The 72,089-nt window shown below is 35.7% G+C and overlaps 1 pseudogene; it reads right to left on the bottom strand.

Annotated features, from left to right (window-relative positions):
- Nucleotides 1-44,769: 44,769 nt before the first annotated feature.
- LOC149203015 (putative protein phosphatase 2C 53 pseudogene) lies at nt 44,770-46,349 on the bottom strand (annotated as a pseudogene).
- Between the last annotated feature and the right edge of the window lie 25,740 nt (nt 46,350-72,089).

The raw sequence follows: 72,089 nt of genomic DNA, 5'->3' as shown, positions 1-72,089 counted from the left end.
TCCACTCTATCAGCTTCACTCACATTAGTAGAGAAAGAAACAGGGTTGTTGATTCACTGTCAAAGATCGGCATAAATGATGCATATGGCAACATACACTACACACTATTGCCTAACGGACAAATGCAAGTTGAGGGATCTATCTCTGTTACATGGTTTTTATTGCTTTTCCCTCCCAATGTTTATGCTTCTTTTGTGCTTTTCCCCGCCTCTGATAGCAATATTTGGACATATATGATTTTGTTGTTTCTTTGTAAATTGAACCATACTCCATTTTTGGTTGCTGGGGCAGACAAACTGCCCATATATTATGCACATGTGCGTCATACTATATCTCCATATTGATATATTGTATTACATATGAACATTTCTATATGCACTGGTACATTATATATACCAGTGTTTTTTTCACCAAAAAAAAAAAAAATCCACTCCAAGTCCCCCAAGGTCATCGTTGACCGGATTGAACTGTTCTTCTGTCTGCAATGATGTCAGTCTACGTGGATTGTATGTTACCTAATTTTGTTGTATTGGTAACTTAGATACAACCACAAATATGTACAGTCTATAGATTCAAACTAATAAATATTTGACAATTTTTTATGTAACGGAGACTCAAATGTATGCAAATTATGATGAACAGGTCGACAACTCTTTGCATGAGTGAGAGACCAGAAGATTGTATAGGTCGATGCCTGCAAGAAACTACTTGTGAAGGGAATGTCCTCCACCTACTCGCTAGGAAGCTCTTATCCTGAAGAAAACAATCTTTACAATCCAGAGATTTAGGCATAATGAACTTAACTAAATTTGAATTTTTATATTTTTTTATTTTACCAAATTTCAAATCTCAATATTGAAGTTAAACTAGTATAGATCCATCTTTATCACAAATCTAGCCAAAGATGAGAGGGATCAAATCTGTTGAGGTGAAAACTTAAGTTAAACCAATATAGATCCATCTTCATCATAGATCTCACAAAGGCTAAGAGGGATCAAATCTCTTGAGGTGAAAACTTCGTTTAGAGTGCAAAATTTGACACTGTGAGTGAGATTATTGTTGTTTTATTATACTTTTAATGGGAAATAGAATATTGTGACCCTACGGGTGCACTATCGACCGCTTTGCTCGAATCAAAAGGCTAAGTCCATTTGAGGATGCGAAAGCAAGCCAGACTAAAAGGGCCGGGGAGAATAAGGTGCTTCATTCAGGGTCAGGAGAAGGGATAACCCTAATTTGAAGGCAGTCATTTGAACCGTTTCAACCAATGGCGTAGGGGAGAGCTGGCGTATTGGGTCGCCCTTGCTGGGATAATCCGGGCTGGTCCAACAAAGAAACCAACAGGCAGGCGGGCTGGATGGATGGGGAGCTTGATGGCTGGTTAGCTTCTTGAGGTGCTAGTGGAAGGAGATAGAACTATTCGCTCCATATAGTTAGTAATAAAAGATAAGTTAGTGGCTATAGTTGAAGAGTTAACAAGGGTTTAAACAAACCAAACACCTATATTTTTTTTTGTTTTTAATTATATCCCACCTGAAATAATTTATTTAAGGTTGAGATTGTGTGAAATATTTTAGGGACTTCTCCTTAGTAAGGACACTAAGAGTGAGATTATTGATGTTTTATAATGTGTTTAATTAAACAAATCAAACATGTATATTCATTTTTTATTTTAATTATATATACGTTTTGATTTTTTTTCTTTTTGAATATTTTTTTAAAGGGGCGCATGTCAACACCAAGGTAAACATTGACATATTTACACATCTCTTTCATACTTGTAGAATAAGCCTCTGTGCTCAACCAAACTTACAGCATCAATTTTTCTCTTTATTAATCATTTTTACTTAAATTTAAAATATCATTATTTAACTTTTTATAATTTAATCATTTTTATTTAAATTTAAAATATCATTATTTAACTTTTTATAATTTAATCATTTTTATTTTAATTTAAAATATCATTATTTAACTTTTTATAATTTAATAGTTTATATTTATTTAAATTAATAAATAATTATAATTTTTGAAGATTTTTTTTATAACTCTTCATAGCTTTTTATATGATTTTTTTATAAGTTGATCTGGGTTTTTAGTATTAAAATGATTTTATAAACCTTTATTATATTTATTTAAGAAAGAGTATACTGTAATCATTATGAAATTTATTTAGTTTGACTTTCAGTTACTTATTTTAAATAGTCATCATTTGTAAATTTTAAAATATTGAAGAAATTTGTTGGACACAACGGAAATTAACCGTTTGACTTCACACTCTAATTTCAAGTTAAGTTTATAGGTTTCAAACATAACAATTTTTCTATTTTTTATTTGTATGGGCTGTGGGAAGGGAGGGGAACTTCACCCACAATTTTGCTGAAATGAAAGTAAAATCTTCGAATTGCATTTGTACGGTAGACATAACTCCATAGAAAGCAGCGCCACTCGGTACCTCCACCAAATGCCCACTCTTTACTGGCCAATACATAATTCCATCCATAATGCTTCTTAATTTTTAAGATGTTTGGATTTAATATTATTCACGTGGATATGAAATATAGTTTTATATTTGGAATATAGAAACATGAATATAATATAAAAAGAATATTATAATGCCTCGTAATTTTTAATAGGTTTGGAATTAATATATCCACATGGATATGAAATACAGTTTTATATTTGGAGTATAGAAACATGAACATAACATTAAAAAAATGGTAAAGTAAATAATCTCCCAGAGTATATGGCAACTCCCAATTTCAAAACTTTGAAATTGTAATTTTGTACAAAACTATGGAAGAGTTTTAGAATTTTTAAACTTAAGTGTAATTTTTTGAGATTTTATAAATATTTCTCTATAATGTATATATATCTTTTATTTTTTGAAATTTATGAGTGAAAATTTTAAAATATAGTATATATTTTAATTTACAAAGAAAAATAATAAATAATGATAATACTAAATTTTTTTGGACAGTAGTTTAGTTTAAGTATTTAACTTATTTGAATATATAATATGGAGTGGTTCAAGTAGTAATATGTAATTTTTAACTGTAATATATTTATTTATATAAAACAACACAATATTATAATATATCCATTTATATAAAACAACACAATTTTTTTTATATAATAGTAAATAAAACTTGAATTCTTTACTACATTACCACCATACTTACTTTACAACCTAACATGTTAATCGCTTTTCTATTTAAGATATTCAAAAAAATACTTAGAGAAAGGCATGAATAAAATCTTATGAACCTATTCCATATGGGTCTCTCATACCCTAAGGCGATAACACATACATGCGGTATTAATTGACCTTTAATGCAACGTTCTCAACTTATTTAGCTCTCAGTACAAGTTGATTATGCTTTAGATTTTATTTTCTCAAGGTTCGTTATCTATCTAAGCTCCATTAAAGGCCCTCGCTGTCCTGGCCTAGGTGGCGTACTGTTATACACCACGCGGGCTACCTGCAACACTTTTCTTGGGATCGACTTCCCTCATCAACGACCCTTGTCATTTGGATGATCGTTTGGTTCTCGAGGGTTTTGAAATTTACCCTTTGGCGATTTTGGTCCTGTTCATTATAGCGCTTCTTTGGAACCTTGATGGGCTTCGGCTCTGCTTTGGTCCGCTGACTTGGAACCTGTTATCATGGATCTCTTTGCCTGATGTGAGCGCCTACCTATTCTTCAGTTCTGTTGCTCAGCTCCTGGTTTTCTTCCGAGTTTGCTGGCCATTTGCCTTCAACGCTCGGGCATGCTGGAGTTCAGCTGCGACATCAGGGTTTCTGGGCGGTTATACAATGGTAACTATTTCTTTTTCATTCTCCCTGAATTTTCTATATTACAGAAGTTTATATATATATGATAATGCTAATCCCTGTTTTTGTTATGTATACGCGGAAACCCTTTCCAGGTACCACAATCTTCAGAGGGTACTGAGGTCGAAACCCCATCTCCAGCTTCGTCTTCTTGGAGGAAGAATCCACCAGACATTGGGTATTTTAGTTATTAAGTTATTTTGTTATCAAGGTTTCTGTGGCCAGAGGGCCAGCTTGCTGTATAGTTTTGTTGTTATGCTGGTAGTTCTACATTTCGTTCTCAGCTTATGGAAGCCAGATTACCACTGTAATATTGGTTTCGTGCTTTAAGATTAAAATGGCCTCGACCATTGTTTGTAGTTCTGGTACTATCTCTAATACATACTGTTTTCGCATATCTAGAGTTTGTATAAGGAATGATTCTGGTTTTCTCTTTAAAGGAAAGATCTCTATTTATTCTTGATATGGTGAAGGAATAGATGATTTTCCTCAGTTTTGTCTAGCGTTTTATTGTCTTATAACGAAGCCATGTCGAATTTTGGCGATAGCTCAGAATTCCTTGAATATTTGGCATTTATAACTTTCATTTTCTGCTTTAGAATCTATGTGCTAAGCCTACTAATCTTTTGTAAGGTATTCAGTCCGCATGGAATCCCTCGGGGAGTGCCAGACTGTTTCGATATACCTGTTATTTCTTCTGGCTTCAATTCTGTTGGAGTCTGTGAATGCAGCTAGGGTTTGTATTCGAAATTTCTATTTATTGCAAGAAGTTATTCAGAGATTTTCCGATGTTTTTCTTGTTTATTATTTGTATATTAAGTACTAAACCCTATAAGGGTTTTTGCTATTTAAAAGAAAAGAATCTTTACTTTCCTATGTAATTTGTTTGACATTCTTTTAAACTTAAGATTTCTCCCATGGATCAAAATCTCATAAATTCTTCCAACTACACTTTCTATCTATAGGACGTAAGTCAGTATATATATATATCTATCTGAGTTTACTACTGAAAATATTATGTTACTAGCTCGTCTTTCATAGAGTTATATGCACTGTCTTTCTAGTTATTTACTGCAATCTAGATATTTACTGTAATCTAGATATTTATTGCAATCTTCATTCAGGTAATAAAGGTGTTATTTTCTCTGATACTTATTCATGTAATTTCTATTTAATAGCTTTGCACAGAATTCATTACCTCTATTAAAAGGCTCTGTACTAATATAATCTCTAGGATAACCAACAGGAATTAAACTTACTGAATAATACTTATTCGATTTCATAGGTTAAGATTTATTAATCTATGTATGTTGTAAGCTTCAAACAAAGAGTGTCACTTATCTGATGTTATGACTTACAACCGATTCTTCAACTTATCAGTCTTTGGTTGCTCCTGTTTTGGTCTATACATAGACCTGCACTGTGTTTACCTCCCTACCATGAGATTTACTATAACAGTAGATCTCCCCCCGTGCTATCCCTGCTCCAAGGAATTCTTTCTCATTCAAGACTAAGTGTGTCTCCAGCTATCTGGTCTTAACCAGACTTAGCTAACACAACTGCCTGACCTCTCAACACAGTTCTCTTCCTCTTCTCCTTGATCTCAGATACCCCTATCCTCTTGATCTTTTCCTCTTCAAATACTTTCCAAGATTTGGTTTCTTTTCTTGGAATAGGTAACTGCTTCTTTTAACTAATTAATTAAAGAAACATTATTTTCACTAATAACTGCAAAATTCCTTCTCATAACTTAATTCAAAAATAATTTATGTTTTCAGAAAAATAATAGTTTGTTTGGTTGTAGTAAAAGAAATAATATTTACATTAACGGGGGGTGTTACATCTCCCCCCTTAAGATGGAACATCGTCCCGATGTTCTTCTCCTGCAAATAACCCCGGAAAGTTTTCTTTCATAACCTGCTCATCTTCCCAGGTGGCCTCTTCCGGCCCATAGTGCTGCCACTGCACTTTAACCTGGGTGATAACTCGTTTCCGCAACGTTACTTCTCTCCGATCTAGTATAACCAGAGGTTCGACCAGGAACTCGCCTTCCAATTCAACCTGAATATAACAACAACAAAAAAAATGTTAAGTCTTAACCAGTTTGTTTAATATATATCCCTAAAGAGAAACCATATATATCTATATATATCTATATATATATATAGAGAGAGAGAGAGAGAGAGAGAGAGAGAGAAACCATATATATATATAACCTGAATGTCTTGCCATTTGATTACGTGATTAGCATCATAAACATATTTCTTAAGTAGAGAGACATGGAAGACATTGTGTACATGAATGTGACTGGGTAAGGCAAGTTGGTAAGCCACTGGTCCGATTCGAGCCAGGATTTGAAAGGGTCCGCAAAATCGGGGTGCTAATTTAGCACACCCGGCCCATTGTAAGGTACTTTTCTTGGCTCGAACTCGAATGTAGACATGATCCCCTACTTGGAATTCCCAGAAGCTTCTCTTTCGATCGGAAAAATTCTTTTGCCGGTCCTGAGCAGCTCTTAAATTGATTCTTACCTTTTTCACCATTTCTTCCATCTCTTCTAACATGTCTGGTCCTAGCAACAACTTATCCTCCGGTCCACTCCAACTCAAGGGTGTCCTGCACTTGCACCCGTATAGTACCTCGAAGGGGCTCATTCATAAGGACGCATGGTACCCATTATTGTAGGCAAACTCCACCAGGTGAAGATAGTCTTCCCATTTAGTGGGTTGTTGCATGACATAAACACGCAATGTGTCTTCGATAACTTGATTCACTCGTTCAGTTTGCCCATCCATTTGTAGATGATAAGTTGTACTGAAGTGCAGTTGTGTCCCCATACCTTCAAAGAGGGCTTTCCAGAAAGTTGATGTAAACTTTACATCTCGGTCAGAAATGATCATCTTGGGAATTCCATGCAGTTTAAAAATGTTCTACATGAAAATATTAGCAATTTGGACTACTCTATAAGTTGATTGGACAGGTATAAAATGAGCTGATTTGCTCAGTTTGTCCACCACCACCATGATGGAGTCATTTTGTTTTCTTGACTTAGGCAGTCCGGTGATGAAATCAATAGATATTGTTTCCCATTTCCATTCCGGAATGGGCAGAGGGTGAAGTAACCCTGTTGGATGTTGGTGCTCAGCTTTCACTTGTTGGCACTCCAAGCATTTGGCTAAGTATTCTGCCACTTCCTTCTTCATACCGGGCCAGAAAAATTCCTTCCACAGGGCAGAAATCATCTTTTGGTAACCGGGATGACCTGCATAAGGAATCTTATGGTATTCATCCAAAATTAAATTTTTGAGATGCTGCTGGTTGGGCACATATATTCTTTTCCTATAAATTAGTAAATTTTCTGCATTTATTTCATAACCCAATTGTTGTTCATGGTTGTTAGAAATTTTTGCTTGCTGCCATAAATGTCTATATGTTGAATCCTGCATGGCTGATTCTTGAATCTGCCAAAAAAGGTCGTTTGTGATTCACTAAAAGAAATTTCATATAAACAACTTACCTTTCGACTTAAAGCATCTGCCACTCGATTTTCATTTCCTTTTATGTGTTTGATTTCGAAATTGAATTCATTCAGGAAGTCTGCCCAATGAGCTTGCTTGGCATTTAAAGCTGGCTGTTTGAAATAATTAATCAGACTATGGTGGTCAGTCATCAATAAAAATCTCTTACCTAATAGGTAATTTCAGCGCATTTTTAAAGTGTGAATGACCGTTGTCAATTCCAAATCATATGCTGAATATTTTTTTTCATTAACTTATATGAAGTATTCATGAAGTAACTTTCATGATGTGTTAACGTAACCGCCAAAACTTCCACACTAAATCTTTCCACCTATTTCATCCTTTTCTTTTCCCTTTTCATAGTCATCGATTAAACACTAAGATGAAGAATATGTTGGGAATAGTTTCTCTTCATCAAATCCGTCCATTGATTATCAATACAAAACAAAAGTCAACCAACCATCTTCCATCGAAAGTTCACATATATACGCCTATCGACGAAAAATAAATTAGATAACTACCGTTTGATATCTAAAAATAATGTAGATAACTAATTTAGCTTATATTTATATATTCGATTTTCATTTGGTTTTCCCTGTTTTAAGTTAAAATTTAGTAGTTTCTTTTTTATATTTTAAGTGCAAATTTTATGGAATAGATTGAAAGAGAAAATATTTAAAAGGAAATAAATTATCGCAAAAGATGTTCAAGCTAGAATCAAGTAACATAATTTGACTCAAATAAATTATCGCAAAGGATGTTCAATCTAGAATCAAGGAACATAATTTCACTCATAGAAATCATTTCTTCCTTTTTGCATTAAAACAAAATTGATATCCATGTAACTTAAATGAAAAAATAATCAAATTAAACAAATTTATTAAATTTAATTTTAACCATTTTATAAGATTTGTAATTATAATTAATTTAGTTTATATTTATATCTTTGATTTGTGTGGGTTTTCATATTTTAATGTTCACCATTTTATAAGGGTTGTAATTATAACTAATTTAGATTATATTCATGTATTTAATTTGTGTGGATTTTTCATATTTTAAATTTAATTTTTTTTTTTTTTTTTTAATATATTTATGTCGTAAGGCATTCCTCTTTGACAAGAACTCCCTTAGCTGTCTTTGAGAAGAAATCCCTCAGCTGTCGCTCTATACTCCTCTATATTGTTAGATCTGTTGTTAGACGATTGAGAATTCTTCCACCATTAGATCTCACTGTTTTAGCTATCAAGCGAATCTTAATTTGTGCAACTGCTCAACTTGTTATAACCCATGAACATATTATAGGTACTTTTGCAGCAGTCTTTTTGTTAACTCCCATTAATTTTTTTCTTTGGTTATCTCTGCCATTAAATCTCTGTTTCGGAAGGTTCCAAGGCTTGAGGATTACGTTATTTTATCGACATTTCAATTGGGTTTTTTCATTTGTAGTTTTACTATTTCAAGGAGTTCATCCATAGGTAATGCATTGGTCTTTTTGTTAAGGCCCTTTAGGGCGTTGTTTTATGGCAATCTCTGTCATTAATTTATTGGTTTTGATAGGTTGTAAAGCAAGAGGATTGCTCTGTAATTTGGAGGTTTTTTAAGGATAAATATGGGAAGGAAGAAGTCATCAAAGAATCCAACAACTCTGTAATGACGAGAGCAGTGTGGAGTATCACATGTGAGTATATTCACATTTTTCTTTTGACATTCAAAACTTAAACCCACGTGAAGTAGGTTTTGGACATTAGCTTGTTGAAAACAATGGCTAATATTTTTACTTTTTTTCTAGGTTTTCATTCATGTTGGCAGTTGCGGCTTGAACTCAAAGCGTGTATCCCAGAATGCGGGCTTCCTGAATGTGGGAATTGTACTGAAAGATTCAGGATCAAGACAATTCAAGGGGAATGAAGAGGGAAACACAATAGATCAAATTGGACTAACTATAAGGAAGGCAAGGCAGAAACTAGCTATGTCTCTTGCATATTGAAAGGAAGTCTACTAAGTAAACTTAGGCTAAGGATAATTTATTCAAGTCATGGCATGATGCTTAAGTATTGTAGTAGGATCTTCTTATGGTGTACAACAGAGAAGAGTACTATTCCAAAACAGAAAATAGTCTTATTCCAGAAATGAAAATCATCCAGAAGGCCAGGTTTATAGAGTGAATTTACCCCCACCCTCAACAAGGAAAGATTACAGGCTGAGCACCCCTGCCTGACTGTCATCCAAATGAAGATGACTTATCCTCTTTAGAGATCAAAGGCTCTATACATTGACCATCTTCTGTACATTGGAGGTGAAGGTAACCTACATCCCATCCTCCATTACTAACAACAGCTCACACAATTTTCTTTCCATGAATTTACATTATTTTATGGTCACATTACAGAACACGCATTTGGGTTTTCAGAGAAGTTTTTTCCCAGACGTATAGCACATGCTTCGCAATGCATTTGAACTTTGCCACAATTGTACCATTTAAGGTCACAGTTTATGAAGGTTGGTTATGTTTTTTCAGAATCCGAATGTTTTAATTGGTTGCCATAATATATAGAAATATGTTTAATAAAATGCTAAACATTGCTTTAAAAGTGCCATTTTCATAAGTTATCTAACCAAAGATAAAAGTACCATCTAATAAAAATATATAAAATCATCATAAAGTGATATATATATAAATTATTCTTGCCCTAATCTAACAATTTAAAAATTTGTTAAAATTATAAATTATATTTGAGAATTGTATATTGATTTAATGTAATTTATAGTTTTAAATAATTAAATTAGATATATATATATCCCACTTTCATAAGTTATCTAACCAAAGATAGAAGTACCATCTAATAAAAATATATAAAATCATCATAAAGTGATATATATATATATATGTATATATATAATTCTTACCCTAATCTAATAATTTAAAAATTTGTTAAAATTATAAATTATATTTGAGAATAGTATATTGATTTAATGTAATTTATAATTTTAACAAAATTTTAAATAATTAGACATGAATTTTATCAAAATCTCTAAAACATAGAATAGTAGCCCTCCATTAAACCATGTTTTTGGTTTATAGAGAGGAAACTTCATCTTTCCTGCGTCACTCGAATATATTATTTCCGAAATTTGACAGAACTAACGTTTTCTTTTTATTGATTTTCAGTTTGAGTTTATTTATTTATTTTAATATGTTTTTTTCTATCAACCCAAATATGTTCGCAAGAAATTGATAGTTTAAGTTAGTTTTCTTTATTTTGGTCCACTCAAAAATATTGCAAGAAATTCATTATTAGATCTGAACAATCTTTATATATTTCTGAGACACAATATTGCAAGAAATTCATTATTAGATCTGAACAATATATTTATATATTTCTGAGACACAAAATTTTATTTAAAAAAAAAATTAAAAATTATAAAATGATTTGAATTGAGTAGAAGCTTGTATGGCCCAGAATCTATTTCCCAAGAAAATCATTTAAACACTATTTTATGTAAATAATGATTTGAACGTTACTCGATCTTATTTCCGAAGTCACAGGAAGCATATCTTGTCCAAACATCTTGGTGAGGTAGATGGCACGTTTACAATGAGCACGAATTAAAAAGGAAAAAAAAAAGGTAAAAAAAATACTTTTAACATTACCCATTACTCCTTTTTCGTAATTTTTTTTTGTTAATTTATTAGTTTTATATATTAAAAAAATGTTATTAGTATTATTATTTAGTTTTTATTAATTTGATATATATTACTATTTAGTTTTTATTAACTTTATATATATATATATTTTTTCAGAGAAAAAAAGCAGAAATGCATTATATATATATCTAAAGTTATGAAGGTGAGATTAGTAGATTTGCGTAAGAAGCGTTGAATGTTGATCATTGAGGGATGGTATCGATCGCCAATCATTATTAGTTGATAGACCATCATTGTTATACTCATTAAATATCGATTGCCAATCAATGCTAAAAGTTGATAGACAATCATTGCCATACTCATTAGACTATTTCTAGGTTTTTAAAATTTTTATTAGTTTCCTTGTTCTCTTTTACTTTGTCCATAAATCTCATCTTTGACGTCATTTCTGAGAGTTTAGGTTCCTCCAAACATTTATGAGCATCATTTTTTTATTTGCATCCAAGTTTGTGATACTGAGTTGCTCTGAATTTAATTTTATGCAAATGTGATAAGTGGCAAGGTTGTCCTACCCCATCCTATGTTTAGAAATGTTATCTTATAAAATCAAGTCTCTTATATATTGTCAAGACTGCACATGAATCAATAAAACACGAAAATCAACAAAAACACAGAATTTGAGAGGCATCTTTTTTTTTTTTTTTTCCCTTGGAGCCTATCCAAAATTTGCAAATATGCAATTTATTGTTCTAATAGAAGCTTATTGCATTGAAATCCTAAAATGCATTATCAAACGAATGGTTGTTAAGCAAAATTTGGGTACTCATAAACGAATAGAGCATATCGCTATAAACTCAATTTCTCATAATTCATTCTTCTCACATTGGACATGCACTCTATTAGTGTTACACGTCCATTTCACATAATTGGACATGCTACTTTACCACTGAGTTGCATCATTTGATTGGATATGAATGTCAGTCGGTATTTTTCTACTCCAGGGAATGATTAGGTAGATCAAAACTCTCTACAAGATTGCATTTTCAATAAATTTCAATTAGTTGTAGTCGATTTCTACTGGTCTATATCTAGCAACCCAAAGTGAAATATTGGTCCTAATAAAATTTCCCACGTAAAGTCTCTATAGGGCGTGCATTCAATTGAACATCCTTCTTCTCCAATACACTACAAGAGGTGAATCAATTCCTTCCTCATTTCATTTTGTCGTCTCGAGAAATTCATGGAATGAATATGAGAGCTGCTACCGGTGGATTGCATGTTTATGAAGGACATTGGAAACAATGGATCCTTTTTATAGGCATTGGTAAACTGGAGATCTTGAGGTTGACACGAGACCATATGTTCCAGGGTTCACAGGAATCACACAATTCCAATGACTTACTAAAACATGTATCAATCCCATTAATAATGTTTTCGTGCAATTGGATCAAAATCATGTTTAAAATGAAAGGGTTGCTAATGTTACATAAATGACAGTACTCCCTGTCAACATAAAAGAATTTTTAAAATTGTCGGAAAAGGGAGAACTATTTGTGGGAAAGAAACAAATTTGTTGTAGAAAATGTCAATGTTGTCATAACTTAAAAATCAATGAAAGGAGATCACTGAATCAGATGTTATCCAACAATAAAATAAAATAAATACAATTAACTCTATGTTAAAATAAAATTCTACATCTTTTTACAATTCAAAATGTTTCTTTACAATTTCAGAGATGATGTTCTCAAAGAAAACATTGGAGGTATTGAACATCATCAACTGCATTGCACTAGACTTTCCCTTCAAAGTGGCAAATTTTACACCAAATTTTTTTAATAATTGGGATTTGATGTCTGGTTCATTTTCATCTAATACATAATGATGTTTGAAATTTTTGAGGTTGTGATACAAATTTAGATTTAGAAAAATAGCCTTCATATTGTTCATGATTTAATAATATTTTATTTAGCTTATCTGATGTAATCTACTACCTATATTTTATAAAAAATTGTCAAATATTTGTTATTGGAACTTGAAAGAACATTTTTGAAGATTAAGAGGCAATCTATGTTGGAAAGGTTATATAATCTATTAATTTGGCATAATGTAAGTGATTTCTCTTTATCTTCTAGCTTTGAATGGAATTTTGTTTACTAATTTTTATCTTCAATGATTTTTTATATGTTAAGATTCTTCTCGAATTTGTGTAAGACATTTCCTTTGCAACATCTGGTGCAATTGCTAGTTTACGTCGTAAAGCGTTCCTTTGGGAAGCACTCCCCTCCAGTCTTTGTTGTCCTGCTATGCTTCATTTGGTCTGATGTTAGACGATTGGAGTAATTTCATCCATTAAATTTCTTATGAAATTTGTAATGTGATGGGTTATGTTGTTCATCTTTTATTTAGGTTGCCTTAACTAATTTAGTTTCTTTAAAGCCCTTTTGCGTAAATAAAAGCGTTGGGATAAAACAATTAAATATTGTGTGCCACAATTGGTGGGCTACTAGAAGTTTCAATAAGATGTCTTCACTTAATTAAAACATCTTTCTTTTTGTCGTAGAAAAGGCAATGTTGTCATAAATTAAAAATCGATGAAAGGAGATCATTGAATCAGATGTTATCCAACAATAAAATAAAAGAAATAAAATTAATTCTATGTTAAAATAAAATTCTACATTTTTTTTCAATTCAAAATGTTTCTTTACAATTTCAGAGATGATGTTCTTAAAGAAAACATTGGAGGTATTGAACATCATCAACTGCACTACACTAGAGTTTCCCATCAAAGTTGCAAATTTTACACCAAATTTTTTTAATAATTGGGATTTGATGTCTGGTTCATTTTCATCTAATACGTAATGATGTTTGAAATTTGCGAGGTTGTGATACAAATTTAGATTTAGAAAGATAGCCTTCATATTGTTCATGAATTAATAATATTTTATTTAGCTTATCTGATGTAATCTACTACCTATATTCTCTAAAAAATTGTCAAATATTTGTTATTGGAACTTGAAAGACCATTTTTTAAGATAAAGAGGAAATCTATGTTGGAAAGGCTATATAATCTGTTAATTTGGCATAATGTAAGTGATTTCTCTTTATCTTCTAGCTTTGAATGGAATTTTGTTTACTAATTTTTATATTCAATGAATTTTTATATGTCAAGATTCTTCTCGAATTTTTGCCTTATGACATTTCCTTTGTAACATTTGGTGCAATTGCTAGTTTACATCGTAAAGCATTCCTTTGGGAAGCACTCCCTTCGGTCTTTGTTGTCCTGCTATGCTTCATTTGGTCTAATGTTAGACGATTGGAGTAATTTCATCCATTAAATTTCTTATGACATTTGTAATGTGATGGGTTATACCGTTCATCTTTTATTTAGGTCGCCTTAACTAATTCAGTTACTTTAAAGCCTTTTTGCATAAATACAAGCGTTTGGATAAAACAATTAAATATTGTGTGCCACAATTGGCAGGCTACTAGAAGTTTCAATAAGATGTCTTCACTTAATTAAAACATCTTTCTGTGATGAATGTTAATTGCTTTCATTTTGGAATCATAGCCTTTGTGGACAACGGAACAGTGAAACAGCAGACGAATAGCTAGGGTTTCAGGTTTCTGAGCTCCATGGAGGTGCGCAAAGGGGGGAGCTCCACTCCCTCCTACAGGCAGGCAGTGGCCAGTCGTGGTAAGAAACCTTTAGAATCTGTCAGAGGGTCTGCTGAAGAAAGGAAAAAGAATCTGGAAGAGGATCAGGAGTTTACCAAACCAAGGGAGGTCAGTAGCATGAAAGACAATGAGGAAGAAGACAAAAAACAGGGAGCAGAAAACAAGGCACAGAAGGGGCCATGTAAACCCAAGACTGTGGTCACTCCTAGAGTAGTTTTAAATGATCCTGCTCTGCAGGCACATAGGGACCACATGCGGACCTATGCTATCATTTGTAAATTCATGGGATTATGGCCCACTGAAAAGGCATTACAAACGTGGATTAAATACCATTGGAAACCGAAAGGAAGTATAGACCTACACCTTGGGTCAAAGGGATTCTTCACTGTGGTCTTTACAAATATTGAAGACAAAGACAGGGTGTTTGAAGGAGGACCCTATTTCTATGCGGCAGCAGGCCTCTACATGCGGTTGTGGATGATGAATTTTGTCTCGGAGTGAGAAACTTTTACTTTAGTCCCGGTCTGGGTAAGACTCTACTCCTTACCTCTTGATTACTGACAAACAGAATCATTATCTGCCATAGGTAATAAACTAGGGTGTTTTGTTAAAGCCTCTGAGGCCACCAAAAGGGGAAAATATACGTCCTTTGCAAGAATATGTGTAGAGATGGACCTATTGAGAGCCCTACCAGATGAGGTTATCTTGGAGGTTTTTGATGTAGAATGGGTGCAAACAGTAGATTATGAAAATATTCCTTTCAGATGTCGCATATGCCATGAGCATGGACACTTATTTAGACACTGCCCTCTCAGCAAGACAGAGAATAGAAGCAAAACAACCACAATGAAAGACACTAAAATATTTCACAAAGTGGGTCATAGAGGAAAAGGGGGCAAAAGGGGGCCAAAGCAACAGCAAACAAAAAGGCAACAGGCCAGTCTGAACAGGTTCCAAGTTCTCGAAGAAGAGGAAGAAATACCAAAAGAAGATCAAGTAATGGAAGGAAGCTCAGGAGAGAAGGAGAAAGAAGAAAACAGGGAACTAGCACAAGATGTTACTAAATAGAAGGAAACAATGATGAGCGATGGGGAACTTGAGATGGATCAAGAAATGACTCCGAGTGAGATGGAAACGGAGGATAATGAACTGCAGGAGATTCTGGAAAGAGAAAACCTAGATCTGGAAGGATTCTTGAAACAGGGCACCACTGGAGGGGTAGACTCAGTACCTCAAGAAGAGTTTGATAGAGTACAACAGCTGTTTCTTTGGAAAACGTAGGCCAAAGAACATGAAAGGCAAAATACCAATGAAAGGTAGGGCAGCGAAGGAGTGAAAATTTTGAAAACCACACCAGGATTAGCTCCCAGAAACCCAGGAAAGAAACGAGGCAGGAAAAAGAAGAATGAGCTACTAATGGAATGTGGAAAGCTAATGATAGATTTAGGTAAGATGAAAAATCTATCCAGTTACTCTTTCACAAATCTTTAATAATTAAGTTCACAACTTGGAATATCAGAGGTTTAGGTAGTAAAAGAAAACAAAGAATACTTAGCAATAGAATGAAACAAGAAGCTCCAGATATGATCTTTATCCAGGAAACTAAATGTTCCATTCAAAAAATCAAAGAAATTCATAGTAAATGGCTCAATAGATTTGAGTTTCTAGAAGTTAAAGTAGATAACACAGCAGGAGGCATACTCACTCTTTGGAATCCCCAAAATATTGGCATAATAGATGCTGAGGCAACTAGGAATTATTTATCAGTGATTATTCAGCCTGTAGGAGACAATGAGACTTATCTGGTCACGAATGTTTATGGCCCACAAAGAATGGATGACAAACTCAGATTTCTAGATTCTCTTGTAGAACTAAGAGATAGGCATGCAGGAGTTCCATGGATCATGGGTGGGGACTTCAACATGATCAAATCACTGACGGAAAAAAAAGGGGGAACAAGAACTTTAAGCAAAGATTCTACAGCTTTTCAAACTTTCATAGATAATATGAAGCTAGTTGACACTTAAATGAATAATGGCCTCTTTACTTGGAACAACAAGAGAGGAGGGGAGTCTCAAGTAGCTTCAAAGTTAGACAGATTCATTATTTCAGAGGACCTTATGCTCACAGACAAGGAAATGATAGTGAGAATTCTCCCCTTTGGAGGCTCGGACCATTGGCCTGTTCAAATGGAGGTACAGGGTATTGGAACCCCAAAGAATAGACCTTTCAGATTTGAGAATATATGGCTTACACACCCAGATTTTATCAGCAACATAGCAAGATGGTGGAAAGAAGATCTGAATATTCAGGGAACAAGAATGTTTTTGCTCCACAAAAGACTAAAATACATCAAGCTCAGACTCAAAGACTGGAACAAGAATACATTTGGCAACATTTTTGCAGCGAAAAAGGAGGTTGAAGATAAAATGCAGACACTCAATCAAACTCTCATTATAGAGGGTTTTGATAGAGGCAGAGAGGAACAAGTCACCAAACTTCATCAAGACTAGGAGAACTTATGTAAATAAGAGGAAATATATTGGAGACAAAAATCTAGAGTGCAATGGCTAAAGGAAGGGGAACGAAACACCAGGTTTTTCCACAGATCCCACAATAGGATCTCTTCAATCAAGGACGAGGAAGGTCATCTTCGCAATTCCCATGAAGAGATTGAAACTGTGTTAGTACAACACTTTCAAGGTATAGCGAAGGAAACCAATGCAGACAGAGATCATTTTATCAGAAACTTAACTAGGCATATACCTAGACTAGTTTCAAGAGAGGATAATTTCAATCTCAACAAGCCAGTGACTGAAGAGGAGGTAAGTGAGGCAGTTAAGGAGATGCAGAATGGCAAAGCACCAGGCCTTGATGGTTTTAATGTGGATTTATTTAAAGCCTGTTGGATAATTGTTAAACAAGATATTGTGAAAGTAGTGGAGGATTCTAGATTGAATAAAACCATTCTGAAGACGCTCAATACTTCTTTCATCTCCTTGATACCCAAACAGGATAATGCTCTAACTCCAGACAGATTCAGACCCATAGCTTTGTGCAATGTGGTGTATAAAATAATATCCAAAGTGGTTGCCAATAGACTAAAACCCCTTCTTCCTACTCTAGTTTCTGTGGAGCAGTTAGGTTATGTGGAGGGTAGACAAATTCTCAACAACATCATTCAAGCGCATGAAGTGGTACATTCATTGTTAAGCAATAGGAAGGCGGGAATGATCATGCAATTGGACCTTGCCAAAGCGTATGATAAATTGAATTGGACCTATATTAGGAAGGTCCTTCTAGCCTTTGGCTTCAATCATAACTGGGTGAGATGGGTCATGGCATTGGTCACTTCCTCTAGCTTTTCAATTTTGGTCAATGGTTCTCCTTCCAAGACCTTTACTCCTTCAAGAGGTCTCAGACAGGGAGATCCGCTCTCTCCCTTTCTCTTTATCCTCATGATGGAAGGACTTGGGCGATCCATCAAGCATGCTAAAGAAGGGGGTAACATCAAGGGTATCCAACTTTCTGAAACTGGAAAAGCTTTGTCCCATCAACAATTTGTTGATGGCATTACATTGCCGGGAATCCCCACGATAAAAGAAGCTCTTGCTTATAAACAAATCCTGCGGGACTTTGCCATGGCCACAAGTATGGAGGTAAATCTATCCAAATCTAAGATTTTTTTCTTTAATACTAATGTCGCTATTCAAAGAAATATCTCCAGAATTCTAGGTTTTCAAAGGGAGGTCCTTCCTTCCAAGTACCTGGGAGTCCCTCTAACTGATAAACCCTTGCACAAAAGCATCTGGGAGCTGGTAATTAACAAGATGCAGGACAAAATCAGAAAATGGACTATCAGATCTTTAAACTTGGCGGGTCGGTTGGTGCTTACAAAAGTAGTTTTGCAATCAATCCCCATCTTTATGCTTTTAGCTCTTCCAACTCCAAAGGGAGTTTTACATCAATTCAGAACCATTCAAAGAGACTTTCTTTGGGGTAAGGGGGAGGAGAGAAAGAAATGGGCCTTAGTAGCATGGGATAAGATTTGCAAACCAAAAACCCACGGAGGTCTTGGACTAGATGATCCAGATGTACTCAGCAAGGCTCTAGGAGCAAAATTATGGTGGCGTTGGGTGAAAGAACCAAAGGCTCAGTGGGCTAGTGTTTGGAAGGAGAAATATGCCAGCACTTGGCAAGATAATGATCACATAAGGATGACGGGTAGCATAAAAGGATCCCACATTTGGAATAAGGCATGGGAGAACAGAGACTTAGTGTAGAAAAACAGTTTCTGGGAGATCAGAGAAGGAGACCTGGCTTTGTTTTGGGAAGATAAATGGCAACAAGAACCTATACTGTTAAAAGAGGACTTTTTGGACCTTAAGAGAGAAACTGACACCAAAGGGCTTTTAAGGGTTAGAGACTTCTGGGAACAAACCAGTACAGAAGACAAATGGAGAACCTGGAAGAATTTAGAATTTGGGAATTATAACCCCTTGAAAGCAAAAGCAGATGCACTACTGACTATTTTGGAACAAAGGAAGATTCTTGTTTCAGAAGGGCATGACCAATTCAGATGGGGCAACAATAAAGAAGGCACCTTCAATATTAAGGAGGCCAAAAAGATATTGCTTGAGTGGGATTCCAATGCATCGGACAAAGTGTGGCAGAACCTGTGGAGGCAGCAAGGTTGGATGAAAATCAAACTCTTCATGTGGTTGGTGCATCGTATTTTTTTTTGACTTGGGACAATATTAGAAAGAGGGGTGTTCTGGGACCTTCTAGATGCCAGCTCTGTGAAGCTCAAGAGGAGACAATGGAGCACCTTCTCAATGATTACATCTTTACCTCTAGGTTGTGGGACACCTTTGCCACAATTTTTCAACAGACGGACAGGGACAGAGCAAGCATTAGCAATACCCTAAATAACTGGAGACGAAACTTCTCTGAGTATGAGTTTCTTCACCTGGCTTGGGTTTTAATTCCAGGCTTCATAATTTGGAATGTTTGGAAAGAAAGGAACAATAGAATTTTCAAAAATGTTCACAGCACCACCCATCTCATTTTTGAGAGGATCTTAAGACAGCTCAAAGAGACGGTGGGCACTATTGTGCAAAACTCCCCAAAAAACCCTCCTTCTGAAACAGAGATGCAGATTCTATGTCGGCTGGGGATGCAGGGGCTTATTCCACAGGGGATGGTCAAGAAGGTTATGAATCCTGCTAATAAGCTAGATTATTGGCATCCTCCCCCTCAGGGTTTTCTAAAATTCAACATTGATGGGGCTTCAAAGCGAAACCCAGGTCTTGCTGGTTTTGGAGGAGTGCTACAAGATGATCTCCTGAAGCAGGATAATCTCCAGAACACTATTATTGAAGCCGATTCTGAGTTGAACATTAACTCCGTTAAAAGAATATGTTGTGGAATAGAGTCGGAAAAAGTCTCAAGTCATTGGAGGCTAATCCAGGTCTTTCAAAGGATACAAATTCACCTCCAAGATCTACGCACAGTGAGTTTCACTCATGTCCGAAGGACGGCCAATAAATTGGCAGACATTATGGCCAATCAAGGAGTAGTATGCACTAAAAATAGGGTCAAGATGATATGGCGAGAGATGTCTCAGAACATATTAAAGGAGCAGTGTTGTGGTCAGGCGGAAGAGGACAATAGGATTTTCTGAAATAGGGCCATGGAAACGGGACCTGATTGACTTTTTGCAGTATTATGACTCTTGTTTCTGCGGCAGCCGCAAAACCACATTTTATTTCGGCAGTGACTTTACCACCCTTGAAGCGGTTTCCGATGTATCGCACCGCTTTCAGGCTGGAAGCGGTTTTTTTCATTTTGGTGCGATTCCACTCACCACGCAACACGTGGCTGAGAGTGGGGAGGAAATACCGCCCCTCATCACGCAGTAAACTTCGGTGGGTTAAGGCAACGCGATATGATTTGCAACCGTTGGATCAATCATGATCAACCTATGGCCAGGATTTATCGAGCTAGTTGGTGGGTCCATTTTGGGGGTTAATGCTCGAGCTGTTTGCGCGTACCATCTGGAATCACGCGCATTCGACGGATTTCGGGAGGAAAAACTAAATGATGGTTATGTGAAAAATGGACCCGATGTATTTATCAATTAAGATCTATTGAATCCATCGGGTCCGTTTTACCTGGTAAACGGTGTGCTTGTTAGCCACCCGATTTGTTTCTCAGCCGCTGGATCTTTCGATCCAGATCTAACGGCTAGTTGTGGGCTTAAGCCTTTTGTATACTATTTCTTTTTTATTAATTTGAATAGAAGGATCCGCTCTTGCCTTAGCAAAAAAAGATAATTGCTTTCCTTTCAATAAATCATTCATCCTTTTAGTGTGTCTTACGAGAGAAATATCCTTTATCCAGCGAAATTCCTATATATTGACGACTTATAATTTGCTTTCTCATTGCTATTTAATGGAAGCTGAAAATTCAAAATTTTTAGAGCAAAAGAATTTTATATAATCGAAGACAAAATGAAACCAAAGTTAAAGTTTGTTCTGAATTTACAGGTATGCAGTTTGTACCTTAAGCAATTCTAAAAACAGCCCAAAAAAAATGTTGTTGAAGAGTCTTAATATATGTTATCGTCGCTCCATCGTGGAGAATTGAAAAGTCGAAGTATTTCATGCAAGGATTTGAAGGAACTTTATAAATTAAAATTTAGAAGCTAAAATCTTCGTTTAAGATCTCAATTCAGAGGTGAGATTTTATACTGAAACATTGAAAAGTCGAAGTATTTAATGCAAGGATTTGAAGGAACTTTATAAATTAAAATTTGGAAGTTAAAATATTCTTTTAAGATCTCAATTCAGAGGTGAGATTTTATATTGAACAATGTTTCAGTTCTTCCGGAGGTCATTTTTAGGTTGTGTTTACTATTAAACATAGATAGGGACATTAAAAAGTAATATTTATATATTTCAAACTAAAATTACGTATTTAAGGCAAAAAAATGTTTAGTACAGAGGTCCAATTATTATTCTATTCTGCTAAAATTTCAATCTTTGATGCTAAAACTTTACTATTGCTTGAAAGATGGTATTTAGATGATGCGCCTTAATATTTCGAGCCAATAATTTAATATTTGGTTAAATACTGGTATATGCAGCTAATTTTCTTTAAGTATATTTTGTGCAAATGATAGAAAATTGAGGTTGAATGTATGATATTACTGAATCATTATTCACTTCTCTGCGCAGCCCTCTGGAAAAGCCCTCTTCTAAATCTTCTTGCGGGCCTTTCAGTGCCAAATTTTACTTACTTTTATTTTTATGTTTAAAACTTTGCGAGATAGGACTTACTTATAATTTTATGTTTAAATGAGATAATAATTAAAAAACTATTACCTTAATGTAATAAGGGTTTTGCCTTGCCATTTTTTACATCTGGTAAAAGGTCCCTCACCCTTGTTATGTTTAGAGTAGCAAGCCATGGTGAACCGGACCAAAGATTGAACCTTTTCATTCCTAAAAGCGGGTGGGGTGATAACCAAACTGCGGAATCCCACCTGTAAGTGAACAAAGCCAGAAGTTAGTTACTCAGTTCTTGAAGAAAATAGACATCGGATCATAGGTGTTGGATGATGTTATCTAATAACGAATCTTCTTTCTTTCCTAGGGTTTTTGCTCACATTGTAGGATATCAAGCAGATTTTCATGAGAAAAGCTGCCAAGTCCTTGAGGATTGGAAATATATTACTGGTTCAGAAGCCCTACTCATCCCTATTTAGACTTACATTAGAATCAATTATGGTCAATATTGTTGTGACACCTTAGATCTCCAGAGCTCTTTTTGTTGTTTTTATTATAATTATTCTAAATTGGGACTCAGTATTTTCTCATTTGGATAGACCTCAGACTTAGCTAATGACTTCAAATTTTGTTTGGATAGACCTTAGACATAGCTAATGACTCCAGGTTTTGTTTCTAGAGTTTCCTTTATTCTAGAATTATTTTCTCTTTATTTTCCATGCTTTGGTATTACAACCCTCTGCAGTAGTTGAACTCTTATCTTTGTTCTGATTCACTGACACAGAGTTAGATGCAACATTAGTTGAGAGGCTTTCATCCACTTCTTTGAGAGCATAAACCTTTGATGTAAGAGTCAAGTGTTTAAGGTGAAAAATGTGCATTTTGCATAAATTTTTCTAGTTCAAACATAACTAAATTCCCATAATGGGTGGTATTGGATGCAATCATTAATTAATTTTCAAAGTAAGTTGATTTTCAAAGTAGTAAATCCTAGTCAACCATTTATTTAGATAAGCCTTATCTTATCACTTTCCTAAGATATTCTTTACAAATATGGATAATATCTACTGAAGCACTAGAATTGTCTCTCTCCTTTGGTAATTCTACCAAGTTATCTACTCGTTAAATTTGTCTTGTCCACAATTTCTTCCTTATATGATAACATCTAATGCAGAAGCAAAGCATCGAACATTAAGTAAACAAATCAACTTGTAAGTCTACTTTCTCAATGAAAAATTAACAGATTTCAAAAGTAACTTCAAAAATCCTTATCTCAAAGAAATAAAACAATGGCAACAATGTCCCAAGATAAAAATTAAACATCGACATTATTGCGTAGGAAAAAAGTAAAAATTATCTCTTCTATCAATAAATATTGGGCTTGAAATGATTGTTGGCACAACCACAATGTAGTTTTAACTTTAGAGAAAATAATTTTCCAGAGAGTAGATCCCTCTACCCATCTTCCCTTCAAGGAGATATATAACTTTTCCTTATTTTTCCATGAAATTTAACTATTGAGGTTGAAATTTTGGTAGGGTGGTTAAGAATGAACTCCCAAAATGAGTGCACATGTTCCATAATATTCCCTTTTTACATGAGCAACAATTTACATGGCAAGAATTATTTCATTAAACATAAAAATTGCTGAATAAGAAAATGTAATTGATGTAGAAATATACTAGAAGCTTCTTACTTCCAGCATAGAGGGCTATGGATGCTACAATTCAGGTGGAGATTCTAGAAGTTATAGTGGCAACCAAGGTAGAGGAAGGTATCATCCATACAACATGTAGAACACGAATATTATTTGGGAGAGACCATACAGTGTGTTATTCCAATAGTCGAGGCTTTAAGTGGTGCCAAGAATATATTGGTTGCATTTGGAACAATTTTGTTTTGTTTATATGCACTTTTCTGTTTGAATTGGAAATTTTCTGAATGAATATTCAGTGATCATTTTGATGGCCAATTATGGATCAAATGGAATTTTATCATGTTTACAAGGTTCATGATATTACTAGTTGAAATACTCGTTTTATGAAAATCAATAAATCTTTCATTTCTTGTAAGTGATTACTTAATTGGGAAGGGGTGGTTTTTGGCTTGATTTGCCACAAATCTAGCCATTGATCATATAATTGTACATGTTTTTGTACCTCTATTACTTCTGGTCAACTCTACTTTGTTTCTGTTTATTTGGGCATTGGTCATATAATTGTGCATGCTTTTGCACCTTTTTACTTATGGTTAGCTCTGCTTTTTTTTGTTTGCATGAGTTTGAGTTTGAAGTGTTTGGTGGCAAGTTAAACCACTTTTCCCTTAAAATGTGTACATTTTCAATGTTGAAGCTTTGATTTTCATGTTTTTTTAATGTAATCATCATAAAATCAACTACTCAACATTAGCCTTCCTCAGACTGTAGGATACTTTAAGTTTGATAAACACTAAGTAGTGGAAATAGTGTACATAGATGATAATATCTCGTATACAAAGTCAAAATTGTAGTTAGGAAAATAATGACCAAGGTGGAGTTCATAAGGATGAAACAATGGAAATATTGTACATAGAAAAGTCCAAACCATAGTTACAAAAGAATTGTACATAGCAAAGTCCAAATCATAGTTACAAAAGAAATTGCCAACATAAAGTTGACAAAGATGAAACTTACAAGATAACTTGCCGAGAGTATATTTAATAATTGGGATCATTATGTTTTTATATAAAAACAATCCATCTCCTTTAACCTTTATTACTTCTTACATTGCCAATGCCAATTATTATTTTATTACTTCTTACATTGTCAAGGCCATTTATTATTTTATTACTTCTTAAAGGTCAATTATTATTATATGTTGTTATTGAGTGGTATTCAATATTCAAGTTATGTTCTCTATCTTTTTAAATTTGTATTACTTTCTTTGTATTTTTTTCCTACTCAATAACATTCTTTGTCATAGGCAAATTATGCTTTGAATGTGTTTATGATAAAGTGTCATTTTTAATGAATTGATTTGAATTTCTTTCTTCTCACTAACATTTTTTGGTAGGCAAGTTAATTGGGATCATTATGTTTTTATATAAAAACAATCCATCTCCTTTAACCTTTATTACTTCTTACATTGCCAATGCCAATTATTATTTTATTACTTCTTACATTGTCAAGGCCATTTATTCTTTTATTACTTCTTAAAGGTCAATTATTATTATATGTTGTTATTGAGTGGTATTCAATATTCAAGTTATGTTCTCTATCTTTGTAAATTTGTATTACTTTCTTTGTATTTTTTTCCTACTCAATAACATTCTTTGTCATAGGCAAATTATGCTTTGAATGTGTTTATGATAAAGTGTCATTTTTAATGAGTTGATTTGAATTTCTTTCTTCTCACTAACATTTTTTGGTAGGCAAGTTATCCTTTGTATGTCTTTCATGAAGTAATATTTAATTTATATTTTTAGTGAGAATTTTGAGTGTTTTATTATTTTTATTTAATTAGATTAAATTTTTTTTGGTAAAAGAATTAAATTTATTAAGTTTATAGTGTTGGTTTCAAGCACATGGTATTAGCGATACCTATTGTTGAGTTCATGGACTAAATGTAATAAAGCCTTTAAATAGGCTTGAGATATTTCATTATAATGTGCTTGGAGGTGAACAATAAAAGATGAGTTTTTGGAAGAGAATAATGAAAGCTCACTTAGCAGGATTTGTTTAAAGATATACCACTGCAACTTGTTGTCAGTAATATGGTACTATCTTTTTTTCACTTATCAAATGAAAATTAACAATTTGTGCATGGCATCACATAACATATCACATTTTTTTAATCTATGTTATTTTTCCATATACTACTGACTTACGACGTTTCTATATATTTAAATATCGCATTTACTACACCTACACATACATCCCTGAAACTGTGAAAATCTATGTACTTGGATGTTGTTTTTAACATTAATATTGACATTTCACTTTGTTAATAATGTGTTTGTAAACTACAATCCTTGTCACAAGGATTATGTGTTGAACGCTTTGGTGAATACAAGATGCTTTCAATGTGTGGCTTGTAGGGGAAATTTTAGGGGCTAATATTTGCAGGTGGGCTAATATTCCATGTTTTTTTCCAAAAAAAAAAATCGCCAATTTCCATTTTTCTAAAAATGAATTCGCCCAAATTTTATAGTATAAAATTAATTTAGCTTAAAAAATGCCAAAATTATATATTTTATAATATAAAATAATTATAAATCTAAATTTTTTTACAAAATTATTATCAAACATTTTAATATTTGGATATCAGGGACTATTAATATTCGCCAAGGTTGCTAAACTTTAAGATAAACTTCCATCCTTAAAATTTTCCCTAGTGGCTTGGGCTTCTAACTATAGTGTTTCTAATGCTTTTAATGCGGACCTTTTAGGATCCAATTCCATTTTTCGTTCAATTTACCTATTGGTGGCAACATGGCAGCAATGTGCCCCTATACCACCTGTATTGGTTTCTGCAAATGGTAGATATATACTAGAGACATTCTAAAGAATCATTATAAGTGAGCATATTTATGAAAAACAAGATATTTATGGGATTTCTCAAACTACTATCCTTCCTAACTATTGTAGCTCAATTATCCAAAGTTTAAATTTCAAAGTTTTTGTAAGAAAATTACCAGTAATTAAAACAAAATTGCATAAAAAAATTACTTCTTTCTTCTATGTTACTCTTTCCTATGCTATTGTCTTAGGATGTTTCCTTTGCAACATGTGGCGCAATTGCTAGTTTAAATTCAAACGTTATAGAAGAGATAAGGAAATAAATTATTGTAAAAAATGTTCAGGTTAGAATTGAGTAATATAATTTTTCCAATAGAAAGATTATTTCCTCCATTCAACATTAAATTAAAACTAATACTCTACCTAACATATAAAAAAATTCAAATTAAACAAATTTACTAAATTTAATCTTCACCATTTTATAATATTTGAAATTATAACTAATTTAGTTTATATTTATATATTTGATTTGTGTGGGGTTTTTCATATTTTGAGTTCAAATTTTATGAAAGGGATTGAAGGTAGAAACCATTTAAAAGGAAATAAATTATTGCAAAAGATGTTCAACTAAGAATTCAATAACATAATTTATCCAATAGAGATATCATTTATTCCTTTCGACATTAAACTAAAAATAATACTCCACCTAACTTGAAAGAAAACAAATTTACTAAGTTTAAATTTAATGTTCACCATTTTATAAGATTTGTAATTATAAATTGCACCACGTGTCGCAAAAGGAATGTTATAAGGCGGGACCGTAGGAAAGAGTAGCATAGAAGATGGAATTAATTTCCATATTTAGTTTGTAAACTTAGGCAACTATTTTCCCTTGATATTTCACTGTGTGGCCACCTAAAATAATTCCCAGACCAATTGAGGCAATTATCTAGCTTAAAAGAAGTTGATATGAGGTAGTGTTCTCATGTGAAGCAACTTCCTAAATCGGCTAGGGACTTAAGGTCTCTGGTGCATGTCATCTGTGATGAAGAGATTGAGCATCAATGGTTAGATATCAAGTCCTCAACCCTATAAACCTATTCACAATTAATAATAGACACAATTTATTGAGTGTGGGAAAGCATTGTCTTGAGGCGTTGTTATAAATTTTGTACATGATTATTTTCTTGTCTTATCAAGTTTTTTTTTTTTTTTTGTAAGCTTGGTAGGACTACATTTTCATCATTTCCAATATATCACCCCGATCAGGGCGGGGAATTGAACGAGTGACTTCAAATCAAGGAGTGTCTTAACAGAGCACCCGATCAATGTCTATCCAAGACCCCATGGTCTTATCTTATGAAGTTTACATCATGTAATATGAACATATTTTTCTAGTGTCAGTAAAGCTAGTATACTTCTGATTGCAAACATTTATATAAATATTTCATTTCATTGTCTTACTTTTGTTTGAATTGTTTCCCCTTTATGTGTCATTGAACTGAGTCAACTATATTCGTTAATGTGGCTTTGAAGAGGGTAGCTCTTCACAAAGAAAAAGAAACATAATTTTAACATTTAACCGTTACATGGAAAACAAGGTAAGGTAAAATATTTACAAAGAGAAGATTGTTAGGCCTCAAAATATACAAGATGAGGAGCAAGGTACATCCATCAAGCAAAGAATAGTCAAGGAATTATTAATGGAGTTGAATCTGCTAGGCATGTCTTATACATATATTTCAAAGTTATGATCCCAGATAATTGTTTGGCCTTACTTTTCATTACATCTCTCCTATTCTCTCATACAATTGCCCCATTTATGCTTGCAACCATGCATAATACGCATAGACACTAGAAAACTTTCAAAAAATACAAAGACATGTTATGCCCCAAATATCTATAACTCACCCATTTCAGAAGGAGTATCAAATAAATCTGTTTCCTCACCCTCCCCTGTCTAGCGAGCCCTCTTTCCTCACTGTAAGAAGAAAAAATAGAGGAAATAAATCTCAAGGATCAGGTCATGGAAATAACTTCTAAAATGACAGATACTATTCATCCACTTCATTGTCTGTTTCGTGCATTCCATTACTTTGTAATGAAGGAAGACATATAAGGATTAGAACCAACTTCCTGTTGTTCTAACCATCCCCTTTGTCTCCCCACTTCAATAGAAAATGATACAACATAGAGGGCTCAACATGATCTTGAAAGAAGTTTTTAGCAATGATCGATTACTAATTTTGTTTGACAAAACTGCAACCATACACATCATCATGTATGATAAAATCCCATAATTGGTGGTCACCTAACCAAAGGACACAGTCACAACACCACCATCTCCAGTGATATTTAGATTGTATTCCCCCCCATTGCTTCCAGTTGCCACTGCATTGGCATGGTTGTTAAACTGTTCGAAATTTGTTAATGTGTAGAACTTGGAAATGCAATGGGCCAACAATAATTCTTTCTTCTCATTAACTGTCATATTATCCAACACTTTATTTGGGAGAGAATACAATACAATATCATATGTGGTGCAAATATTGTAATGCATTGCTCTGTGTTGTTTGCATGTGCTTGTAGAACTATAAGGAGGTTGTTGGATTCTAAGAGACTCAAGATAGGCATGAATGACCTAGCTAATGATAGCAGAGATGTCGGATTAGAGAAGGCCAGTGTCGATGCTGGTGTTGGGGTTGGGTTCAATGTGGATATTAGTTCAACTTATTTGTGTTTTTTTGGTCTTGTTTTTCCTTCTAGTATTCCGTGGGATTGTTGATGCATATGGATTCCATTTTGATAGTAAGATGTATATAGATCTAAAGATGCCAAAGTTATGCTTCCAAATTCTATACCTGTGTCTATTATTTGGTCTTCAAGTTACATAGAGATGTCCATGTAGGGTAAGATTATGATTATAGAAATACTGCAAACTCTTGATGCATTCAATTTATGTTAATAAGAACTTTATCATAACTCTGTTAGGTGTTGAATCACTCGTTTACATGCTGATGTTTTCCATGCATCTCAAATCATTAAAAGAGGCAGCTTGAAAGGTTAGAGAATTATTGTGTTCATGTATGATGACATAGCCAACAATCCTGAAAATCCTTAACCAAGAATTATTATCAACCGTCTTGACGAAAGTGATTTTTATGTAGGCATTCCCAAGGTGGGTGCCCATTTTCACCAATTCAACCAATTATTTTCTACCAGATTGTCTTTTTGGTTCTCATTGTGATATTTCATGTCATGCAAGACTACATAGGCAAGGAATAATCTAACAAATATTCTTTTTGATAAAATCCTGTCAGGTTGGAATCTTAAGATATCCATCAAAACCCACAAAATAATTAAAATTTTAAAAGAGGGATTTTCGATTCATAATTGAGACAACATACCAGTAACTCTCATAGTTTTCCACCCCTCTAATTCTTATGCATGGACTGTACCTTTAACCAAACTATCAAATCGGTGTAGGGACCTCCCATAGGCCCCTACGATGCAGTTTTTTACCTATTTTAACAATTACCTTAAGGTTATTAAATCTTAATCTTCTACATATTGGGGAGGAAATTTCTATAAATTTAATGCTCATGTTCTCTCCAAAATTAAAAAGAAATTTTGAATCCTTTGAAGGGAAGGGTAGCTGAGATGGGTTTTGTCATGTTCTTTGTGTGTATTTTTCTCTTATTTTGCCTTGTGGGATTCCATGGGATTTTTGATGCATATGGATTCCATTTTGATAGAAAGGTTCTAATATCCACATACTGTGAAGATGAAAATATTGGAACCCATTAGGTTCTTCTCCTCGCTAGATCTTTTGGATATTTAAACTATAGACATCAGGTGATTTTCTGCATGGTAGATCATACTAAGGTTTAGATAATGCAAGTTGGTTAAATCTAACATGTAAGGTAATGAAGCAATTACTATGTTTCTAGGAAGACAATTAAGAACACATGTCCAACTCAATTTTAGATATATCTACAATTGAATCATATATGCTTTGATACATTTGGCTATATATTATTTATAAGGATAAATAGTTGCATAGGCATAGGGTCACTGGTGAGGTTGGGGGAGTGTTACGCAACTCACTGTAATTTCATTATTTTTCTTTCCTTCCTCACCTACATGGCATTAACTTCATAGGATGAGGCTAGACGTACTGTGTTGATGATTTTGGTAGAGTAGATACCACTCTTTTCCCAAAGCACCTAATATACCATACTTTTCAAAGCACCTTTGGCACAAAGAATATGTGTATAGATCTAAAGATGCCAAAACTATGCTTCCAACTTCTATACCTTTGTTTGTTATTTGGTCTTCAAGTTACATAGAGATGTCCATGTAGTGCAAGATTGTGATTATAGGAATACTGCAAACTCTTGATGCATTCAATTTATGTTACTCGTAACTTTAGCGTAACTCTGCTAGGTGTTGAATCGTTTACAGGCTTATGTTTGCCATGCATATCAAATCATTAAAAGAGGTATAATATTATTGTGTTTATGTATGATGACATAACCAACCAAGAAAACATTCATTGTTGATTTCTTTGAACAGTCACATGACAATTTTTGGCTTGGTGCTACTAGAAAATGCCAAACATTTGATATCATTATAAATATTACTACCAACTAAAACTATCATCACATAAGAGTAATATACCCATCCAGTCAAACTTCAAACTAAGCTATGTTGCAATCCAAAAATACAAGAACTTCACATACATTCCATTCCTCTTGTAGACCTAATAGTTCTAAGAACGTGTTTTAGCTTTCAACCTACATAACTCCCTAGAGTATTTTAATAATAAAAAAAATATACAAGAAAGATAAAGATAAAATTTTCTAACCATATTTCCCATGTATATTTCTCTTTGACTTCAAATTCAGGCATTATCCAGATAAAAATAACAATTTCAAAGAAGTCATCTTACAAAATTAAAAACTTTTTTAGAAATGGAGAAAATTTCATTTATAAAATAAAACCAATTTCATTCACTAATAGGATTTTCAAAGCTATCTCTTATAGGAAGAAACAAACAACTTACATGGCATTGATTACCAAATCCAAAATCCAAAACTAGAGATCATGCAACCTCTAGAGTATCCTACAATTCTCAAGATAAACATGAGAGAGAAAAATAATCTTCTCCACTGCAACCTCAACATATAAAAATGGCAACACTAAATAATCATCCAAGTAAGCAAAGATTCCTTGTTGATTTATTTGAACAATCACATGAAATTTTTTGGCTTGGTGATGCAATCTCATCCACTATCACATTTCCAATGATGTGAGCACCAAATGATAATTTCTTGGGTAAATTTCTTCTCAAAGAATCATAGTAAAGCCTTGGTCCTGAAATATAATCCTTGGGTTACCCTATATCCATACAAAATCCGGGAAATATCATGGAATAGAGCTACTTATCACTGGTTATTTTTGGGAACACCTATTTTTCAATTGAAGTGGGTCTCAGCTCAATCATATTTAGAACACTAGCATTCAGAAGGTAAATCCCTACAATGATCTTGTTTCCAACAAAGATCTTAGGCTTCTCCACAAATATGTCAACTCGACCAGTTTCTTCATCAAGAATAACCACTCCATACTTTGATGGTTCATCGACATGGAACAAAAAAACCATTTTTCTCATTGTTCAGACATAACAAACACGTAAATACACGTTTCACTAGATTTTTAAAAACAATTAACATGAATATACAAAAATACAACTACATTGCATGTTATTTGGATTAGATTTGAATCCAAATATGTTCTTCAAATTTCTTCAGAAAGCTTAACATTACTTGCATTGAACAATTCTACAAAACTAATTATATCAAATCTTTCCCTTGGAAACCCCAATCCAACTAATTAAAGATGACAAAATAGGAATTTTTAATCAAGTGCCAAAAATGCACAAGTATTTATTACACCAAAATTATTCCTTTGCAAGGCTATATTATGCAAAATCCTAAAACAAGAAAACCAATATAACGAAATTAGCAGAGAAAACAAGGTTATGCATACTTATCTATGTACCTCAGGCTGGTAATTGATTTCCAAAACAACTTCATCAACTCCAATCACTTTCAAAGCTTCGATCTGCACAGAAAGTGGTCTTCAATTGTTTTTTCTTATACATTTTAATATGATCCAAGAAATCAAAATATAGGGATCGAAACCTAGTAGCTCCATACCTAATGCAAAATTATAGGCTTATGAGGCCCACTCCTCTTTTAGAGAGCTGATTCACTTAGTCATTTTTGTGTAAGCCTTCCTTAAATAATATTTCCCTTCATTTCAATTCCTTCACGTTAAATAAAAGTTGGAAAATTAAGTCTTGAAGACATGTATTAATTACTCTTTATGTAAGCATGTATCTTCCATTCAAGAAGGTCTAGTGTTGTGTTTCAAGTGTCTCTAATGAGGAGAATTGCTCAGGTTGGGAGTCTAGAATGGATTTTTTGAGATGGTGTTCAAGATTAAATGCTCCATCATTCAAAGGCTTCACCTCATCATCAATTTTAGTTTCATGTGGTGTACATGGCCTTGATCTTTGCATGCTCGACATAAATAGATGCCCTTCACCTCCAATAACTCTTACTAGGATGGATAGTCGTTATTTTAGATCCATAACTATTAGGAACTCTTTGGATTTCATCTGCAAAATCTTGATCATGGTATTTTTTTCTGTTGAAAACCTTTTCATACACATCATTCTCGTTATTAAACTGCTTTTGATTACCAAAAGTGCTAAAAATATTGGATTAGGGAACCTCCTTTTCAAAAGTTTCTATAACTCCCAAGTGTACCTTGGGAACTCAGACTACTAGAGAAATTTATCTGGTGTTCATCTTCATCATCATCAGAGTCATAAAACATTGGCTAACTAGCTTTATGGGAGAAATACTATTCACTTGAATTTGATACTATGATAGATATCTACCTCTTCAATTGGGGTTCAACCTTATCTTCAAAAGTATAATTGGTTTCATACTCTTCTTGACTATGTATGTACTCATCATGATATTGTTGGTAGGATTTGTTCACACGAGACGGACCATCCTTTGATGAAGAAACTTGATCACCCAAACATTCTTCTCCATCTTCAGAATCAAGACTTTCTTTCTAAATGGGATGAATTTTTTCAAAGCTTAACCTACTGCTCGAAACAATATTTCCTCCATTTCTCATCCTTGAACTTTCAATGTCAAATGACTGATGATTGATTCTAGACTCGTTTTCTTTACTACCATTTCTCAAACCATTAACAGACACCCCATATTTCCCTTCATTTTGATCCCTTAAATTTTCTTCATTAACCTCATCTTCACCTTCAGACATCAATTCTCTTTGTTGATCATTGATTCTAGAATTGGTGTCTTTACCTTCATTTTTCAATCCATTAACAACCATCTGATAGAGCGCAGGGTGCACTTCCAAACAATAAAGGATTCTGATCAAGGCTTAAGAGTGTGCTCATGCTCCTTGCCTTAATGGTTCACTTTACAACCGAATTTTTTCTAAGTCTAGAAGATAGAACAAGGAGTGAACACAATGACTTTATGTGAAAATTTGGTGATAGAATTTCATCTGCTCAATAAATTTTAATCTAAATCAAGAGATACAATTCCGATCTACTGATCGCCGAAATTCAATTCACAATTTAGAACAACAATCCCAGACATGCAATAATAAATAACACACATGCACATTACTTTCCCTAGGGGAACCCGATTGGGAAAGCTCCCTCAAGCTTCTTTGCATTAATCAGAGGAATTCAAATATATTATAATTACTAGCTCAGTCTAAGCTTAACTTGCAAGTGAATAAGCTATCTACCTACTCAATGGGAACCAGTTACCCAGACTTAGTCAATTTTTACCCCTACTTGAGCGCCTATTTCCTTTCGCAATTCCTAGAAAATTAGCCCCTATTTTTTAGGATTTTTCCTCCAATTGATTATGCAATTCCCAAGGTTTGATTATCTAACTGCATGCAACACTTGTACACTCAAATTAGTTTACAACTTCTTGTTACACTTCCTTGGAATCTCCACCACAACTAGGAACTCAAATTCTCTACATGCACTCGTTATTTTAGTTTTATTAATCAATTAACTTGATGATCACTCACTTAGACTATTGTTCCATTGCACAGCTGACCTTCCACTAGTTCCTCCAACTGTTAGAACTAGTTTAATTGAACTCAACTAGATATAAATGAATTTGATTACTAAAATTTAGTAATCACACATTCTTAACTAAACTCCAAGCCCTATAACTCGAATTTACTGATCTAACTGAGTGACAAGATCCATGTCACACAAGTTAACTACCTCCAAGTTGTTTTCCGATGTGGAAATTCGAATTTTCTCAATTTGACTAAGGAAAAGTCAAATTGATATTTTCTTTCTACACTTCTCAACACTCCCTCTCAGCAAGAAAGGAATTATCAACCACCCATATCCTGCACCTATGGAACTCGAAATTCCCTCTTGACAAAGCCTTTGTCAATATGTTAGCTTCTTGTTCCTCTATCAGAATGTATTGTAGCAACATTATCTGCCTTTGCAAACAATCTCGTAAATGATGATACCAGATATCTATATGCTTGGATTGATTGTGAAATACCATATTCTTAGAGAGAATAATGCAACTATGGTTATCACAATAGATCACCGTTGGATCCATCATCTGACCAAACATTCCCACAAGTATCTTTCTCATCCAAATCACCTCACATGCTACTTGACTTGCATCCATGTATTTTCCTTCTATCGAGTTAAGTGCCACAAATATTTGCTTCATGTTGTACCAGGAAACCGTTGTGGACCCAACACTAAAAATTCCACTTGATGTACTCTTTCAGTGTGATGGACTCCTTGCCCAATATACATTTGTGAATCCACGTAGCTTCACTCCCTCTGTTTGTCTGTACCATAAACCATATTGAGTTGTACCACTGAGTTACCATAAAACATGCTTAGATGCCTTCCAATATAATTTTGTTGGCCTAACCATAACTTGGATCAGTTTTTTGAATACATATCACATATATGGTCGTGTGTTCACAAGATACATCAATGAACCCACTAACTACCAGTAAATGGTAGCATCCACTTCTTCAGCTGAAGTGGCAGTTTACTTGCTCTAGTTGGTCATTAGAGGTGTTTCCATCGCTTTACAATGCTTCATGCAAAATCTCTGTAGTATCTCGTTGGCATACTTGCCTTATGACACAAACAAGTCCCCATCACCTTGCCATGCTTCCAACCTGAGGAAGTAGTGCATGAGACCCATGTCCTTCATTTCAAATTCCATTGCAAGGTCCTCCTTGCAAGAGCTGATCAACTGCTCATCACCTATTATTATTAAATCATCAACATATAAATCAATGATAAGCAATTTACCTTCTACTAAAATATGATAGAGGTTCACATCTGCTTCACTTTTGGTGAAGCCAAAACTAGTGAGATAATTGTCAATCCTGGTGTACAAATCATGGGGTGCCTGTTTAAGACCATACAATGCTTGCTTGAGTCTGCACACATGATACTCCCGATCAAATGTCTTAAAATCTTTTGGTTTCTCGATGTACACCTCCTCCTCAATAACACGATTGAGAAATGTTTTTTTTACATCCATCTGGTGGATCTCCCACCCCACCTGCACAACTAATGCAAGAATTGATGTAATGGATGAATACCTTGCTACAAGATAAAAGGTTTCCCCATAGTCAATTCCCTCAACTTGAGAAAATCCTTTGGCCACAAATATTTCCTTATACTTCTCTTTTCTTTTTTCTACTACATGCTTAACCTTGAAGATCCATCTCGAACCCATAACTTATTTATTTACACGTATTGGGACCACTTCTCAAACACCGTTATTCATGATGGATTTGTATTCTTACACTATTGCATCAACCCAAACAGACTTCTCTACTACTTCCTCAAAAGAGGATGGCTCAGTCTCTACAAGCTCATTCATTAGAGCCATGTAGCCAGTGGACCTCTTAGGTGACCTCCTTTGTCTACACAAATTTGAAGGAGCTCGCACATTCTCCCTCACATCCTACACTAATATATCAGATTCCATAGTTCTTTTTATCCCTTCTCTCGATGGTTATGCTTGAGTGGATGTCTCCACTCTCTATTCCTCTATTTTTGGTTTCTCCACAACTTCCTGAGGCTCCTCCTTTGGAGCTAAAATATCCTCTTCTGGTGGGATCTTAAGCTCCGTCTCAAGAGAGAACTACATCACTTTCTCCTCATCAAACTTTACATCCCTTTGCACAACTGTCATTCTGAGGGAAGGTAAGTACACATGGTAATTTTTCGGAGTTTCGGTGTAACCCACAAAATCTCCCAATTCTTTTGTTGACTCAAGCTTCTTCCTCGAATCTTTGGATACATGGTAATAAACAAAGGCTCCAAAAATCCTAAAGTGAGACACATCTGATTTTCTCCCTGAGAAAACCTCCTTCTGTGTAATCATACCAAGAATCCAATGAGGACTATGGTTCTAAAAGTAGAGTGGTGTGTTACATGCCTCTGTCCAAAAATGCACTGGTAGGCCTTGGTCATGTAACATAGCTCTAGCAGATCCAACAATGCTCTTGTTATTTCTCTCAGTTACCCCATTTTTTTGTGGGTTGTGGGGTGTTGTCAACTCTCTTCGAATGCCTTCTTTTGCACAGAAATCCTTGAACTCATTTGAAACATACTCACCTTCATTGTCGCTCATGAGAGCCTTCACCTTCTTGCTAGTCTCTTTCTCTACTAGTGCCATGAATTCTACAAACTTTGAGAATGTCTCATCCTTCTTCCACATGAAGAAGATCCAACACTTCCTTGAGAAATCATCAATAAAAATAACAAAATATTTGTGTATGGCAGTGGAGGTTGTCGAGAAATTTCCACAAACATTAGAGTGGACTCTTTCCAAGACTGCATGTGCTTTGTTGTCTCATTCATGGAATGTGGATTTCACATACTTCCCCAAGATACAACCCTTGGAGACATCTTGCTGCTCAAGTGATCCTTTAGGGAGGCCAGTGGTTATTTGTTGCATAATTTTCAAGGTGTCATGATGCAAATGGCCCAACCTCCTGTGCCAAATTTCACCGACATTGTGGTTGTGCAATTTCTCTTCCTTACTGCTTAATGCAACACTATCTTCCACATCCAACTTGTATAGGTCCTTCACCCGAACCCCGATCTATGTCACCTGTCCAGTGGCTATGTGTCTCAAGAATAATTTCCCTTTGTTGAAGATCACATCATAACCACAGTCTTCCAAAACTGCCATAGAGGTGTGATTCTTCTTTAGGCCTAGAACAAACATGCCATGTTTGAGGTGAAGAGGAGATCTCGACTCCCTCTGAAAGGTTACTGTATTAATCCTGGTAGCATTGTACCTTCTATCATCCCCAAGCTCAATATGCATCTGGAGATCTTTCTCGTCCACGTCATTGAAAAAATCTATACTCCCCATCATGTAGAATGAGGCACCAAAGTCCAAGTACCACACACTCCCCATCACAATGATGGTCATGCATGTGATAAGGGTGAAGTCTAGCTCAAACTATGAAGCCAATCTCTCACGTGTTGCTCCTCTTGATTTCTTCTTGTTGGCTTATTGCGGCCTGAACCAAGTTCGGAGTTAATTAGCCAAACAAATCCTGGCACTACTGGCCCTTTCAGCAACATTCCGCAGAGTGCGGACTGAGGTCTCACCCAAAGTAGTATGGGAGGGTGGTAGAACCAGGTTTCCGCACCCTGGAGATGTCTGATGAGTTCGACTGGTTCGCAGTTTGACCCTGTGCACAGGTTGCTTCACGCACTTTCCCATACTTCGCAACCTGGTATACTGCCTTCGCGCAGCGCTACCCAAGGGTTGAACGTTGCGCCCTTGTGTTATTACCCAATACCTTACTGATATTCCAATGTTAGTTGATTATTTTAGCCTACTTGCGTGCTTCAAGTTATACTTAACAACATAAACCATTCATACAAGTGCTTGTAATAAATAAAAAGTATACTTGCAAATTATATCAAACATGCATTAACCCAAGAATAGATACACAGAATTATGATAAAACTTCTCTTTATTAATTCCTTCCTTGGTTACAAACTCGACTCCGCCCTGCACATTCAGCTGCAGGGGTCCGCACACTCAGCTACGGACTACTAGGCCTCTGCACACTCAGCTGCAGAGCCTTCTCCTACTCTACGGCCCAAAGACACACTTCGCACTACGACTCAATCACTTAGACTTCTCCTGCTCTTACTTACTTAGTTGATTCTCTTATACACTTAGAGCCTCACTCTATTTATATAATCCCATGGTCCACGGACCATGGGTAGGTCTATCCAGCCAACATTACATTACAAAACTAGGGCGGAGAACCCTGTGACTCTATCATAATTTCACGCCCCACACCTGCGATTCGTGGAGCTTTACAACAAGGCTCGGTCAAAACTTGGGCTTTGAGCCCCAAAACATGCCTTGGGGGGATTCCATGCCCAACACTTCTTGTAAGACTTTTTGTGTGGACACTTTGTAGCATAGTTCCTGAATTCATGACAATTGAATCATTTTAGTTTGGTTGCCCCCTTGGTTGGATTCTGGTTTGGTTTGAGATTTCTTCCCTTTACCCTTCTTTCCCTTTCAGACCAATGAAAAAATTTCTTCATCCTTGCCCCTGGATGAGATTCCATGTTTGGTATTCCGCCAGATCTATTCTTGTACTAAATTGAACCACAAGCGTTCCCAATTAGGTAACTTCTCACTCCCATTCATCAAGTCTTGGTACCTACACCAGCTTTTGGGAAGGCTTAGAAGAGACAGGCTCACCAGGTCATCTTTTCCAACATTCACACCAACCCCTCCAAACTTGTCATGAACTTGGGTAAATCTGCTGAGTTACTATGAAATAGTATAATTCTTTTGCATCTTAATATTTCAAAGGTTGTCTTCGAGGGCCAGTTTTCTATGGTCACTACTATTGTGGAATAGATTTGCTAGTGTTTGCCACATTGCAAAAGGACTTTCTTTCCTGTGGGGATTTGAAACAATGTGGTCTTACACTCCCTCCAAGATTATTCTCCTTGCCTTTGCGACATCTTTCTTCCATTGTGTTAGGTTTTGAGCATCCACTGATGCTGGTTTTGCAATGTCTATCTTGAAATATTCTTGTCATGAAGCATCGCCTCCATGTGATCCTTCCATGCAATGAAATTCAAGCTGCCTTCCAAGGCATACTCTAATATCAACCCATTGAAGGTCATTTTCCCAACTCTGAAGAGATCCTGGTGCACTGAAGCTACAAATTCTAACCTCTTGAGAAACAACTTCGAAATTCCTACTCTAATGTGAATCCTACTCTGATACCATGTAGAAATTTGGTGATAGAATTGCAATTGCTCAAGAAATTTTAATCTAAATCAAGAGACACAATTATACTCTATTGATTCGCGAAATTCAATTCATAATTTAGAACAACAATCTTAGACATGCAATAAGAAATAACACACACACAATATGTTTTCTAGGGTAACCCAATTGGTAAAAACACCTCAAGTCTCTTTGCAATAATCAAATGAATAGAGATGTATTATAATTTCTAGCTCAGTTTGTGCTGAACTTGCAATTGAATAACTTATCTCTCTATTCAATGAGAAGCTCTGACCCAGACTTAGTCAATTTATGCCTCTGGTTGAGCCCTTATTTCCTTTCGCAATTCCTATAGAATTAGCCCCCATTTTTTAAGACTTTTCCTCCAATTGATTGTGCAATTCCCAAGGTTTGATCATTTGACTACATGCAACACCTATACACTCAAACTAGTTTACAACTGCTTGTTGCACTGCCTTGGAATCTCCACCATAGTTAGGAACTCGAATTCTCTACATGCAATAGTTATTTTAAGTTGATTGATCATTTAACTCGATGATCACTAACTTAAACTATTGTCCCACTGCACAACTGACCTTCCACTAGTTCCTCCAACGATTAGAACTAGTTTAATTGAATTCAACTAGATATAAATGAACTGGAATACTAAACTTTAGCACTCACACATGCTTAACTGAAATCCAAGCCATCTAACTCTAATTTACCAAGTTAACTAAGTGAAAAGAACCATGTCACACAAGTTAACTGCCTCCAAGTTGTTTGCTAACGTGGAAATTCATTTTTTCTCAATTTGACTAAGGCAAAGTCAAATTGACATTTTCTTGTAGCACTTCTCAACATTTTAGACATAAAATCATGTGCGACACATACCAACTCATTGAGAAAATTTATACAAACTTGAACAATGATAAATAGATAACAAAACACCATTTTACATACATTTCCAAAGCACAACAAACACAGTGTGTGCGATTGCGACCAAAAGTGTCGTTTTACAACAACCAAAGGTGTATGACCATGAAGTGCACTAGATATATTCTAGTCAACGCGACGACACATCAGGGTGACCAAGAACACTTGAAACATATAGAATGATTTGAAACGAGACTCGAAGATCAAGGCGACACTAGATACGACGATGAAGTAGGCTCCAAAATTTGAATGTAGTGAAATTTTTTAGGTTATTGTAGCAACGACAACAAATCCATGGTAGTTCAAATGAGGAACATAAAATTCCTCTCATGGATAGCTACTACAACAATGCATTTTTTTATTTTTTTGATAATATACAAAAAAAACCTCTAATTGGACCATAATTTGAAGGTGTTAGTGTAGTCTTTGCACAATAAAATGTCATGTGGATAACTACTTCATAGATTTTTTGGGATAATTTTTTGATACAATTACAATATTCATGTCATGATATTTAGATATTTGTGCAATAATTTTTTATTGTTAAGATTTGTAAGAAAACCACCATCATTTAAAATCCTTGAAAATAAGAATAACAAAAACCCATTTTAATAGTGTTTTTGGGATATCCATTTTCCTTGGGTCTACAAAATTCCTACCATTTACAACTCAAGCTCAAATTTGATGGACCCATTAGATAATTCTGAGCTAATTCAAACACAATGATCTTATATCTTTTTTTTTGAGAGTATAATTTTTAACTTAACTGCAGGGTCAAAGGTTCCCTGTAGTACTTGTTCAACATCACATTCAAATGATTTATAGGTTCCAAAGTCTATAAAAAAACTTATGCACTTTTTAAATATTTATATTAATTGTGAGGAATGATGACATTTTTTACAATCATAAGAAGTACTTATTTGCTATTTTTCGAAAATTTCAAGGAAGGAGTGGAACATGGCATTGTTCAAACTTGTAGCAAACTTCTCCGAATTGTTGAAATCTAAAGACAAAGGAAATTAGGCTTTTAATCAATTTTTTGAAAATATAAATTATCTATTCAAAATAGAAAAATCTCCTTTGGAACATTTTTTAATCATACACAATTTTTTATTATATTTCAATTTTTTTTTGTTAAATACTTCTGAAACTTTTTTTTTTCAGAGAAAAAAAACCAACATAGATTTATATTAAGAAAATATAAAGATCCTCCATACATAAGGCTGTAGATTCAGCTGAAAAGAAGCCCCACATGTTTTGAAAAAAGGAAATACATTTACGGATAGTCCGAAAACTCCATATCAGAAGCAGGAAAAAAACCTACACATCACATCTATATAGCCCACATGACCTGGATTGCCACAGATTTATACAGAAGCAGGAAGAGATAGTCCACATAATGTTTTCATTTACAGATAACACATACGAAAATAGGAACAGACAGATCGTCCTAGAAGCAGAGATCCAAAAATATAAAGACTGTTACCAGCAAAACCGGAGCAGAAAAAAAAAGACCCCAGAATCATATTGCAGGCACATTTGGCGAACAGACATTTTGATGAAAAGATTCATGGCAAGCCAGGATTCGCTGAAGAATGGCATGAAGGGGAACCCCTGAACCTTGGAAGATTTGATCATTTCGCCAGATCCACAAGAACCAACAGGAAATGATAAACAACGACCTCCAAGATGAGGATTGTTTGCTCCACCAAATGAAGGCATCTTGGACAGAAGAGAAGATAATGTAAGGAAAACCAAACTGTAAAGACAAATCATACCAGATATTGAGAGACGAAGCACATTGAAAGAACATGTGCAGGTTTGATTCCGCATCATTGAGGCACATAGAACATCTGCTCGGCCCCTGCCATGATTTCCTCTGAAGGACCTCCCATGTAAGATTTTTGTTCCAAAATAACAGCCAGGAGAAAATAATCATTTTGAGAGGACATGCAGCCTTCCAGAGACAGGGGGGAAACTGCGACTGAGTACTGCCTTCAGTGACAGAGATCAGATCAGCATAGATAATCTTTACGCTCATTGACTGATTGGATCTTTTGAGGCCCCAAACCAGAAGATCTTTTGTACCTGATCGCGTGATTCCAAAGCTACAAAGGCTCGCTTTTACCAAATTCCACTGGGAGAGCATCGAAAGGGGGAGATGCAGGTCTTCACCATCTTTCCAAACCGGGGATAGACCAGACCATTCTTTTATCAGCTTATCCCAAGTAAAGCATCCCAGCCTATGAAAAGTGAGGATCAACGGCAGAGGAAACGAGAACTCCCGGGCACAAGAAATAGGATCATAACCAATGAGCATACTAGCTCCCGAGCAAAGATTCCAGCTAAAATACTTCATGAAGAAATGATGCACTTTCCTGAGACTCTGCCAAATCGACGATCCCCTCCTGATACCAATGGACCGCCTCCTGTACCAATATTCAATACTCTTGCCCCGAAGGTATTTTGCCTTTATAATCTTACTCCATGGTCCGTCGCCAAAGATACCTCGATGAAGAGATTTACATAGAAGGGCATTTCCGAAGGTGCGCAAATCCAACAGGCCCCATCCACCGGCACTTTTTGGTTTCGAAATAGCCGAGAGCTTAACAAGATGAATTTTGTTCTGAAATGAATGGCCTCCCCACAGGAAATTTGCAATCAATCTGTTCATATGGTTTATAGTGCTAGCGGGGAGATAGAAAATATGAGCCCAATAGACTGAAAGTTGAGTAAGGACGGCCTGTACAAGGATGAATCTGCCAGCCAGAGAAAGAAATTTTAACTCCCATGCTGAAATCCTTTTATAAAACCGATCTATTAGCCATAGCCAGTCCATATTTGAGTTCCCTTTTGCCTTTAAGGAGAAACCCAAGTATTTAAACCCTTGCTTTATTGAAAGAGGAGCAATACTCATCAGATCAGATATCCAGAGAACAATCTCCATATTTGAATCATTATGAAACAAGGAGGATTTTTCCTTATTGATAAACAGGCCTGAACAAAGAATCATTTTCTTATAATATTAATTTGTTATATCTCAATTTTTTTGTTAAATACTTCCCGCAGTTATCTTTGAACAAAGAGTCATTTTGTTACAATATTAATTTGTTAGGCTGAACATATACACATATATTAAAATCTATTTTCATATTTTCTTGTGAAGAATGCCAATTGCTATATTGACATCAGAAAATAATGTCAATGGCTATATTTGCATCATAAGTGTTTCTTCGGAAAACTACATCTCTTGAAATGGTTTGTCGTTCCAGCCTTATCAACATTTACTACTTATTTATTAAAATCATCAAACTCAAACTTCCACTTAGCACTTTGATTTTTTAGTTGCCATTAGCACAAAATTTACAATCGATTTAATTAATTACCTTGAGCATACAGTTTAACTAGATTGTAGAATTAGGTTTCCAACTCTAGATTAGACCGAATTTATAATCAAAATTAAAATACAAACTGATTGTGTTTTTAAATCTAAAATACCTCTGAACTTGAAAAAATTGTGAAACCTAACAAATCATTGAAGAAAGAAGCTCAAATATCTGCATCTCTCTTTTCCCTATGCTTCCACGACTTTTTTATCCATTCAAGTTACCCTCTATTATTTCCCCTCACTGTTGTTGCTTCTGCATGTGTATACCGTCATTGAATGATTGATTTTGTAAAGTTGTTTCATTGCATCTCCTTATAGCGGATATGTTCAATTAGCCGTGCTAAAATGTGTAACAGATCAACATTTATAACAATTCAGTCTGTTCTTCCATTTTACGGACTAACCAAAAGCTCCATTGCTTCTTTCTTTTCTTTAAACAAACAATGTGTGTAACATGCGCCAAAGTCTATATCTTGAGAACACCGATGGCGCGTAGCTTGGTCATATAAATAAATATGAGGCTAAACACAGCGGCAACACTAATATGATAATTGTAATTGAATGAAAGATTAATTGTGAAAAAAAATCATTGGACCAGCTAAGATGTACAAAAATAAATGTAAGTGTTTATATATAAAAAAATGGAGAATTCATGCTTCCCACTGCTTGATGATCAAAATATAGGTCGGAGTCATTTTAAAATCCAACTCTCAAGTTGGGTCAGAGGGTTGTTATCAAGGTTTCTTTTTGATTGCAGTCATCCCTCACCTCATCTACACTAATTTTATGTCTTGCAAAAATGTCTGAGTTGTACTATCATCACACTAATATCATCTCTTGATTTTCTGGTTACTGCTACTTCTACAAGCTTTTTGCAAGCAGCTATAGGGCCGTCTCCTAATGGTGTCAAATTAGGCTGTTTCTCAACGCAGAAAGGCCTGGCAATGTCCACTGCTTCTTGATTACTGACCATATTCCACAATCCATCTGATGCCAAAATTAAAAACTCGCAATCAGAAGTTATTTCAATATTTCTAGTCTCTGGTTCAGCCGTTATCCATTGTTTCATGTGTGAGTCGCCTATGGCCCTAGATACAGCTAGAGACCCCTGAACTCGCCAAACCCCATGGCGGAGGTCCACAATTCCACCTAAACTCTCTATCCGTTGTCGCTCGTCCTCCCTCCCAGCTTGATGATCACATGTAAGGGCTTCAGAAGATCCGTTTCTGCTAATAACTGCTCGACAATCCCCAGCATTGGAAACCACTAAGTTACCATCTATAATCAGAGCAGTTGCACAAGCAGTACCGCCGCTGACATTCTGCTTCAAAAATTCTGCATCTGTTTTTAGGTACCCGGCTCTAACAGCTTCTTCGAGAAGGTTCTCTGTTTCATCTTTCATGGCCAGCATAGCATCCACAATATTGTGCCCAATATTTTCGGCAGCGAAATCTGAGGCTTTCCGACCGCTATGACCATCGAAGACGCCGAAGAAGGCCTGTTTGGAATCGCCATGAATATTGAGAATGGCTTTGTGGGTGTCCTCCATCAATTCTCGCCGACCCTTTTTGCTTGAAACCGCATAATGGAGACCCTCCACATTGACCTCCGTTGCCTGCTCTTGTGCTGAGAACAGCGAACTTATGCCCGGCAACTGGGGCCGAATATCCAGCCTCTGCGGACGTTTCCTCTTTAGTGAAGGCGAAGGGCACTTGCGGGCAATCGAATCATTCCCCTCCGGGACATTGACACTGAGCGAGACCGCCTTCATGACTGTACTCTTCCCGCTGTCGCTCCACAGCATATTATCGCTTCTGTTAGTCAGCACAGAACTCAGCCCAGCGCGCACAAAACTATCCTGGATGTCGCCGATACCGGGCGTTTGGAAACTACGATTCCAATGGGAACTTGCGCATACTTCAATATCAGAATCGCGTATAGAGGGGGACTTGCAGGACCCCAAGAGCGAGGGGGAATTTCCTGCTAAAAGGCAGGCCATGCTCACAATCTATGGATGCTGCTGCTACTGTTGATGGTGATGGCAAAGCTTGTTGTTGCCTTCGGAAACCGCACGCAGCAATGAATAAATCCCCCTTTTTGCAGCCTGCCCTCTCTGTTGTTACAATTGAGTTGAATGTCTCGTTTGGAGATCGTCAGATGCTGTGGATCGTAGATGCTCTACTGTGAGTATTTATATTGAAATCAAGCGTTGAAATCGAATCCAAAATCGAGTTGTGTCGTTGGTCAACACCCCCTGTACGCGAATTCGCCACGGAGATGTGAATTACAATCCGTAATACCCTGCCTCTGGGGTGGAACAGGCTGTAATCCTTATTGCGTTTCGTTAGTGAGATGACGTGTCACGCGAGCAAGAGGAAGGATTTTGGTTGAGTAGACGCATTTATTGATGGCACGTTGCAAGCGCTCACGTTGTCGCTGTTAATAATTGGGATGCTTCCCTCATCAATGGCAGCTGTCTTTCCACGTCGAACATAGAACCCAATAAACGTGAAACATGATTAACATGTGAACAACATGGTGGAGGCAATGACATCTCAACACGCAGAAGAGCTAAATATAAAACTAAATTCATTCCTAACAACTAGGATAGCCAGATAAACCACATGCTCCATTTATGTCACTGCAATATTGCCGAAAGAATCATGCTATTCACCGGTTGATCAAAGCGCTAACCGCAATGGAAGACCAAGGTCCACTCAGAGATACTCTCTGTGGCAATGGAAGAACGAAGGTCCAACATACTCAGAGTTACCCTCATTATAAATAGAAATTGTACTTACATGTGAAGAGTTCCACAGCTTGTGTCCCCAAGGTGCTGGATGCCATCACCATCAATTGTCCTTTGTTTTTCAAGAACATGTTCACCGAATGCGGAAAGTATACGATTCTATATCATTGTATAGACATTTAATTATAGACTTTGTAATTAAATTGTAAATGGTTAAAGCGAAGTCACATTTTTGGTTTGGTATGATTTTGATAAAGTGAAGAAAAAATATTTGAGAAATTAAGTTTGTAACGGTCAAGTGTCGGGATTTGGGTATTCCAAGTTTTAAAAAGTGTTGAATTTATTTCTATTATTAAAAACGAAGAAATAATTCAAGCACTAATATTATTAAATTAAAAAAAAAATGATTAAAATACTAATATTATCAAATTTTTTGAAAAAATAACCAATTACCAAAAGAATAACCATCCAATAAAATTATAGCCTCGTTAAACAAATTGTGCGCGTAGACAACCATTTGGGTAAGGGTTAAAGGATTTGGTCAATGTTGAGGAGGTGAAACGTGAATTAGAGATCACACAGTTAAACACATAAAACACCGAATTTGTCTTCATTTGATGGCTTGAACAGGTTTTTATACACAGCAAGGAAACTTCTGGAGTTCGGTGGGGCGGTGGCTTCTCCAGGAAGCTATCCATTTGTCAATGCATCCACCGAATTCTAGATGAAGTTATCCAACACTCGAGATATCTGTTGAATCCTCTAGAGGTGTCTAGCTACTGCATTAATGGCGGGTGGTTGGAATTAATATCTTCCAACACTCCCCCTTAATTCCAACCATATACAATATATAAGACACTGTAAACATACTCTTAATTGACATGCCTGCTGGTCTAAGTCTCAGCTAGGCTTACATTATAGTCTTGATTTTCTACAACACATAACTTACTTCTACAAAACTCAAATTTTGCCTTCCCAAGAGGCTTAGTGAATATGTCAGCTACATTCTCATTTGTATTACAGTACATTAGAGAAATTTCTTTTGATTGGACCTTTTCTCTTACAAAATGATATTGTGTGTCTATATGTTTTGACCTTGCATGACATACATGATTGTTCCCCAATTTGATGGTGCTTTGATTGTCACATCTGATCACTGTAGGTTCTTGTTAACCTTCACCAACATCTTCAATTATTCTTCTAAGCCATATAGCTTCACAGGTGCCACTGCATAATGCTTTATATTCTGCTTCAGTTGATGACAAGGAAATTGTTGCCTGTTTCTTACTACTCCATGATATAGCTCCCGATCCTATGTTGAAAACGTATCCAGTGGTGTATCTCCTGTCATCTGGATTTCCAGCCCAGTTAGAATCAAAATGACCTGTCAATTCAACATTACAAGCATTAGTATATTCAATACCAAAATTGATAGTTCCCTTTAAGTATCAAAGGACCCTTTTTGCAGTTGTCCAATGGCTTTCATGAGGCTTAGCCATGAATTGACTAAGTATGCTTACTGGATAAGCAATGTCTGGTCTGGTGGTAGTGAGATAATTCGAACTTCCCACCAATTGTCAATACAATGTTCCATTCACCTCTTTTGTTCCATCATCACTTCTTAATTTGATATTTTGTTCCAATGGAGTACTCACTGCTTTACTTCCATTCGTATGAAATCTCTTTAGTACTTCATTTGTATATTTGCTTTGTGTGATTATGGTTCTCCCATCATTTCTCCATACTTCAAGACCTAGACAATAGTGCAACTCACCAAGATCCTTCATCTCAAATTCTTGTGATAACTTCATTTTTATATCTGTAATTAATTTATCAGCACTCCCTGTTATTATTAGATCATCAACATATATAGAGAGCAATACTATATCCCCATTTCTATTTGTTTTGACATACAAATTAGGATCATTTTTACTCCTTTTAAATCCTTGCTGAAAGAAGAATTTGTCAATTTTCTCATACCAATATCTGGGGGCCTGTTTTAGTCCATATAATGCCTTTTTTAACTTGCATACAAGATGTTCTCAACCCTTTTTTACAAATCCTTCTGGTTTAACAAGATAAATCTCTTCTTTTAAGTCACCATCTAGAAAAGCTGACTTTACATCTAATTGATGTAGCTTCCAATCATATTTAGTTGCCAATGCTATCATTATTCTGATTGTATTCGTTTTTGCAACCGGAGCAAAGGTATCTTAATAATCTATTCCTTCTTTTTGTGAATAACCTTTTGCAACCAATCTTGCCTTATACTTGTCTATGCTACCGTCTGCATTAAATTTTGTCTTGTACAACCATTTTGATCCTATAGGGACTTTATTTTCAGGTAGTTCCCAAGTTTCATTTTTCATTATAAAGTCATATTCTACTTTCATAGCTTCCATCCATTCTTTATGATTTTTGGCTTGTTCATAATTTAAGGGCTCAAAAACAGTCATTACTTGAGACATTAAAGCATAATCTTTATACCTGATGGGGGCTTGAATTTGTTATGTTGACCTTCTTAGAGGTTCATTACTTTGTGGAGTACCTTCTCCTTTTATTCTCTGTGGAGTGCCTTCATTTCTTTGTGGACTTTGATTCCTTGATGTGTCTTTTGGGATGTCAATGTGTTCTTGTTCTTGAGTTGATTCCACAACTTCTTCTTCTTCCTTAAAGTTTTCATAAGACTGCCATGTATTATGTTCATCTTCTTTTATTTGTTTATCTATATGCTGATGAAATATAACATCTCTACTTGCAAAGACCTCGTGAGTACTTGGATCATACATTTTATATGCTTTTTGATCAGTGCAATATCCAATAAAAATACATTTGATGGCTTTGGCATCTAACTTTCTCCTATCCTCTTTAGGAATATGAGCAAAGACCTTGCATCCAAATATCCTTAAATGACTAACTTTAGGTTTAAAACCATAAAATGCTTCAAATGGTGTTTTGTGCTTAAGATACTTAGTAGGGCTTCTATTTTTAAGATATACAGCTGTATTAATGGCTTCAGCGCAAAAACTATTAGAAAGTCCTTTACTTTTTAACATACTTCGAGCACATTCAACTAATGTTCTATTCTCTCTTTCAGCTACTCTATTTTGTTGAGGTGTATGTGGTACTGTAAATTGTTGCATAATTCCATTTTGTTTGCAATATTTGATAAAAGATCCTGAAGTGTATTCACCACCTTTATCTGATTGAAGAATTTTAATGCTCTTTCCTGTTTGCTTTTCAACCATACTCTTGAATTCTTTAAAGTATTCAAACACGTCACTTTTGTTCCTTATAACGTACACCCAGGTGTATCTAGTGCTATCATCAATAAATATAAGAAAGTAATATGCTCCACCAAGTGACTTAGTTTGCATTGGACCACATACATCAACATGCACTAGTTCAAGTATTTCACATTTTCTTTTATTTTCATGCACAGGAAATTCTTCCCTATGTTGTTTTCCTAGTGCACAACCTTCACATTCAAAGTGTTCACCTTTAATAATTGGAAGACCTTCTACCATCAGTTTCTTTTGTAGTAATATTAGGTCATTTTGATTTAAGTGTCTGTACCTTTGATGCCAAAGTTCTATAGTTGACATGCCTGTTGATGCCAAAGCTTGATGCCCATTCTTCATTACATCCAACTTGTATAAGCCTCCAACTCTCATTCCTTTTGCAACAACTTTGTAGTTATCCTGCACATCCTTTACCAAACAATGTGATTTCACAAATTCAACTTTTAAATGTTGATCTGTGATGGTAGAGACTGAAATTAAGTTCTTCTTTAATCCAAGAACATAAACCACATTTTGAATTTGTTTTTCTTGTCCATTAGGCATCATAACACTTATATTACCATATCCTTTAATTTCATGTGATCTATTATCTCCTAAATAGATGTGTCCACCATTATTAATCTCATGATAAGTATCAAACCAATCTCTTTTGCATGACATATGGATTGATGCACCAGAATCTATAAACCAAGCATTATCATCATCAGTTTCTGCTGATAAAGCAGCATTGGACACAAACAATTTAAGATTGCTAACATCTTGACTAATTGCTTCATCTCTATCAACATAATTTCCTGAATGCCTTCTTTGTTTAAATTGATCAGACCTCCTTTTCATGCAATTCTTAGCAAAATGACCAGGTTTTCCACAGTAATAACACACATCATCTCTACTTGATTTGGCATTTGTCCTTGGTAAAGGGGTACCTTGAAATGATTTTACCTGTGGATTTTTGCCTTTATTTTTCTCCCACTGTTTTCCTTTGAAGGACTGCTTCCCTTTGGCCATCAATGCCAAATCTGAATTGGGAGATTTCTGTTTAATGCTTCTTCTCCACTCTTCTTCCTGCATAAGTATACCTGCCAACTCATCAAAAGTAGGAGCCTTCTCTCTAGCTGAAAGACCAGTGATAAACATTTGATATTCATCAAGCATTCCATTTAATGTCACAGTAACCAAGTCTGTACTAGATATTGATTCACCAATGTCACCTAATTTATCCTTTAGATCTTTAATTCTAGAAATAAAATCACTAACACTTTCATTTTCTTCCATCTTAATTGAAAGAAGCTTACTCTTTAAATACAATATTCGATTTGTAGTCTTCGTCTCATACAAATTTTTGAGAGTGTCCCATGTCTCCTTGGATGTTTTGCACTCTCTAATGTGTGGAATAATGTTGTCCTTAACCGTCATCCGCAAAAGCACCTTTGCTTTGTTTTCCTGTCGTTCCCAATCTTGAATTGCAGCATCTATGGCTTGAGGGGAAACTGGCTTAACTTCAGCTCCAGACACAATCGCCTATGTATTGTTGCCTTCCATCAAAGTCTGCAACTTAAACTTCCAATTTGCATAATTTTCACCATCTAACTTGTTAGAGTCAGATAAATAAGATTCTGCCAATATATTAGCCATTTTCAAGAAGCTTATAAATCCTTAAGTACCAACCACCAAGATACAAATTTTTCACAAATATAAACCCTCAATCATAAAATTTTATCCAATATATGGCTGCCTTCTTTTGTTTTTTGCTTTTTTATTTATTTTTTATATATATCACCAATAATAACACCCCCTCTTTTTTCTTTTAAGAATCAAGATAAGTACTTTTGCATAAAATTAACCGCAGGTTTAAATGAACTACAAAAACATGATTCCGTTCCTCAACCGTATTCAATTAATCCCTCCTAAATCTCAACAAATATAACCTAAACTTCAGTCTATAATTATAAATTGTTGTAATAGCTCAGTTCATCGAATATTTCTATCTCTCCATCACTGAGTTCTGGAATGACTGAACGGAACTGCAAGAAACATTACAAAAAATTTACAGCCTTGAATTCTTAAATAGCCGCCCAGTTGATCCGGATCTTGGGAGGAGGCCCCCAAGATCTAAAATATTGAAATGGATCTTAGGAGGAGAGACCCCCAAGATCTGAAAACTTGCATTGCCAGAAGAAAAATAGGAGAATGCCCAATAAACAAAACCACAAAGAAACTTTTTATTAAAACCCACTGATCCGGATTTAAACAGGAACGCAACAAATTATAGAGATAACCATATACACAAAGATGCAGTGGAAATAATACTTCATTTCATTTTTTTTTAAAATGGAAAATACTGAAATATGCTTACAACCAGAAATGGAAACAAACCAGTTAGGGCGATGGTAGCTTATCTCTGAGAAGAGATGTGTGGCTACATGCCTCTGAACTGTAAAGGCTACATTGTGGCGGACAATCTGTCCTTTTACAAAATGTGACTTGTTACTTATAGTATTTTTCAATTACAATACCACGGGTCAATTCCATGGGTGAATGAATACCATGGGTGGATTTTACAATACCACGGGGGGATGCCATTTACAATAGCATGGGTAAATTCCATGGGTCGATGAATAATATGGGTGGATGAGTACCATGGGTGGATTTTACAATACCAAGGGCGGATACCATTTACAATACCATGGGTAAATTCCATGGGTAGATGAATAATATGGGTGGATGAGTACCATGGGTTGATGCCATTTTCCATTCGGATCATTCCTTCCTCCTTAAGAAGCAATGGTCCCCATTGCGTAAAGTTCCCTCCTGCGAAGCCTTTGTGGAATATGAAGAACCACTGAAGATAAGGGTTTTATGTGGTTAACCCAAAACCCTGATAAACGAAGATCCGAGGATAGAGATACCCTGTAATGCTTGTGACCAACTATGATTCTGACAGTGTGCGGCCTAGCAAATGGACTTCGATGACAAGGATTTTATGCGGTTGACCCATAACCATGATGTTGGTTGCTGATGAAGTAGCAAGTGCCTACATAGCCTGGGGTGGGAGGGCACGTCTCCAAATAACCCAAGCCGAATGTTGCTATGTTGAAAATGATGAATGTGAAGCAGGTTCCTACTAAAGTGGGTTGGGAGGGCACGTCTCCAATGGAAACCCACCCCAAATGCTGCTCCAAAGTTAAAATGGACATAACTTGGCCAATATAACTCAGAATATTTATAATAACATGTTTTTAGAAGCAAAAGGATCATTTTGCATATTCCCATGAGTTTGAAATCCTTATCTGGACACTCTGAGATCTCAGATTCACGCTGCAACAGTTCCACCGTCACAAAATTTTAGATAAAATAGCTGATTTTAAAGCAGCGATATCTACCACATCCGAACTTCGATTCAACCCATTTTTTTTGAAATTGGGTGATTTTTCGAGAGGAATCTAGATTTGGCATTTGTTTTTGTAAATTTTGTACCAAATGTTTCAGATCTGAACTGCAAAGTCGCCGCCCAAAAAAAATTCCTGCAAAAAAATGAAAAAAGAAAAATTCTTCTTGCTTGACCCAAGAAAGTGCTCTATGGAGGTTGTAGCACATGCTTGAAGTTTGTTGAATATTGTTGCAAAATTTGAAACTGAAATATGCATCAAACCCTCATTCCCATGGAATCATAACCTGCTCTGATACCACTGATCCGGATCTTGGGAGGAGGCCCCCAAGATCTAAAATATTGAAATGGATCTTAGGAGGAGAGACCCCCAAGATCTAAAAACTTGCATTGCCAGGAGAAAAATGGGAGAATGCCCAATAAACAAAACCACAAAGAAACTTTTTATTAAAACCCACTGATCCGGATTTAAACATGAATGCAAAAAATTATAGAGATAACCATATACAAAAAGATGCAGTGGAAATAATACTTCATTTCATTTTTTTTTAAAATGGAAAATACTGAATATGCTTACAACCAGAAATGGAAACAAACCAGCTAGGGCGATGTTAGCTTATCTCTGAGAAGAGATGTGTGGATACATGCCTTTGAACTGTAAAGGCTACATTGTGGCGGACAATCTGTCCTTTTACAAAATGTGACTTGTTACTTATAGTATTTTTCAATTACAATACCACGGGTCAATTCCATGGGTGAATGAATACCATGGGTGGATTTTACAATACCACGAGCGGATGCCATTTACAATAGCATGGGTAAATTCCATGGGTCGATGAATAATATGGGTGGATGAGTACCATGGGTGGATTTTACAATACCACAGGCGGATGCCATTTACAATACCATGGGTAAATTCCATGGGTCGATGAATAATATGGGTGGATGAGTACCATGGGTTGATGCCATTTCCTTTCGGATCATTCCTTCCTCCTTAAGAAACAATGGTCCCCATTGCGTAAAGTTCCCTCCTGCGAAGCCTTTGTGGAATATGAAGAGCCACTGAAGATAAGGGTTTTATGTGGTTAACCCAAAACCCTGATAAACGAAGATCCGAGGATAGAGATACCCTGTAATGCTTGTGACCAACTGTGATTCTGACAGTGTGCGGCCTAGCAAATGGACTTCGATGACAAGGATTTTATGCGGTTGACCCATAACCATGATGTTGGTTGCTGATGAAGTAGCAGGTGCCTACATAGCCTGGGGTGGGAGGGCACGCCTCCAAATAACCCAAGCCGAATGTTGCTATGTTGAAACTGATGAATGTGAAGTAGGTGCCTACTAAAGTGGGGTGGGAGGGCACGTCTCCAATGGAAACCCACTCCAAATGCTGCTCCAAAGTTAAAATGGACCTAACTTGGCCAATATAACTCAGAATATTTATTATAACATGTTTTTAGAAGCAAAAGGATCATTTTGCATCTTCCCATGAGTTGGAAATCCTTATCTGGACACTCTGAGATCTCAGATTCGCGCTGCAACAGTTCTGCCGTCATAAATTTTTTGATAAAATAACTGATTTTAAAGCAGCGATATCTCCCGCATCCGAACTTCGATTTAACCCATTTTTTTTGAAATTGGGTGATTTTTCGAGAGGAATCCAGATCTAGCATTTGTTTTTGTAAATTTTGTACCAAATGTTTCAGATCTGATCTGCAAAGTCGCCGCCCAAAAAAAATTCCTGCAAAAAAATGAAAAAAGAAAAATTCTTCTTGCTTGACCCAAGAAAGTGCTCTATGGAGGTTGTAGCACATGCTTGAAGTTTGTTGAATATTGCTGCAAAATTTGAAACTGAAATATGCATCAAACCCTCATTCCCATGGAATCATAACCTGCTCTGATACCACTGATCCGGATCTTGGGAGGAGGCCCCCAAGATCTAAAATATTGAAATGGATCTTAGGAGGAGAGACCCCCAAGATCTGAAAACTTGCATTGCCAGGAGAAAAATAGGAGAATGCCCAATAAAAAAAACCACAAAGAAACTTTTTATTAAAACCCACTGATCCGGATTTAAACAGGAACACAACAAATTATAGAGATAACCATATACACAAAGATGCAGTGGAAATAATACTTCATTTCATTTTTTTTTAAATGGAAAATACTGAAATATGCTTACAACCAGAAATGGAAACAAACCAGCTAGGGCGATGGTAGCTTATCTCTGAGAAGAGATGTGTGGCTACATGCCTCTGAACTGTAAAGGCTACATTGTGGCGGACAATCTGTCCTTTTACAAAATGTGACTTGTTACTTATAGTATTTTTCAATTACAATACCATGGGTCAATTCCATGGGTGAATGAATACCATGGGTGGATTTTACAATACCACGGGCGGATGCCATTTACAATACCATGGGTAAATTCCATGGGTCGATGAATAATATGGGTGGATGAGTACCATGGGTGGATTTTACAATACCACGGGCGGATGCCATTTACAATACCATGGGTAAATTCCATGGGTTGATGAATAATATGGGTGGATGAGTACCATGGGTTGATGCCATTTTCCATTCGGATCATTCCTTCCTCCTTAAGAAGCAATGGTCCCCATTGCGTAAAGTTCCCTCCTGCGAAGCCTTTGTGGAATATGAAGAGGCAATGAAGATAAGGGTTTTATGTGGTTAACCCAAAACCCTGATAAACGAATATCCGAGGATAGAGATACCCTGTAATGCTTGTGACCAACTGTGATTCTGACAGTGTGCGGCCTAGCAAATGGACTTCGATGACAAGGATTTTATGCGGTTGACTCATAACCATGATGTTGGTTGCTGATGAAGTAGCAGGTGCCTACATAGCCTAGGGTGGGAGGGCACGTCTCCAAATAACCCAAGCCGAATGTTGCTATGTTGAAACTGTTGAATGTGAAGCAGATGCCTACTAAAGTGGGGTGGGAGGGCACGTCTCCAATGAAAACCCACTCCAAATGCTGCTCCAAAGTTAAAATGGACATAACTTGGCCAATATAACTCAGAATATTTATTATAACATGTTTTTAGAAGCAAAAGGATCATTTTGCATCTTCCCATGAGTTGGAAATCCTTATCTGGACACTTTGAGATCTCAGATTCGCGCTGCAACAGTTCCGCCGTCACAAATTTTTTGATAAAATAGCTGATTTTAAAGCAGCGATATCTCCCACATCCGAACTTCGATTCAACCCTTTTTTTTTTGAAATTGGGTGATTTTTCGAGAGGAATCTAGATCTGGCATTTTTTTTTGTAAATTTTGTACCAAATGTTTCAGATCTGATCTGCAAAGTCGCCGCCCAAAAAAAATTCCTGCAAAAAAATGAAAAAAGAAAAATTCTTCTTGCTTGACCCAAGAAAGTGCTCTATGGAGGTTGTAGCACATGCTTGAAGTTTGTTGAATATTGCTGCAAAATTTGAAACTGAAATATGCATCAAACCCTCATTCCCATGGAATCATAACCTGCTCTGATACCACTGATCCGAATCTTGGGAGGAGGCCCCCAAGATCTAAAATATTGAAATGGATCTTCGGAGGAGAGACCCCCAAGATCTGAAAACTTGCATTGCCAGGAGAAAAATAGGATAATGCCCAATAAACAAAACCAAAAAGAAACTTTTTATTAAAACCCACTGATCCGGATTTAAACAGGAACACAACAAATTATAGAGATAACCATATACACAAAGATGCAGTGGAAATAATACTTCATTTCATTTTTTTTAAAATGGAAAATACTGAAATATGCTTACAACCAGAAATGGAAACAAACCAGCTAGGGCGATGGTAGCTTATCTCTGAGAAGAGATGTGTGGCTACATGCCTCTGAACTGTAAAGGCTACATTGTGGCGGACAATCTGTCCTTTTACAAAATGTGACTTGTTACTTATAGTAATTTTCAATTACAATACCACGGGTCAATTCCATGGGTGAATGAATACTATGGGTGGATTTTACAATACCACGGGCGGATGCCATTTACAATAGCATGGGTAAATTCCATGGGTCGATGAATAATATGGGTGGATGAGCACCATGGGTGGATTTTACAATACCACGGGCAGATGCCATTTACAATACCATGGGTAAATTCCATGGGTCGATGAATAATATGGGTGGATGAGTACCATGGGTTGATGCCATTTTCCATTCGAATCACCAGTTCATAATCTTAAAACACATAATTCAACAACATATAACTGAAATAAATGGATCAAAACCCTCCTATTAAAATTAACTACATTGACTCTTCACTACCAAACTCAAAACTTCAAATGGGCAGTTGTCCTTCCTGACAGCCATTGTTGTTGCAGAAGCAGCTCAGCAAATAGCTACACCTTTACAAGGATTCACAAAAGCAGGAAGGAAATAGCATACGCATCAATACTTCAACAAGAGATACGTGTTACCTCCAGACAGTGGACACACAGCAACTGCAACAGGTTGCAAACAAAAATACCCAGCACTACGCTCCGCAGCAGTCTTCACACCACACAACTCTCCAAGACCGCACTCTCCACCACAGCGGTTGCTGCAACGCTCCTCCAACTCAGACTCAGCTTCGGTCTCACACGTCTCCTCACACAGCTCACCTGAGCTCGTTCTTCTCACACCTCACACCTGCTCTGATACCAAATCAGAGATCACACAGTTAAACACATAAAACACCGAACTTGTCTTCATTTGATGGCTTGAACATGTTTTTATACATAGCAAGGAAACTTCTGGAGTTCGGTGGGGCGGTGGCTTCTCCAGGAAGCTATCCATTTGTCAATGCATCTGCCGAATTCTAGAAGAAGCTATCCAGCACTCGAGACATCTACTAAATCCTCTAGAGGTGTCTAGCTACTGCATTAATGGCGGGTGGTTGGAATTAATATCTTCCAACAATGTGAGCGGGTTGAATTCAGGTGGCGGATGCAAATTGGCCACGACTTTATCATAGTTACTGAATTACATTCCAGAAATCGTGGTCGCTCACCATTCTGATTTGAATATTATTTTTTCCCTGAGAGGAAAGAAGGCTGAGTTTCTATTAATAAAAGCAGTATTTTTACATATTTTTGCCCACTCTGAGAGAGCTATATAAGCATAAACAAAAAAAACAAAAAAAACAAAAAAAACAAAAAAAAACTAATAGCTATATAAAAACCTATTATACATAGTTTTGCACAATTTGAGAGAGTTGTATAACCATAAAATAAAAAAACATAGTTTTAATAACCTTATTTGTATGAGGTCAACCAAGCAGAATTTATACAATAGATATCTAGAGGAAAAAACTCTGGAGACAATGATCTGTTTTGCCAGCGATAATAGCCAAAGAAAACAAACTATAAGCCTGCACAGGGATTCAGTATGTAAAAATCATCCTTTCAGCCCAAAAAAAATAAAATGGGCAATAATAATCTGAATATTCATTACAGCTAGATTGTCTTTGTTCATAGATGGATTTGATGTGGTGGTGTCATATGAGTTGATGAGAAGTTACTGGCTTGGAGCAGCAGGAGTAGCAGGAGTAGAGTTTTTGGGCCAGAGTAAACACAGAGGCGAGGTTTTTGGGGTGTGGGATATTTCCTGACCATCGGCGATGAAAATGGCGGCATCCCTTTCCTACCCTCCTACCACTTTCATGGCGACTTCATATGACCAGGTTTGAGTTTTCAGGGTATATGAGCATTATGGACATGGTTACATCTTATATTGTGAGGATATAAGTTTCGGGTCGCTATTATATTGTTTGGCTTTACGACAATAATACTTGGGTATGCTTATTCGGCTTTGTTTATGGTTAATGTGGTTGGAATTGATCCACATTTTGTTGTTATTTGTTGTCTCTATTCTCATCATTTTTCGTATATACGTTGCTCATTTCTCCAACACACATTGATAGCCACATGCTTTCTGGGCCTGAGTCTCTTTCATGCTGCTACTTGCTTATATCTGTTGTGGGGTTTTCGTGTTTGTTTTTTGTTTCGCATCTGCTTTGTCGTCAATGCTCTAAATTTTTCTTCATCTCTTAGCCATGCAAACAAATTGGGTTTCGTTTGGTTGATACATGGTTGAAATTTATGAGCTGTTATTGTCTTTTTTGCTGCAGTGGCAGTTAGGTTTGACTGTATTGTATTTTTGTGCTCTTCGAATATCTACTTCAATTCACTCTCTGAGACTTCGACTTTGGTAACTCTATATTTTCCGAAAATATTTCCCGGTATCTCCTCAGATTTTCACACTGGTTGTTGTGGTATGGCATCATATCCTATCCTAGATCTTGCCACATGCCTTTTCTAGCCTACGGTGCACCAGCTATGCTTGATGCATTGGGATCCCTGGTAATCTTACATGCCTGACATTCCCTTATCCCTCTCTAACAAATCCTTTTTTATATTGTCTTAGGGAATGTTTCTGTCGACGTTTCCTTATGTGGATTTATTCTAGGATGGTGTATGCTCATTGGGATTTGGAGTTCGGTCAGCTCAGTACGTTGGTTGGGTCATCCGAATTAAATCTCTTAAATTCTTGCAGCTATCGATGACATTATCTCTTGTTTTCCATTATTTAATTAGTACACTTGTCTGCTTGCTCAGACCTTTTGAATTGTAGGCTAACATATCTTGGCGGGTTACATTAGACTGGGGGTTATGGATATCCTCAATTCCGACACGTCGACCCAGGACACATTTATTAAATCCTCCATGGAGGTTGAGTCTAGTCGGATGGGCAATCATCAGGGTGGGCGTTGATGTGGCCCACAATCACATGATGACTGGCACAATATCTTGGGAGATGCTACTGTGCCAGATGGCAGACATGTATCTCTGGATTTGCGGGGTGGCATGCATGCACAGTGTGAACACCGATCCAAGCATCATGTTCGCTCTATTAAAACTACGTCTCTGCCACCCACTCTGTTTTTTGACATTGAGAGGTTAAACGATCGCATTACTAGCCTGCAGAAAGGTGCATTAGTGGGGCGCTGTCATTTTTCTGTGTGGAGTGATTCTGACATGAGGAAATGGGTTGAATTGAAGTGGAATTCTATCCCGAGGTACATGCCAACGGTTGTGAGGCTGCTCCAGGGATGCTATAGCTTCCATTTCCTCAACCAGGAGGACTTGCAAAAGATTAAGGCTATTCCGTGGATTGATGGGTGCAGTTTTCTAAAACTCCACTCTTGGTTTATAGGTTTCAATTCCATCAAGAATACCCTACAGAATAAGCTGATTTGGGTTAAATTTCCTGGCCTACCTATTGAACTATGGACGAAGCAGGCTTTGGCGGATATTGGCAATGCAATTGGGAAATTTGTGTATGCGGATACCCGCTACCTTGGTGCCCCTGACAAAAGAGTCGCATGGATTATTATTGAGAAGGAATACAGGGGTGGTTTCCTGGATCATATTAGGCTTCATTGAGGTCAGACTAATCATACTCAGAGATTGGATTTTGGGGGGGTCTGTTTCATTTTTCACTTTGCCACCTCACTGGACACGTCCTCACAAACTATACGTGGCACATGGGTGGAAGATATAAAGGACAAAATGGTTTGAGGGTGCCAAAAAAGCCAGATCTAGGTGTTGTTTTCACACAGGACAAGGGTCCTCGTCGTTTCTTAGGTATTCATCATGATTCACATCCTCCTCGCATTTCTGTTCAATATTCTTCGCGTAATAGAACATCTCCCATCACCATCCCGTCATCAACTTTCTCATCTGGGAAATCTGACCTACCTGGATCTTGTTGGCCTCGTTAGATCTCTCGACTGCCATCCTCAGGTTTCCCCCCCCTGTCATGATAGTCCCAAACAGTTTCAACCACATGACGTCCCATTCAACCCCAAACCGTTTCGGTCACATGATGTCCCATCTACTTCATATATGATCTACATTTTGTCTCCTCCGTGTAAGTCTAAATCACAGGGACACAGTCCTTGTAGGAGCCCTTCACATACTCCGTTGAGTTCCCCCTCAAATTTTGTGGGTAGTGATCTGGATTACCTTCTCCAATGGAAAACCCTTGATTTGAGGTCTCTTACCATCCATAAGCCTTCAGGTATATCCTCTCCTCACATTAGTCCAACCTCTGCTAGTAATATCACGGTCAGGCGTAAAAACAATCAGGGGAGTCGCCATTTTAGGGGTCGTGCCAAGCTGAACATCGCAAATTCTCCTATTGATATATTTCTTGTTGACGCACCTATTGCTCATTTAACATCCTCTCGAGCCCTTGGAGCACAGATGCCCATTCAAGGTGTCCCATGACTACCATCCTATCGCTTAATATTCTGAGATTGGGAACCCCCTCTAAGTTCCTGGCTCTTAAGCACCTTTTGCTCTCTGTGCACCCATGTATCATTTTGCTTCAAGAAACCATGTATCTGGTTTGACAAGTTGTTGTATATTTTCGGAAATTTTTTCCAAAATGGTATATTGTGGCCATGGCTGCAGCTGGTCTTTCTGGTGATTTTGTGGTATTATGGAACCCACTATGGGTTTGGGCAAAAGCTTTTTCTTGTTCGGCGGGAATCCTAATTGAAGGTCATTTGCGTGGGTATCAGGATCGTATTCATATCTTGAACCTATATGGCCCATATAGGAACATGATGGCTTTTTGGGATGCGCTGTTTGCATTTGGCATTATGGATCTTGCCTCTCTTATTATTGCGGGGGATTTCAATTGCCTTGTTGGTTTGGATGAAGTATGGGGGATGTCAAGAAAAAATGACCCAATGGCGAGTATGATCTGGGAGGCTTTTATAGAACACAATTTTAATGATATATGCCCATCAAAATTGGTTCCCATCTGGGATAATGGTTGAAAAGGTGTGGCATACATTGCAAAAAGGCTGGATAGGTTTATTATACATGAGATCCTAATGGAGGGTCTCGGGAATGTTCATTCAAATGTCATTAATAATTTTCTATTGGATCATAGGCCAATAACTTTGCATTGGTAGGGGGGAGGTCATAGGCACGAGTTGCCTTTTAAATTTAATCGTACATGGCTTGATGATCAAGCTTTCAACGATTTTGTTCATTCGATTTGGACTCGGGCGCATGTATAGGGCTCCTCTTCCATGGAAAACATACTGGAGAAATTGGGCATCCTCCGGACAGAAGTTAAAGCATGGCAAAAAAAGAAAGTTAAAGCACATCAGAAGGAATTAAAGGATATCCAACAGGATTTGAATGCCTTAATGCCATGGATGATAATGCATATTCTCTCGGCGGATATCAGGTCACGTATACATGATTTAGAAGTTAAGAAAAATGGCATTTTATCTGCTTTAGAAGCCACTTGGCGCCTGAAGAGCAGGGCAATCTAGATAAAAGAAGGTGACAGAAACACTAAGTTTTTCCACTGCTATGCTAATCATCAGCGCAATATCAATTCCACCTAGGAAATTCATAATGTGGATGATGCACGTTTACGGTCACAAGAGGACATTAGTGAAGCTATTGTGGAGCACTTTCAAAGTGCTTATGAACAAAAGGGGGAGGTTGATGGAGATGCTATTAGATGGGTTATCGACTTGTATCCTACTATGTTTGATGCTGAAGATAACAAACGCCTTTACAAGGTTGTCACAGAAGATGAGTTACTGAAGGTCTTAAAAGCTTTCAAAAGGGATAAGAGTCCGGGTTTGGACAGTTGGTTAGTTGAAATCTTCACTCATTTTTTTGATATTTTTAAAATTGATCTTTTGAATATGGTGGAGGAGTTTAGGATCATGGGGAATATTCATCCCCGCATAAAATTAACCTATATAGCTCTCATACCTAAGCGTTGGCCTGCACTGTGTTTCAATGACTATCGACCCATTTCTTTATGAAATCTAATTTATAAGATCATTTCCAAAACAATTGCTCACCGGGTGAGGAATATACTATCAAAATTTATATCTCCTGAGAAATATGGGTTTTTACAGGATCGACAAATACATGATGCAGTTGCCATTGCTTAGGAATGTATGCACTCGATTGATACAAAGCATATTAATGCTGCCATTATGAAGGTGGATCTGCAGAAGGCGTATGAATCTGTAGATTGGGGCTATCTTCGTTTAGTCCTATATAAGATTGGATTGCAACCTATATCTGTGAATTGGGTCATAGCATGTGTTTTAAATATTAACCATGTCATTATTATCAATGGATACCCTACCTATTTCTTCATGGCTAGACGGGGATTGCGTCAAGGGTTCTCACTATCCTTGCTCTTGTTCATCCTGGTTATGGACAAATTGAGTTTGAGGATCAAAAAAGTGGTGGAAGAAGATCAATTTCAGGCTTTGGTAATGGGAATCAATATCCAAATATCACATGGTTTTTTTATAGATGATGTGCTCATCATGGGTATGCTAAATCATCTCTCATAGCTGAATCTTTTTCATATATTTAAAAAATTTGAAACTGCTTCTGGTTTGGTAATGAATTTGAAAAAATCAATGTTATATCATGATATGGGGGATATGGAAGTCATCGAGTATATTAAGAATCTGTTCGGTATTGAGGCGGTTTCTATGCAAAATGGATTACAGTATCTTGGTTATCATCTTAAACCAAACTAATATAGAAACATTGACTGGCAATGGTTGGTTGATCGGTTTTACAAGTGAATTTCCTGGTGGGAATTTCATTGTTTATCTTTGGGTGGATGAGTGACTCCCACACAGGCAGTGCTTACCCAAGTGGGGGTATATTGGGCACATTTATTTCACATTCCTATGTTCATTATTAATGGTATAAACCATATCATTGCAAACTTCATATGGGCTAGTGGCAACAGACAGAACAAATTTCACCTTACCAAACTGTCTCATATTGCATGTCCAAAAAAAATGGGGGGTTGGGGTATCATGAATCTTTAATTATTTGGAGCTTCACTGTTGATGAAATCCTTATGGCGATCTATCTTTAGGTCTGGTACATGGTGCAAGGTGATGAGAGAAAAATACATGAAAGATCATAATTTCCTATATTGGTTTTGCAAGAAAAGTATTGGTATTACAGGCGGATCGGCCATATGGCGCAATTTACAAAAGGTTAAAAAATATTTCTTACCCCACCTGGTATGGAATATGGGTTCTGGTCACTCTATCATTATTGGGGTGGATCAGATTCAAGGAGCTGGTGGGGATTGCTATCTATCAGAATCTTTACTTGCTTTTCTATATAGAAAAGGTATAATATTCTGGAACCAACTGATCAATACATGGCGGGAAAGTTTACCCATATGGAGATCACCACAAGAACTTGGGATGGTTGGAAATCTGGCTATGGAATGGTTACAAATTTCTGCTCGCTTAAAAGCACTGGGTATATGTCGGGAGGTGCAATATGATAGACTAATGTGGTCGGGAAAAATGAAGCCTGGAAACATTATGGTGGCAGATGTATATAATAAGCTATGTGGTTGTGATGGCAGGTATATGGAGGATCCGACTATGTATGACCTCTGAAAAAATCACATTCCTATCAAAATCATTTGCTTCTCATGGTTAGTTTTCCATAACAATATTCTCACATGGGAGAATTTGAGAAAGTGTCATTGGCATGGACCAAGTATGTGTGTGATCTACAAGTAGGGGGAGGAAAACAATGTCCACCTATTTCTCAAGTGTCAACATGTAATCCAAATATGGGAAAAATTACCTTTATATTTTGATTTTCCTTATAAACAATTCCTTGACATTGCAGATTGTATGGGGTGGTAGACTAACAAAAGCTTGCCTAGAGGATAATTTCGCTCTTCCTTTTCTAGTCCATATGGAAATGGAGGAACAAGTTCATATTTGAGGACCGGGCTGAAGACTTTGAACTGATACATGAGAAGGTCATTTCATTATACTCACTGTATCCTGTACATGATAATGTACATAAAAAAATATTTCAAGGAGAAATTGCCCTCAGATGGTGTACCCGAGTTCTTGTTTGACGGTGCGGCACAAAACAATGTTTGTGGTTGCAGTATATGGATAGTGATGCCAACAGAACTTCAATACAATGCTCACTGGAATGCAGGTATGGGAACAAACAACAAGGCCAAGGCAATGGCACTATGGGGTATCTTATGGTTTATAAATTTTCTCAACATCCCTGAGATTCATATATATGGGGACTCTAAGACTATCTTGGATCATGTAAATGGCAAAGCACATATCAATCAACCTGCTCTTCTTGGGTGGTTAAGGAGAATAGATTATCTTTGTCTCATCTTGGGAGCCCCCACTAATTCTCACAAGCAAAGAACATAATTAGATTGCGGATGTGCTCTCAAAGAAAGGATTGCAAGGAAATGTGGGAGAAGTTCAGATGGACATAATTATGGAGGAGAATATTATGGGCATTGTGGAGTTCATGTTTCCACGATAATATTTGCATATGCTTTTTGGTTTTTTGTATATCAGTTTTATTTTACTTTTTTGTATGTCAATAGGTAAAATGAACTCAGGAAGATATGATTTTTTGGATCACTGTGAATATGGTTGATGCTTTAATCGGAAAGTTATATTTGATGAATTATCTGTTGTTTCTATCTATCATATTTGCAATATTTCATATTTGCAATTACATGTTTATGCATGTACATGATTTGTATTTGGTGAGTATTATGAGGTTGACTGTGTTTTGCAACCTGGAATATTTGGTTATGATGAAACATGCAACGGAATGTTTCTATGATGTATATGATCCAACAGTTTAATATATATATATATATAGCTTTTTTCATACTGAAAAGAAGAAGAAGAAGAAGAAGAAGAAGAAGAAGAAGAAGAAGAAGAAGAAGAAGAAGAAGAAGAAGAAGAAGAAGAAGGAGAAGGAGAAGGATTTGACGTGGTCAAACGAGGTGATTTTTATTATTGTGGTTGGTGGAATTTCGCGAGAATAGGGTCAAAGTTGATATAATAATGTTTGGTTATTTAAATTTCGTGAGATTTGATATAATAATGTTTGGTTATTTAAATTGTATTTTTAATATATAAAATAAAATTTTATGGTTTTATATTTTATAAACCAAATTTTATATGTTTCAAGTTTTTTATTTCAATTTAAGGTAGATAGGATGTGTGACCTTTTTATTTTTATTTTCTTAATTGACAATTTAGATTGATTCTCAAGGGAATATGTTGAGCATATGCTTAGTCTTATCACTAGCTATAGTGTGTTATATGTTGTAGTGTGTTATTCTAATTAGATGGGGAAATTAACATATAAGCTAATTTTATTTAGCAAAATGGTCCATTTTACAATAAGATGTGTAATTCCTTTTTTTTTTCTCAAATTAAATTAGATTTGTGTCACATGGCTCCAGGCCCACCAATTTCCTAGAGATTTGAGATTATTCCAATTGTAATAAATTCATAAGAAAATTAATATATAAGAAAATTTTATTTAGCAAAATGGTCCATTTAAATTAAGATGTGTAATTCCTTTTTTTTCGAAGTTGACCTATTACCTTTTTATACATGGTTAATCAGGTAAATGTGTACATTGGTAAGATATTCCTCTTGTGTAAGGTATTCTTTACTTTTCTTTCAACTAGGTAGTGTGTACATGTGGTTTCCCATCCAATGTTTGTTCTATTTATTAGATGGTGAGGAGGATGGGAGGCATTCCATCATTCCAAGATTCTATCTTTCATTCTCTTGGGAGAATGGTGTTCTAAGACATAGGAGTCACTGGCAGTAGTACATTGATTGAGGGCTCGGGGTTGGCCAGTTGTAGAAAATCCTTGCGCAATTGAGCTTACGGTTGGGTAGAGAGTCGTCCCCAAAACCTTGTTGCGGTAAGCATACTTCCACCTCAGGTAAGCACTATTCATAGTCTGAATTTAGTTTATGAATTACATGTTTATTTGGCTAGGTAAGTGCCACTCTAATTTAAATTTAATGTTAATTAGAAAGTTAATTATATATTTATTTATTGACATGTGATTCATTTATGTGAAGTCATGATATGGCTTTGATATAATTATGTTGAAGGTATAACTGAAGCATGTGATAGTTGCGTACAAATTTATGACATGCATAAGCATGCAGTGCGTTATTACTCCTAATGTTGTGATTAACAATAATGAATGTTTTCTTGAAGACATGCACGACTTGGCATGTGGATTATTTTCTATGATACTATGATGGTATAGCGAATGCATTGTTGCATGTTGAGCTGTAATGATCGACATGACTCCACATTGGGCCGTGAGGGCTGGTTTATTTGATGATCTCGTGCGAGCCCATATGCATGAGGGAGAATAAGTAACACCATATGGGTTGGGGACAAAACTCAATCAACACTACATATGCTAGTGGTTCCTTTGTCTTATGTATAGCTCTTGAAGAACTATGAGACCATCTTGAGGAGGCCAAGTGCCTGATGTTCTAGGCTAGGTGCCTGTTATTGGATTTGGATGTTGAAGTTTGGAAGGGATGTAAAGGACTTCGATGCCTGCTGGTTATATTAGTTCAACAGAGGGCGTTGACAACATGAAGTAAATAAAATAATAAATAATAAATAATTCAACTTAACTTCGGGACGAAGTTCCTTAAAGTGGGAGAGTATGTAATATCCATTCCCTTAATAATAAATAATAAATAAAAAATAATAATAAAAAATTAAAAATAATAAATAATAAATGATAATAAATAATAAATCACAAATGTTAAATAATAAATGATATTTAAAATATATACAAGAAAATAAATAATAATAATAATAATAACCATAAGTAATAATATAATAATAAATAATAAATAATACAAAATAATAAATAATGATAAACAAATAACTTAATAATAAATAATAAAAATCATAAATCATAAATGTTAAATAATAAATGATATTAAAATATAATGCAAGAAAATAAATAAAAATAATAAAAATAAAAATAGTAATAACCATACTAAAGCTCTAAATAAGAAAAATAGAAATAAAACAAGAAAACTATCAAAAAGAAGAAAATAAAACAAGAAAGCTAAAAAGAAAGTCACATGTAGACACATGGAGTGTGTACATGTGGTTTCCCATCCAATGTTTGTTCTATTTATTAGATGGTGAGGAGGATGGGAGGCATTCCATCATTCCAAGATTCTATCTTTCATTCTCTTGGGAGAATGGTGTTCTAAGACATAGGAGTCACTGGCAGTAGTACGTTGATTGAGGGCTTGGGGGTGGCCAGTTGTAGCAAATCCTTGCGCAATTGAGCCTACGGTTGGGTGGAGAGTCATCCCCAAAGCCTTGTTGCGATAAGCCTACTTCCACCTCAGGTAAGCACTATTCATGATCTGAATTTAGTTTATGAATTACAAGTTTATTTGGCTAGGTAAGTACCACTTTGATTTTAAATTTAATGTTAATATTTATTTCAATGTGCGTATGGGCTCGCACGAGATCATCAAATAAACTGGCTCTCTCGGCCCATTTGTGGAGTCCTGTGAATCATCACACCTCAACATGCATCCAATGCCTTCACCATACCATCATAGTATCATAGGAAATAATCCACATGTCAAGTCTTGCATGTCATCATGAGAACACTCATCTTTGTTAATCGCAACGTTATGAATAATAATGAACTGCATGCTCATGCATGTCATATATTTGTATGCAACTATCACATGCTTCAGTTATACCATCAACATAATTATATCAAAGACATATCATGACTTCACATAATTGAAACACATGTCAATAATCCTCATGTTATAGCATCATAATTCCTATGCCACATTATGCATATCATATCCATCATGAGTATTGAACATTAAATACCTATCATCACATAGTAAATGAATATGTCAATATACCTTGACATAACGTCATTATACCTATGCATATCGCTATTATCATATGGATACATTATCACTATAAGAACCATATGTACATCATTATCTTCCTACCATGATATATATGTTTTCATCAAGTTGTCAATTACTTTTCAATAATCATTTCCACTTCTTTCTACTAGGTAGCTGATCATTTACCCCATCGGTATAATCATCTAAGTACATGAACCTCATGATCTTGAGTCTTAATGTCTCGTTATACCATCATTATTTAAATCCAAATTAAAATCCCTTGGTTTTACATCCAATTACCCTTTGGATTACTGATTCCAATACCGCTATATGCAATTGTATATAAACACTATTTCATCATGATTTAACTTTATATCATGCTTAATTTACTTGTATGAGGACTTGTTGATCCATGTTGAATTATTTAACAATTAGCACTTCATGCACAAAATATTTTCTTATCTCGTCGAGTTCGTCAAGTTCATATCTCAATACCACTTGATTGCTTTATCATAAATTCACCCTTCCTCAAGTTGGGAAAAGACTCTTTCTTATTAAATAGTATCATTATTTTAGATTTTGAAGTAGTTGGAAACACTACTACCATCATTGTCCATGACAGCTTAAATGTGAGGTGTTATGTGGAAACAACCTCTTTTAACGTTATGGGAAGTCCTACTCATGAAATAATGAGTGAAAATTAGTCAAGTACAACCTCTATTAATTGACTTTCACTTCTTTTGTCACTATGTACGCAATCCTTCTCAAGGTATCCTTATAAAATTTCTAGCAACATTAAGATAGCTACCAAGTATCCTTATAAATTCATTAAGATAGCTACCAAGTGTAATCCGCTTATCTTTTCCTGTTTTAAGATAAAATCTCCTGATCCTTCATCTTGTTATCCATAATTCATTCATATAGTTAGTCACTTATGGAAAAATTTACAATGTGGCTCTCCCATTGTTATAGATGTTGTTATGCACACAACTTATCTTCTCCATTCTATTTTATCATACCTTACAAGTTCCTAAAAATGACCTCCATGATTTTTCAACTTCACTAGTTGATTGTCAATATTTTCTTCTTTATGTGCATCATCCTCTTATAGTGATACGTTTAGAGTACCAAGTTATGATTATACCAAACTCTTCCATTATGTTCTAAAATAGGTTGTCTCTTCTTACTGATTTCTTACCCTTGTATTAATCACTCATTGTTAATTTCTTGAGTGTTTAAATTATTTTTATTAATTCTTATTTAGAGCTTTAGTATGGTTATTATTATTTATTATTATATTATTATTTGGATTATGATTTGTTTGTGGAGGAACAAATCTTTAATGTTGGTGTAACTACTCACCACCGGTTCCTTTTGTTTTATTTGTTTTTGGTAAGATATTCCACTTCTTTCTACTAGGTAGTTGATCATTTACACCAACAGTGTAATCATCGTTAAATTTCACATGAGCCTCATCATCTTGGGTCTTAATCTCTCATTATATATTCTTCCTTCCCCAAGGAAATTATGGTGAAATTCATTGTTTTAGATATTTACTAGCTATTCCATCATCATCTATTCAAAATTAAATTCCTTGATTTACATCCATTTACCCTTTGGATTAATGATTCCAATACCGCTATATGCAATTGCATATAAACATTATTTCATCATGATTTAATTTTATATCATGCTTAATTTACTTGCACGAGGATTTGTTGATTCATGTTGACTTATTTAACAATTAGCACTTCGTCCACATAAATATTTTCTTATTTTGTTGAGTTTGTCAAGTTCGTATCTCAATACCATTTGATTGATTTATCATAAAAGACTCTTTCTTAAATAGTATCATTATTTTAGATTTTGAAATAGTTGGAAACACTACTACATCATTGTCCATTTAAATGTGAGGTGTTATGTGGAAACAACCTCTTTTAACTTTATGGGAAGTCCTACTCATGAAACAATGAGTGAAAATTAGTCAAGTACAACCTCTATTAATTGACTTTCACTTCTTTTGTCACTATGTACACAATCCTTCTCAAGGTATCTTTATAAAATTTCTAGCAACATTCCTTCCTTTATCTTCCTTGTTTATTATCACTTGGTCATCATGCAACTTCACACCTTCACATTTTTTTAAAATATGTAGATCATCATTATGACCATTACCAATCATGTTTCTCGCTCCACTCATCAATACCTTTCTTCTTGATAGAACATCCCTTCATTTCCTCCTACCATATATTCTTATATATTTTTCTCCTAGTCTTCCATGTCTACTAGCTTAAAAATGGAAATTTCTTTACTTTATTCTATTTGACTTTAATTTCTCACCTCCAGTCATTGTGGTTTCTTTTCCTCCTCTCTTAAACATAGCACTGATATACCTTGGAAATGTTGTTACTATTTCCCAACTTGGGTAATACTTGATAAATAAATTCATTAAGATGGCTACCAAATGTAATCCTGTTTTAAGACATCCACATAATAAAATTGCCTGATCCTTCATCTTGTTATCCATAATTCATTCATATAGTTAGTCACCTATGGAAAACTTTACAATGCGGCTCTCCCATTGTTATAGATGTTGTTATGCACACAACT

The sequence above is a fragment of the Pinus tabuliformis genome, chromosome 2_1, assembly GCF_031772625.1.
Source record: "Pinus tabuliformis cultivar Carrire ecotype Pingquan chromosome 2_1, CPIR1, whole genome shotgun sequence".
NCBI lineage: Eukaryota > Viridiplantae > Streptophyta > Pinopsida > Pinales > Pinaceae > Pinus > Pinus tabuliformis.
This window is presented reverse-complemented; position numbering and strand designations above follow the sequence as displayed.